The sequence below is a fragment of the Ranitomeya imitator genome, chromosome 3, assembly GCF_032444005.1.
Source record: "Ranitomeya imitator isolate aRanImi1 chromosome 3, aRanImi1.pri, whole genome shotgun sequence".
Taxonomy (NCBI): Eukaryota; Metazoa; Chordata; class Amphibia; order Anura; family Dendrobatidae; genus Ranitomeya; species Ranitomeya imitator.
In genome coordinates, this window is record NC_091284.1 from 519,403,861 (window position 1) to 519,475,949 (window position 72,089).

The following is a 72,089-nucleotide window of genomic DNA, read 5'->3' on the forward strand; positions in this document are numbered from 1 at the left end:
GTGTTAGTGGGGTTCAGCAACGCCAGCTGTTCCCCCGCTGTGTAGCCGGCATCGTGTCCAGCACAAGCCACGCTGGCACAACCGACCAAAAGCTGCCACCAGTGCAGGCTTCGGCCTACACTTTGCTCCTCTCCTCCTCCTCCTGCTGACCCTGGGCTCAAACACCGCTAGTTTTTGCCCGGAAATGCTAGCTGCACAGAGAAAAACACCAGCCAATGTGTTAGTGGGGTTCAGCAACGCCAGCTGTTCCCCCGCTGTGTAGCCGGCATCGTGTCCAGCACAAGCCACGCTGGCACAACCGACCAAAAGCTGCCACCAGTGCAGGCTTCGGCCTACACTTTGCTCCTCTCCTCCTCCTCCTGCTGACCCTGGGCTCAAACACCGCTAGTTTTTGCCCGGAAATGCTAGCTGCACAGAGAAAAACACCAGCCAATGTGTTAGTGGGGTTCAGCACCGCCAGCTGTTCCCCCGCTGTGTAGCCGGCATCGTGTCCAGCAAAAGCCACGCTGGCACAACCGACCAAAAGCTGCCACCAGTGCAGGCTTCGGCCTACACTTTGCTCCTCTCCTCCTCCTGCTGACCCTGGGCTCAAACAACGCCAGTTTCTGCCCGGACATGCTAGCTGCACAGAGAAAAACACCAGCCAATGTGTTAGTGGGGTTCAGCACCGCCTGCTGTTCCCCCGCTGTGTAGCCGGCATCGTGTCCAGCACAAGCCACGCTGGCACAACCGACCAAAAGCTGCCACCAGTGCAGGCTTCGGCCTACACTTTGCTCCTCTCCTCCTCCTGCTGACCCTGGGCTCAAACAACGCCAGTTTCTGCCCGGACATGCAATCTGCACAGAGAAAAACACCAGTCAATGTGTCAGTGGGGTTCAGCAACGCCAGCTGTTCCCCTGCTGTGTAGCTTGCAACGTGACCTGCAAACGCCACGCAGGCACATGAACTGAAATTGAAGGGAGCCTGCCCCCCACCCACAGGTGTTTCTATGTATATCAGCCACCTTGTACAGCAGTACTGCTGCATTTGTACGAGGTGGCTGACTTTTTCTCCTTGCCCACGTGGAACTCAACACGTACAAAATGTGTCTCATTAGAGACCATTACAATGTCCCTGAGGTGTGACTTTCCTTTGTAATGACACGCAGCACCCCCATTGTTAGCGCTGCCCGTCTCCTGACATCATTGGTTGGCTGGCTGTGCCTGTGCGTCCCCCCTGCCCGACACAACGCCCCCCGTTGTCTCATATATTTTGACTGCGAGGGTGTGATTGATGGGCACGAGCAGTGCATATGTTCCCCTGTTTTCACTCCCCTCCTTCCGCCTTCTTCTGACTGTGCGGCCTCATGGCCGCGGCATGCGATAAGGGATCAGCTGAGGCCGCCCAGTCTGAAGCAGGTGTAAGGACATGTGTGAGCGGCGAACATATTTACTGCACAAGGCCACGAATCCCAGCACCGCAGTGTGACTTTAGGAAAAGCCACTGTGGGTCTGGGATTTATGGCCATCGTTAACCGCACCGGCCAACATGAAATGAGGTCATGAGACGGCCTGCACTAACAGGGTATTGCCAAGGGATAACACAAGAGCGCAGACTCCTGTACAGCAAATAACAACGCTCAGGAATCTGCGCCCAGTACCTAGGTGCAAATTTTGACACCTGTGCTGCGTCTCGTTAAAAAGACAAGTCACGCCTCCACAACTGTTTGACAGTATAATGGGCTAAATAGTGTACGTGTTTAATTCAGCGTGTGCAAGGAGCAAAATTAAATAGAGCAACCTTTGACTTGTGCATCATTAATGCTGTTCAAGGTGTGGCTCTTGTACCTTGCAACACCTGAGGGGGGGGTTAAAGGTAACCTTTGAAATTGGTTCAACTAGGCTTCGGCCTACACTCTGCTCCTCTACTCCTCCTGCTGACCCTGGGCTCAAACACCGCTAGTTTTTGCCCGGAAATGCTAGCTGCACAGAGAAAAACACCAGCCAATGTGTTAGTGGGGTTCAGCACCGCCAGCTGTTCCCCTGCTGTGTAGTCGGCAACGTGTCCAGCACAAGCCACGCTGGCACAACAGAACAAAAGCTGCCACCAGTGCAGGCTTCGGCCTACACTTTGCTCCTCTCCTCCTCCTCCTGCTGACCCTGGGCTCTAACACCGCTAGTTTTTGCCCGGACATGCAATCTGCACAGAGAAAAACACCAGTCAATGTGTCAGTGGGGTTCAGCAACGCCAGCTGTTCCCCTGCTGTGTAGCTTGCAACGTGACCTGCAAACGCCACGCAGGCACATGAACTGAAATTGAAGGGAGCCTGCCCCCCACCCCCCCAGGTGTTTCTATGTATATCAGCCACCTTGTACAGCAGTACTGCTGCATTTGTACGAGGTGGCTGACTTTTTCTCCTTGCCCACGTGGAACTCAACACGTACAAAATGTGTCTCATTAGAGACCATTACAATGTCCCTGAGGTGTGACTTTCCTTTGTAATGACACGCAGCACCCCCATTGTTAGCGCTGCCCGTCTCCTGACATCATTGGTTGGCTGGCTGTGCCTGTGCGTCCCCCCTGCCCGACACAACGCCCCCCGTTGTCTCATATATTTTGACTGCGAGGGTGTGATTGATGGGCACGAGCAGTGCATATGTTCCCCTGTTTTCACTCCCCTCCTTCCGCCTTCTTCTGACTGTGCGGCCTCATGGCCGCGGCATGCGATAAGGGATCAGCTGAGGCCGCCCAGTCTGAAGCAGGTGTAAGGACATGTGTGAGCGGCGAACATATTTACTGCACAAGGCCACGAATCCCAGCACCGCAGTGTGACTTTAGGAAAAGCCACTGTGGGTCTGGGATTTATGGCCATCGTTAACCGCACCGGCCAACATGAAATGAGGTCATGAGACGGCCTGCACTAACAGGGTATTGCCAAGGGATAACACAAGAGCGCAGACTCCTGTACAGCAAATAACAACGCTCAGGAATCTGCGCCCAGTACCTAGGTGCAAATTTTGACACCTGTGCTGCGTCTCGTTAAAAAGACAAGTCACGCCTCCACAACTGTTTGACAGTATAATGGGCTAAATAGTGTACGTGTTTAATTCAGCGTGTGCAAGGAGCAAAATTAAATAGAGCAACCTTTGACTTGTGCATCATTAATGCTGTTCAAGGTGTGGCTCTTGTACCTTGCAACACCTGAGGGGGGGGGTTAAAGGTAACCTTGGAAATTGGTTCAACTAGGCTTCGGCCTACACTCTGCTCCTCTACTCCTCCTGCTGACCCTGGGCTCAAACACCGCTAGTTTTTGCCCGGAAATGCTAGCTGCACAGAGAAAAACACCAGCCAATGTGTTAGTGGGGTTCAGCACCGCCAGCTGTTCCCCCGCTGTGTAGCCGGCATCGTGTCCAGCACAAGCCACGCTGGCACAACCGACCAAAAGCTGCCACCAGTGCAGGCTTCGGCCTACACTTTGCTCCTCTCCTCCTCCTCCTGCTGACCCTGGGCTCTAACACCGCTAGTTTTTGCCCGGACATGCAATCTGCACAGAGAAAAACACCAGTCAATGTGTCAGTGGGGTTCAGCAACGCCAGCTGTTCCCCTGCTGTGTAGCTTGCAACGTGACCTGCAAACGCCACGCAGGCACATGAACTGAAATTGAAGGGAGCCTGCCCCCCACCCCCCCAGGTGTTTCTATGTATAACAGCCACCTTGTACAGCAGTACTGCTGCATTTGTACGAGGTGGCTGACTTTTTCTCCTTGCCCACGTGGAACTCAACACGTACAAAATGTGTCTCATTAGAGACCATTACAATGTCCCTGAGGTGTGACTTTCCTTTGTAATGACACGCAGCACCACCCTTGTTAGCGCTGCCCGTCTTTTGACATCATTGGTTAGCTGGCTGCGCCTGTGCATCTCCCCTGCTCGAAACAACGCCCCTCGGTGTCTTATTTTTTTGGACAGCGAGGGTGTGATTGATGGGCATGTGCAGTGCATATGTTTGCCTGTGTTCACTCATCTCCTTCCGCCTTCTTCAGACTGGGTGTCCTCATGGCCTCGGCAGGCGATAAGGGATCAGATGAGGCCGTCCAGTCTGAAGCAGGTGTAAGGACATGTGTGAGCGGCAAACATATTTACTGCACCAGGGCACGAATCCCAGCACCGCAGTGTGATTTTTTAAAAACACACTGTGGGTCTGGGATTCATGTCCATCGCTAACCGCAACGGCCAACATGAAATGAGGTCATAAGACAGGAAGCGCTCACAGCGCATGGCCAAAGGATCACAAGAGCGCAGACTCCTGTACAGCAACTAACAACGCTCAGGAAGCTGCGCCCATGCAAAAAGGTGTTTTCGACACCTGTGCTGCTTTTCTTTAAAAAGACAAGTCACGCCTCCACTACTGTTAAACAGTATAATGGGCTAAATAGTCTACGTGTTGCATTCAGCTTGTGCAAGTAGACAAATTAATAGAGCAACCTTTTACTTGTGCAGCATTAATGCTGCAGAAGGAGTGGCTCTTGTTCTTTGTAACACCTGAGGGGGGGTTAAAGGTAACCTTTGAAATTGGTTCAACTAGGCTTCGGCCTACACTTTGCTCCTCTCCTCCTCCTCCTGCTGACCCTGGGCTCTAACAACGCTAGTTTTTGCCCGGAAATGCTAGCTGCACAGAGAAAAACACCAGCCAATGTGTTAGTGGGGTTCAGCAACGCCAGCTGTTCCCCCGCTGTGTAGCCGGCATCGTGTCCAGCACAAGCCACGCTGGCACAACCGACCAAAAGCTGCCACCAGTGCAGGCTTCGGCCTACACTTTGCTCCTCTCCTCCTCCTCCTGCTGACCCTGGGCTCAAACACCGCTAGTTTTTGCCCGGAAATGCTAGCTGCACAGAGAAAAACACCAGCCAATGTGTTAGTGGGGTTCAGCAACGCCAGCTGTTCCCCCGCTGTGTAGCCGGCATCGTGTCCAGCACAAGCCACGCTGGCACAACCGACCAAAAGCTGCCACCAGTGCAGGCTTCGGCCTACACTTTGCTCCTCTCCTCCTCCTCCTGCTGACCCTGGGCTCAAACACCGCTAGTTTTTGCCCGGAAATGCTAGCTGCACAGAGAAAAACACCAGCCAATGTGTTAGTGGGGTTCAGCAACGCCAGCTGTTCCCCCGCTGTGTAGCCGGCATCGTGTCCAGCACAAGCCACGCTGGCACAACCGACCAAAAGCTGCCACCAGTGCAGGCTTCGGCCTACACTTTGCTCCTCTCCTCCTCCTCCTGCTGACCCTGGGCTCAAACACCGCTAGTTTTTGCCCGGAAATGCTAGCTGCACAGAGAAAAACACCAGCCAATGTGTTAGTGGGGTTCAGCACCGCCAGCTGTTCCCCTGCTGTGCAGCTTGCAACGTGACCTGCAAACGCCACGCAGGCACATGAACTGAAATTGAAGGGAGCCTGGCCCCCACCCCCAGGTGTTTCTATGTATAACAGCCACCTTGTACAGCAGTACTGCTGCATTTGTACAAGGTGGCTGATGTTTTCTCCTTGCCCACGTGGAACTCAACACGTACAAAATGTGTCTCTTTGAGACCATTCCACTGTCCCTGAGGTGTGACTTTCCTTTCTAATGATACGCAGCACCCCCCTTGGTAGCGCTTCCCGTCTTCTGACATCATTGGTTGGCTACTTGCGCCTGTTCGTCCGCCCTGCCTGAATAAAATGCTCCTCGTTGTCTTAATTATTTTGACTGCGAGGGTGTGATTGATGGGCACGAGCAGTGCATATCTTCGCCTGTCTTAACTCATCTCCTTCAGCCTTCTTCAGACTGTGCAGCCTCATGGCCGCGGCATGCAAGAAGGGATCAGCAGAGGCCGCCCAGTCTGAAGCAGGTGTAAGGACGTGTGTGAGCGGCCAAAATATTTACTGCTCAAGGCCACGAATCCCAGCACCGCAGTGTGGCTTTATGAAAAGACACTGTGGGTCTGGGATTTATGGCCATCGTTAACCGCACCGGCCAACATGAAATGATGTCATAAGATGGGCAGCGCTAACAGGGCATTGCCAAGGGATAACACAAGAGCGCAGACTCCTGTACAGCAAATAACAACGCTCAGGAAGCTGCTCCAAGCACCAAGGCGTTATTTTGGACACCTGTGCTGCGTCTCATCAAAAAACCAAGTCACGCATCCACTACAGTTTGACTGTAGAATGGGGTAAATTGTGTATGTCTTTCATTCAGCGTGTGCAAGTAGACAAATTAATAGAGCAACCTTTCACTTGTGCAGCATTAATACTGCACAAGGTGTGTCTCTTGTACTTTGTAACACCTGAGGGGGGGGTTAAAGGTTTCCTTTGAAATTGGTTCAACTAAGCTTCGGCCTACACTCTGCTCCTCTCCTCCTCCTCCTGCTTCAACACGGGCTCTAACATCGCTAGTTTTTGCCCGCAAGTGCTAGCTGCACAGAGAAAAACACACGCCATTGTGTTAGTGGGGTTCAGCAACGCCAGCTGTTCCCCCAGTGTGTAGCCGGCAAAGTGTCCTGCAAACGCAACGCAGACACAAAGCTGCCTCCAGTGCAGGCTTCGGCCTACACTCATCTCCCCCTGCTTACCCTTTGCTCCAACACCGCTAGTTGGGGCTCTAGGAAGACAATCTTTAATAGGCAAGGCAACGCATCCGGGTTCCAGCACCGCCAGCTGGTTCTCGGCAGTGTTTTTGTCACAGGTACTCCCTCGTGCCAAGCCTGGTTTCAGCACCGTCAGCTGTTTCCGGGTTGTGTCAAGCTCACTGAGACACCTATGCTTGCCTCGTCGTGGTGCGGTCGGGTTAGCCAACTCCAGGGTGCCTCCAGTTTAGGAGCTTCCTATGTGGGCTGCGTGAACTGGTAGTCAAGGCTGGTTCTGTAGTGCCAGTAGGCCCAGCTCCCCCTGTAGGACTGTTGGGGTTCGGTAACTGCGGCTGCCTCGCGGCCTAGCTGTTCTCTCCTCTCCTGTGGACCTTCGGGTCCACCACCTGGTTCCAGCACCGTCAGCTGGTTCCGGGCCGAGCCTTTGGCTTAGGTGCCTCCTCCTGGGTATCCGAGTTCCGCCAACGCCAGGCGGTCCTTGGTAGTGCTTTTAAGCGCGGGCACCTACAGCTTAGTAACCGGGTTCCAGCACCGTCAGCTGGTCCTCGGTCGTGCCATTGGCTCTTGCACACTGGGGCAACGCATCCGGGTTCCAGCACCGCCAGCTGGTTCTCGGCAGTGTTCTTGTCACAGGTACTCCCTCGTGCCAAGCCTGGTTTCAGCACCGTCAGCTGTTTCCGGGTTGTGTCAACTTCACTGAGACACCTATGCTTGCCTCGTCGTGGTGCGGTCGGGTTAGCCAACTCCAGGGTGCCTCCAGTTTAGGAGCTTCCTATGTGGGCTGCGTGAACTGGTAGTCAAGGCTGGTTCTGTAGTGCCAGTAGGCCCAGCTCCCCCTGTAGGACTGTTGGGGTTCGGTAACTGCGGCTGCCTCGCGGCCTAGCTGTTCTCTCCTCTCCTGTGGACCTTCGGGTCCACCACCTGGTTCCAGCACCGTCAGCTGGTTCCGGGCCGAGCCTTTGGCTTAGGTGCCTCCTCCTGGGTATCCGAGTTCCGCCAACGCCAGGCGGTCCTTGGTAGTGCTTTTAAGCGCGGGCACCTACAGCTTAGTAACCGGGTTCCAGCACCGTCAGCTGGTCCTCGGTCGTGCCATTGGCTCTTGCACACTGGGGCAACGCATCCGGGTTCCAGCACCGCCAGCTGGTTCTCGGCAGTGTTCTTGTCACAGGTACTCCCTCGTGCCAAGCCTGGTTTCAGCACCGTCAGCTGTTTCCGGGTTGTGTCAACTTCACTGAGACACCTATGCTTGCCTCGTCGTGGTGCGGTCGGGTTAGCCAACTCCAGGGTGCCTCCAGTTTAGGAGCTTCCTATGTGGGCTGCGTGAACTGGTAGTCAAGGCTGGTTCTGTAGTGCCAGTAGGCCCAGCTCCCCCTGTAGGACTGTTGGGGTTCGGTAACTGCGGCTGCCTCGCGGCCTAGCTGTTCTCTCCTCTCCTGTGGACCTTCGGGTCCACCACCTGGTTCCAGCACCGTCAGCTGGTTCCGGGCCGAGCCTTTGGCTTAGGTGCCTCCTCCTGGGTATCCGAGTTCCGCCAACGCCAGGCGGTCCTTGGTAGTGCTTTTAAGCGCGGGCACCTACAGCTTAGTAACCGGGTTCCAGCACCGTCAGCTGGTCCTCGGTCGTGCCATTGGCTCTTGCACACTGGGGCAACGCATCCGGGTTCCAGCACCGCCAGCTGGTTCTCGGCAGTGTTCTTGTCACAGGTACTCCCTCGTGCCAAGCCTGGTTTCAGCACCGTCAGCTGTTTCCGGGTTGTGTCAACTTCACTGAGACACCTATGCTTGCCTCGTCGTGGTGCGGTCGGGTTAGCCAACTCCAGGGTGCCTCCAGTTTAGGAGCTTCCTATGTGGGCTGCGTGAACTGGTAGTCAAGGCTGGTTCTGTAGTGCCAGTAGGCCCAGCTCCCCCTGTAGGACTGTTGGGGTTCGGTAACTGCGGCTGCCTCGCGGCCTAGCTGTTCTCTCCTCTCCTGTGGACCTTCGGGTCCACCACCTGGTTCCAGCACCGTCAGCTGGTTCCGGGCCGAGCCTTTGGCTTAGGTGCCTCCTCCTGGGTATCCGAGTTCCGCCAACGCCAGGCGGTCCTTGGTAGTGCTTTTAAGCGCGGGCACCTACAGCTTAGTAACCGGGTTCCAGCACCGTCAGCTGGTCCTCGGTCGTGCCATTGGCTCTTGCACACTGGGGCAACGCATCCGGGTTCCAGCACCGCCAGCTGGTTCTCGGCAGTGTTCTTGTCACAGGTACTCCCTCGTGCCAAGCCTGGTTTCAGCACCGTCAGCTGTTTCCGGGTTGTGTCAACTTCACTGAGACACCTATGCTTGCCTCGTCGTGGTGCGGTCGGGTTAGCCAACTCCAGGGTGCCTCCAGTTTAGGAGCTTCCTATGTGGGCTGCGTGAACTGGTAGTCAAGGCTGGTTCTGTAGTGCCAGTAGGCCCAGCTCCCCCTGTAGGACTGTTGGGGTTCGGTAACTGCGGCTGCCTCGCGGCCTAGCTGTTCTCTCCTCTCCTGTGGACCTTCGGGTCCACCACCTGGTTCCAGCACCGTCAGCTGGTTCCGGGCCGAGCCTTTGGCTTAGGTGCCTCCTCCTGGGTATCCGAGTTCCGCCAACGCCAGGCGGTCCTTGGTAGTGCTTTTAAGCGCGGGCACCTACAGCTTAGTAACCGGGTTCCAGCACCGTCAGCTGGTCCTCGGTCGTGCCATTGGCTCTTGCACACTGGGGCAACGCATCCGGGTTCCAGCACCGCCAGCTGGTTCTCGGCAGTGTTCTTGTCACAGGTACTCCCTCGTGCCAAGCCTGGTTTCAGCACCGTCAGCTGTTTCCGGGTTGTGTCAACTTCACTGAGACACCTATGCTTGCCTCGTCGTGGTGCGGTCGGGTTAGCCAACTCCAGGGTGCCTCCAGTTTAGGAGCTTCCTATGTGGGCTGCGTGAACTGGTAGTCAAGGCTGGTTCTGTAGTGCCAGTAGGCCCAGCTCCCCCTGTAGGACTGTTGGGGTTCGGTAACTGCGGCTGCCTCGCGGCCTAGCTGTTCTCTCCTCTCCTGTGGACCTTCGGGTCCACCACCTGGTTCCAGCACCGTCAGCTGGTTCCGGGCCGAGCCTTTGGCTTAGGTGCCTCCTCCTGGGTATCCGAGTTCCGCCAACGCCAGGCGGTCCTTGGTAGTGCTTTTAAGCGCGGGCACCTACAGCTTAGTAACCGGGTTCCAGCACCGTCAGCTGGTCCTCGGTCGTGCCATTGGCTCTTGCACACTGGGGCAACGCATCCGGGTTCCAGCACCGCCAGCTGGTTCTCGGCAGTGTTTTTGTCACAGGTACTCCCTCGTGCCAAGCCTGGTTTCAGCACCGTCAGCTGTTTCCGGGTTGTGTCAAGCTCACTGAGACACCTATGCTTGCCTCGTCGTGGTGCGGTCGGGTTAGCCAACTCCAGGGTGCCTCCAGTTTAGGAGCTTCCTATGTGGGCTGCGTGAACTGGTAGTCAAGGCTGGTTCTGTAGTGCCAGTAGGCCCAGCTCCCCCTGTAGGACTGTTGGGGTTCGGTAACTGCGGCTGCCTCGCGGCCTAGCTGTTCTCTCCTCTCCTGTGGGCCTTCGGGTCCACCACCTGGTTCCAGCACCGTCAGCTGGTTCTCGGCAGTGTCTTTTGCTCTTGTACCTTCTGCTCCCCATCCTGGTTCCAGTACCGTCAGCTGGTTCCGGGCAGAGCCTTTGGCTTAGGTGCCTCCTTCTGGGTATCCAAGTTCCACCAACGTCAGGTGGTCCTTGGTAGTGCTTTCAGGCACGGGTACCTCCTGCTTAGTAACCGGGTTCCAGTAACGTCAGCTGGTCCTCGGTAGTTCCATTGGCTCTTGGACCTTCGGCTACCCATCCGGGTTCCAGTACCGTCAGCTGGTTCTCGGCAGTGTCTTTTGCTCTTGTACCTTCTGCTCCCCATCCTGGTTCCAGTAACGTCAGCTGGTTCCGGGCAGAGCCTTTGGCTTAGGTGCCTCCTTCTGGGTATCCGAGTTCCGTCAACGTCAGGCGGTCCTTGGTAGTGCTTTTTAGCACGGGTACCTCCTGCTTAGTAACCGGGTTCCAGTAACGTCAGCTGGTCCTCGGTAGTTCCATAGGCTCTTGAACCTTCGGGTAGCCATCCGAGTTCCAGTTCCATCAGCTGGTTCTTGGCATTTTCTCAGCCTTCTTGTACCTTCTGCTACATTTCCAAGTTGAAGACCCTAACGTCGACGACCCGGAAGACCACCACGATGACGACGACACGGAAGACCACCCCGATGACGACGACGACGACGGCGGAGATGACGACACTGGAGACGACGACCCTGGAGACGACAACATGGAAGACCGAGAAGCAGAAGAACAAGAGGCTGCAGAACAAAGAGCAGAAGAACATTAAGCATAAGACTTAATATCAGAGCAAAAGATATTATCTAAATTATATGCAGAAGAAGACTAAGCAGTGTATGGGGGTGAGTCCGTTCCTCCTCGTGGTGCCCCTGGATAAAGCCTGATGCTGCAGGCCAAACTGAACGCGGACAAATGTAACTTTTGTGACTGGCAGAACGGAAGGTGTAATCTTCAAACTTTTATAGATAACAACTACGGGAATGCCTGTCACAAATGAGAATATGATGAAGAAGTAGAATAGGAAGAATAATAACAGTGGAATAAAAAGAATATGTAGAATAAGAAGAATAATAATAGTTGAATAAAATGAATATGAAGAATGTAATAAAAAAAAAAAAATAGGTAGAAGATGAAGAAGAAGATGAATAAGGTGAAGAAGTTGATGTCAAAGATGCTGATGATGATGAAGATGAAAGTGTGGGAAAAGAAAAAAAAAAAGAAAAAAAAGAAGGGGAAGGGCGTGGAATAGTGAAACATCAATATCTGACAAAATAAAAAAAAAATTTACATAGTCAATATCTTTGTCACTCCGAACGTCTTAAAAAAAAACAAAAAACATGCTATTCTATTTGATTGGGATAAACCTCTATGACTTTAATGTCTCCGCCACCTCCCCAAATACATCCGGCATTATTCTTAGTTGTTTTCCTTCATGTAGAATGAACCTACAAGGAAAGAAAGGGTTTATTTTAATTCCGATATTTTGGTCCCATTGACTTGCATTGGGATCGGGTATCGGTATCGGCGATATCCGATATTTTTTGAATATCGGCCGATCCAAACCGATACCGATACTTTCCGATATCGGAAGGTATCGCTCAACACTAATTACAACAGACATCTTTAAAGTAACTTTGCATAGTGTTGAATGTGTTAAATCAATTTTTCATGATATTCACAACATTCAAATTTTTCCAAAACATCTTTATTTAGTTATTTACCTTTTAATAATCCTTTCCATCAGTTTTGCCAATGGCAGCTTGATGAAATAAAAAATGAATTGAATTCTGCATGATGTCTGTAAAATCATGCCTTTAGCATTTTAGCATTTCTATTAAGTGTAAAAATAGCAGACTCTTTTCTTGTTTCAGATACAATGTATCTATATAAAGTAGATTCCAAAATAAATGTACAGGTTTATCTGAATTTTATAAGCTAAAATGCATAAAGACTTGGGATTCGATTAATTAAAACAAACATTTTGTACGCCTATCTTAATGAGAGGCTTGCAGAAACTATGACCACTAACAAATTTGGTGCAACATAGCAGTGGCCTGTATGTGTCATGGGTTTAACGCGACAGAGAGCAGCCAGAACACCACAGAGTCTGATATCTCCTACTCCTGCACTGATTGGAAACATGTCCCTTTCTTATTGAATGGTGTATATTTATTTTGGTAGTGTAGGGGTTAATCTGCTCAATTGAGAGCTCCTGAAGCATTTAGGCTCTCAGCTATGCACTGTCAGCCACTTCTTTCTCCTATATAAACTGGGCCCTGGCTAGCACTCATTGTCAGAGCAGCATATGCTAATAGGTTGTTAACCCCTTCATGACCCAGCCTATTTTGACCTTAAAGACCTTGCCATTTTTTGCAATTCTGACCAGTGTCCCTTTATGAGGTAATAACTCAGGAACGCTTCAACGGATCCTAGCGGTTCTGAGATTGTATTTTTGTGACATATTGGGCTTCATGTTAGTGGTAACTTTAGGTCAATAAATTATGCGTTTATTTGTGATAAAAACGGAAATTTGGTGAAAATTTTTAAAATTTTACAATTTTCACAATTTGAATTTTTATTCTGTTAAACCAGAGAGTTATGTGACACAAAATAGTTAATAAATAACATTTCCCACATGTATACTTTACATCAGCACAATTTTGGAAACAAAATTTTTTTTTTGCTAGGAAGTTATAAGGGTTAAAATTTGACCAGCGATTTCTCATTTTTACAACGAAATTTACAAAACCATTTTTTTTAGGGACCACCTCACATTTGAAGTCAGTTTACGGGGTCTATATGGCTGAAAATTCCCAAATGTGACACCATTCTAAAAACTGCACCCCTCAAGGTGCACAAAACCACATTCAAGAAGTTTATTAACCCTTCCGGTGCTTCACAGCAGCAGAAGCAACATGGAAGGAAAAAATGAACATTTAACTTTTTAGTCACAAAAATTATATTTTAGCAACAATTTTTTTGATTTCACAATGGCAAAAGGAGAAACTGAACCACGAAAGTTGTTGTCCAATTTGTCCCGAGTACGCTGATACCTCAGATGTAGGGGTAAACCACTGTTTGGGCGCACGGCAGGGCTTGGAAGGGAAGGAGCGCCATTTGACTTTTTGAATGAAAAATTGGCTCCACTCTTTAGCGGACACCATGTCACGTTTGGAGAGCCCCCGTGTGCCTAAAAATTGGAGCTCCCCCACAAGTGACCCCATTTTGGAAACTAGACACCCCAAGGAACTTATCTAGATGCATAGTGAGCACTTTGAACCCCCAGGTGCTTCACAAATTGATCCGTAAAAATGAAAAAGTACTTTTTGTCACAAAAAAATTCTTTTAGCCTCATTTTTTTCATTTTCACATGGGCAACAGGATAAAATGGATCTTAAAATTTGTTGGGCAATTTCTCCTGAGTACACCGATACCTCACATGTGGGGGTAAACCACTGTTTGGGCACATGGTAAGGCTCGGAAGGGAAGGAGCGCCATTTGACTTTTTGAATGAAAAATTATCTCCATCGTTAGCGGACACCATGTGGCGTTTGGAGAGCCCCTGTGTGCCTAAACATTGGAGCTCCCCCACAAGTGACCCCATTTTGGAAACTAGACCCCCCAAGGAACTTATCTAGATGCATGTTGAGCACTTTAAACCCCCAGCTGCTTCGCAGAAGTTTATAACGCAGAGCCATGAAAATAAAAAATAACTTTTCTTTCCTCAAAAATGATTTTTAGCCTGGAATTTCCTATTTTGCCAAGGGTATTAGGAGAAATTGGACCCCAGATTTTGTTGTGCAGTTTGTCCTGAGTACGCTGATACCCCATATGTGGGGGTAATCCACTGTTTGGGCGCACGGCAGGGCTCGGAAGGGAAGGCACGCCATTTGGCTTTTTAAATGGAAAATTAGCTCCAATCATTAGCGGACACCATGTCACGTTTGGAGAGCCCTTGTGTGCCTAAACATTGGAGATCCCCCACAAATGACCCCATTTTGGAAAATAGACCCCCAAAGGAACTAATCTAGATGTGTGGTGAGGACTTTGAACCCCCAAGTGCTTCACAGAAGTTTATAACGCAGAGCCATGAAAATAAAATAAAAAATTATTTTCTCAAAAATGATCTTTTAGCCTGCAATTTTTTATTTTCCCAAGGGTAACAGGAGAAATTTGACCCCAAAAGTTGTTGTCCAGTTTCTCCTGAGTACGGCGATACCCCATATGTGGGGGTAAACTACTGTTTGGGCACATGTCGGGGATCGGAAGTGAAGTAGTGACGTTTTGAAATGCAGACTTTGATGGAATGCTCTGTGGGCGTCACGTTGCGTTTGCAGAGCCCTTGATGTGGCTAAACAGTAGAAACCCCCCACAAGTGACCCCATTTTGGAAACTAGACCCCGAAAGGATCTTATCTAGATGTGTGGTGAGCACTTTGAACCCCCAAGTGCTTCACAGAAGTTTATAACGCAGAGCTGTGAAAATAATAAATATGTTTTCTTTCCTCAAAAATAATTATTTAGCCCAGAATTTTTTAATTTTCCCAAGGGTAACAGGAGAAATTTGACCCCAATATTTGTTGTCCAGTTTCTCCTGAGTACGGTGATACCCCATATGTGGGGGTAAACTACTGTTTGGGCACATGCCGGCGCTCGGACGTGAAATAGTGACGTTTTGAAATGCAGACTTTGATGGAATGCTCTGCGGGCGTCACGTTGCGTTTGCAGAGCCCCTGATGTGGCTAAACAGTAGATTCCCCCCATAAGTGACCCCATTTTGGAAACTAGACCCCGAAAGGAACTTATCTAGATGTGTGGTGAGCACTTTGAACCCCCAAGTGCTCCACAGAAGTTTATAACGCAGAGCCGTGAAAATAATAAATACGTTTTCTTTCCTCAAAAATAATTATTTAGCCCAGAATTTTTTATTTTCCCAAGGGTTACAGGAGAAATTGGACAACAAAAGTTGTTGTCCCGTTTCTCATGAGTACGCTGATACCCGATGTGTGGGGGGTAAACCACTGTTTGGGCACATGTCGGGGCTCAGAAGTGAAGTAGTGACTTTTGAAATGCAGACTTTGATGGAATGGTCTGCGGGTGTCACGTTGCATTTGCAGAGCCCCTGGTGTGCCTAAACAGTAGAAACCCCCCCACAAGTGACCCCATTTTAGAAACTAGACCCCCCAAGGAACTTATCTAGATATGTGGTGAGCACTTTGAACCCCCAAGTGCTTCACAGACGTTTACAACGCAGAGCCGTGAAAATAAAAAATCATTTTTCTTTCCTCAAAAATGATGTTTTAGCAAGCATTTTTTTATTTTCACAAGGGTAACAGGAGAAATTGGACCCCAGTAATTGTTGCGCAGTTTGTCCTGAGTATGCTGGTACCCCATATGTGGGGGTAAACCACTGTTTGGGCACACGTCGGGGCTCAGAAGTGAGGGAGCACCATTTGACTTTTTGAATACAAGATTGGCTGGAATCAATGGTGGCGCCATGTTGCGTTTGGAGACCCCTGATGTGCCTAAACAGTGGAAACCTCTCAATTCTAACTCCAGCACTAACCCCCCTACACCCCTAACCCTAATCCCAACTGTAGCCATAACCCTAATCACAACCCTAACCGCAACACACCCCTAACCACAACCCTAACCCTAACACACCCCTAACCCTAACCACAACCCTAATTCCAACCCTAACCTTAAGGCTATGTGCCCACGTTGCGGATTCGTGTGAGATTTTTCAGCATCATTTTTGAAAAATCCGCGGGTAAAAGGCACTGCGTTTTACCTGCGGATTTACCGTGGATTTCCAGTGTTTTTTGTGCGGATTTCACCTGCGGATTCCTATTGAGGATCAGGTGTAAAACGCAGCGGAATCCGCACAAAGAATTGACATGCTGCGGAAAATACAACGCAGCGTTTCCGCGTGGTATTTTCCGCACCATGGGCACAGCGGATTTGGTTTTCCATAGGTATACTTGGTACTGTAAACCGGATGGAACACTGCTGCTGTACATGGCCTAATTCTAAAGGTATGTGCACACGCTGCGGAAAATGTTGCGGATCCGCAGCAGTTTCCCATGAGTTTACAGTTCAATGTAAGCCTATGGAAAACAAAAATCGCTGTACACATGCTGCAGAAAAACTGCACGGAAACGCAGCGGTTTACATTCCACAGCATGTCGCTTCTTTCTGCGGATTCCACAGCGGTTTTACAACTGCTCCAAAAGAAAATCGCAGTTGTAAAACTGCAGTGAAATGCGCAGAAAAACCGCGGTAAATCTGCCATAAATCCGCAGTGGTTTAGCACTGCGGATTTATCAAATCCGCAGCGGAAAAATCCGCAGAGGACCAGAATACGTGTGCACATACCGAAACCCTAACCCTAACCCTACCCCTAACCCTACCCCTACCCCTAACCCTACCCCTAACCCTACCCCTAACCCTACCCCTAACCCTAACCCTACCCCTAACCCTAACCCTAGTTCTTTCCCCAACCTTAGTGGAAGAAAAAAAAAATCTTTATTTTATTATTGTCCCTACCTATGGGGGTGACAAAGGGGGGGGGGGGGTCATTCAGTATTTTTTTTTATTTTGATCACTGCGATAGGTTTTATCGCAGTGATCAAAATGCACTTGAAACGAATCTGCCCGCCGGCAGATTCGGCGGGCGCACTGCGCATGCACCCGCCATTTTGGAAGATGGCGGCGCCCAGGAAAGAAGACGGATGGACCCCGGGAGGCTCGGTAAGTATGATGTGGTGGGGGGGAGCACAAGGGGGTGGATCGGAGCATGGGGGGGTAAATCGGAGCACAGGGGGGTGGATCGGAGCACGGGGGGGTGCATTGGAGCATCGGGGGGTGGATCGGACTGCAGGGGGGGTGGATCGGATTGCAGGGGGGGGTGGTTGGAGCACGGGGGGGGTGATTGGAGCATGGGGGTGAGCGGACAAGAGCACGGGGGGGAGTGGACAGGAGGACGGAGGGGAGCGGAGCAGTGTAAAGAACAGATCGGAGGGCTGGGGGGGCGATCGGTGGGGTGGGGGCACATCAATGTTTCCAGCCATGGCCGATGATATTGCAGCATCGGCCATGGCTGGATTGTAATATTTCACCAGTTATAATAGGTGAAATATTACAAATCGCTCTGATTAGCAGTTTCACTTTCAACAGCCAATCAGAGCGATCGTAGCCACGGGGGGTGAAGCCACCCCCCTGGGCTAAACTACCACTCCCCCTGTCCCTGCAGGTCAGGTGAAATGGGAGTTAACCCTTTCACCGGATCTGCAGGGACGCGATCATTCTGTGACACAGCATATGCGTTGCAGGTTGGATTGGCACCGACTTTCATGACGCATACGCTGTGTCACAGGTTGGGAAGGGGTTAATGGTTATTATTGTAGAAAGGCATTTGGTGGATTTATATCATTACTGATGCTAGGTTTTGAGTGTGTGATAATTCCCTTTCTTCTCCTACTTTGGTTTAACCCCATCCTCCATTTTCCAGAGCATTCCTCTGTTATTTGTGTGAGTGTATTTGGCATGTTTGGTATTTTCCTTTAAACGTGTTCGTATTACCTTGTTAGTTTGGTTGATGTACTAAGTAATACTACTTCTTCACTTTTCCCTGGGTGGGGAAGGGTGCAGATTGAGGGCTAATTCAGGCACTAAGGCAAGGTACGTGGCTCCAGCATCTTCACCATCAGAAGTAATCTGGGGAGCAGGCTGAGCTAGGGCGCCCCCTAACATTAGGGACACTCCACTTGAAATAGCATTCCTACAAGAATCAACTAACCTGACACACATAGCAAAGTTGCTATACGTGAAAGGAAAGAGTATAATAAATTAAATTAAGGTGAGTCATTAGTAGGAGGAGCTGTGTTCCCCTCACACCCAATGTGTGCCTTTTCACTTCTTCCGGGGACGTGGAGTGATAAAATGCAGGACTAATACCTATATGTGCACTGGCACATTAGATACATTATGCTCTTCACTGCGCTTTGTTTTCTTTTGCTCAGCTATATTTGGGGACTTATATAATTCCCAATGTTATAACTTAACCGGCAATTATTTAGCAACCAGCTTTCATCAATGTCTCTAGAATCTGCCTAGTTGTAAATTAGTATGTAGGCTAGGCTATTGTCATTATGCTGGTTATTTTATATAATTGATTACAGATCTGGTTATTTTTATACCTCCACTGGGCTACTTTACATTCTTGCTGTATCACCCCCCCCCCCTTTTGTTTTTTGGAGGTCTTTGCCCTGTCTTTTTTATATGATATGTTTTTATGTTTGTGATTAATAAAATAATATGTTTTATATTACTTTTGGAAGGAATCTCTTCTCATCTAGTGGTAACGTGCTGTAAAAAATCATGTTGCGCCACCATCAGTATTTGACTATGCCACCACAAACATCATCACTTCATCAGTACATTTATACATCACAAGAACCTCCATCAGTACATGAAAATGTCACAAGAACCACCATAAGTACATGTTTACATGACTAGAACCAAGAGTACTTAAATACAAAAACCAACCAAGCTTAGTACAATGATCAATTGTAATATAAAGTCTGCCTCATAAACAATTGTATTGCATGAACCTACAACCCTAAAATTCCCAGTGTGACCTTAACAATGGTAAGGAGATACTGGGAATTGTTATTAACAGCCATCATTAGACTTCGGACCATACAGTTTATTCCCCTTACCAGCACAGTTCCTTTGTTTACTCCCCCCATCAGCACAGCCCCTCCCCTCACTTTATTTCAGCCCCCCAGCACAGCCTCTTCCCTCATTTTAACTCCCTGTCAGCACAGTTCTCCCCTCATTTTATGCCTACCCTGCCCAGTAATGGACTCCCATGCACCATCTCCACTTCTGTGAAGGGCAGCATTTGGCAATGGACAGCAAGTTGACATCACTCCATTGTGCTGCCTGATGTCCAGTGCATGCGCACAACAAAGTGCAGGCCAAAAGTTGCTTGCGTTTTAATGGAGATCCTGGCAAAGCATGGGAGATAGCAGCTCCTCTGCTCCTGTCCTGGGCAGAAATATAGCAATTGCATTTGTGTCTGATTGATGAGAATACATTTGATTGTGGGAAGGGAGCAACGGTCGGTGCACAGGCAGAAGGAGGGGCGAGTTGTGGCAGTGAGCGACACAGCTCCCCTGCACCCCAGCCATCACTGTGCTGATTGTCTGCAGTTGGAGGAAGGTGTTGGGCGACCGTGCACATTCATCAATTTTTTTTAAAGTGTGCCCGTTTGGGAAGGCAGAGGGTGGCACTCTAGGCAGGTGTGAACCCTGTCTACCCCTCATACTAGCCCTGCATGACGGTGAGCTGTCTTTAGCATTCATTTTTAATTGGTCCAAGTTGACATTTTGTTTTGTCAGTTCTATAACCAATTATAATGGTCTTCCTAACACAAAATAACATTGTATCTTGAAGAAACACTTTTACTTTATAAGAAATATGAGACAGTTAACAGATGAATCCCAAAAAAGATGACAGATAATACGAGCTCAATAATCATTTAGGTATTTCTATCAGTGAGTTTTAGAGAACTACTAAAAAATAATGAACTATGAGTCATATATAACATTTTGCACAATATAGTCATTTTGCACAAAAGAGAAGCCACACAGAAGAACAAAAAAAACAGTAGAAACTCAAAACCAAGTGGAAAATTAATTTAGACTGGAATTGTACACATTAGTCTTAATGAGGGGCATGGTGAGGTTAAATATGCCAAATTCATTAGGCGGCATATGTCACTTAAAGGGAACCTGTCATCAGGAATAACACTTATATAAAAAAAATTGTCCAAGTTCATCAAAATACAACAACAAAAACTTCCCATATGTACAGCGGGTACGGAAAGTATCCATACCCCTTTAAATTTTTCACTCTTTGTTTCATTGCAGCCATATAGTAAATTCAAAAACTTCATTTTTTTCTCATTAATGTACACTTTGCACCCCATCTTGACTGAAAAAGCAGAAATGTGGACATTTTTACAAATTTATTAACCCCTTCCCGACCTTTGACGCATACGCTGCGTCATGAAAGTCGGTGCCAATCCGACCCATGACGCAGCATATGCGTCATGGAAAGATCGCGTCCCTGCAGATCGGGTGAAAGGGTTAACTCCCATTTCACCCGGCCTGCAGGGACAGGGGGAGTGGTAGTTTAGCCCAGGGGGTGTGGCTTCACCCCCCCGTGGCTACGATCGCTCTGATTGGCTGTTGAAAGTGAAACTGCCAATCAGAGCGATTTGTAATATTTCACCTAAAAAAATGGTGAAATATTACAATCCAGCCATGGCCGATGCTGCAATATCATCGGCCATGGCTGGAAACACTAATGTGCACCCACCCCACCCCACCGATCGCCCCCCCAGCCCCCCGATCTGTGGTCCGCTCCCCTCCGTCCTGTGCTCCGCTCCCCTGGCCTCCTGTCCGCTCCCCCCATGCTCCAATCACACCCCCCGTGCTCCAATCAATCCCCCCGCACTCCGATCCCCCCCCGCACAGCGATCCCCCCCCGCACAGCGATCCCCCCCGTGCTCCGATCCACCCGCCCGCACAGCGATCCCCCACTCCGTGCTCCAATCCACCCCCCGTGTTCCGATCCACCCCCCCATGCTCCGATCCACCCCCCCGTGCTCCGACGCCCCCCCCCCCGTGCCCTGATCTCCCCCCGTTGTACTTACCTGGCCTCCCGGGGTCCGTCCGTCTTCTTTCCTGGGCGCCGCCATCTTCCAAAATGGCGGGCGCATGTGCAGTGCGCCCGCCGAATCTGCCGACCGGCAGATTCGTTCCAGAGTGAATTTTGATCACAGAGATAGGTTATATCTCAGTGATCAAAATAAAAAAAAAGTAAATGACCCCCCCCCCTTTGTCACCCCCATAGGTAGGGACAATAAAAAAAATGAATATTTTTTTTTTCCACTAAGGTTGGGGTAAGAACTAGGGTTAGGGGTAGGGTTAGGGGTAGGGTTAGGGTTAGGGGTAGGGTTAGGGGTAGGGTTAGGGTTAGGGGTAGGGTTAGGGTTAGGGGTAGGGTTAGGGGTAGGGTTAGGGTTAGGGGTAGGGTTAGGGTTAGGGGTAGGGGTAGGGTTAGGGGTAGGGTTAGGGTTAGGGGTAGGGTTAGGGGTAGGGTTAGGGGTAGGGTTAGGGTTAGGGGTAGGGTTAGGGTTAGGGGTAGGGTTAGGGTTAGGGTTAGGGGTAGGGTTAGGGGTAGGGTTAGGGTTAGGGGTAGGGTTAGGGTTCGGGATGTGCACACGTATTCTGGTCCTATGCGGATTTTTCCGCAGAGGATTTGATAAATCCGCAGTGCTAAACCGCTGCGGATTTATGGCGGATTTACCAAGTTTTTTCTGCGCATTTCAATGCGGTTTTACAACTGCGATTTTCTATTGGAATCCGCAGAAAGAAGTGACATGCTGCGGAATGTAAACTGCTGCGTTTCCGTGCAGTTTTTCCGCAGCATGTGTACAGCGATTTTTGTTTCCCATAGGTTTACATTGAACTGTAAGCTCATGGGAAACTGCTGCGGATCCGCAGCGTTTTCCGCAGCATTTGCACATACCTTTAGAATTAGGCTATGTGCACACGGTGCGGATTTGGCTGCGGATCCGCAGCAGTGTTCCATCAGGTTTACAGTACCATGTAAACATATGGAAAGCCAAATCCGCTGTGCCCATGGTGCGGAAAATACCGCGCGGGAACGCTGCGTTGTATTTTCCGCAGCATGTCAATTCTTTGTGCGGATTCCGCAGCGTTTTACACCTGTTCCTCAATAGGAATCCGCAGGTGAAATCCGGACAAAAAACACTGGAAATCCGCGGTAAATCCGCAGGTAAAACGCAGTGCCTTTTACCCGCGGATTTTTCAAAAATGATGCTGAAAAATCTCAAACGAATCCGCAACGTGGGCACATAGCCTTAGGGTTAGGGTTGGGTTGGAATTAGGGTTGTGGTTAGGGTTAGGGGTGTGTTGGGGTTACGGGTGTGTTGGGGTTAGGGTTGTGATTAGGGTTACGGCTACAGTTGGGATAAGGTTTAGGGGTGTGTTGGAGGTAGAATTGAGGGGTTTCCACTGTTTAGGCACATCAGGGGGTCTCCAAACGCAACATGGCGCCACCATTGATTCCAGCCAATCTTGTATTCAAAAAGTCAAATGGTGCTCCCTCACTTCCGAGCCCCGACGTGTGCCCAAACAGTGGTTTACCCCCACATATGGGGTACCAGCATACTCAGGACAAACTGCGCAACAATTACTGGGGTCCAATTTCTCCTGTTACCCTTGAGAAAATAAAAAATTGCTTGCTAAAACATCATTTTTGAGGAAAGAAAAATGATTTTTTATTTTCACGGCTCTGCGTTGTAAACGTCTGTGAAGCACTTGGGGGTTCAAAGTGCTCAACACATATCTAGATAAGTTCCTTGGGGGGTCTAGTTTCCAAAATGGGGTCACTTGTGGGGGGTTTCTACTGTTTAGGCACACCAGGGGCTCTGCAAACGCAACGTGACGCCCGCAGACCATTCCATCAAAGTCTGCATTTCAAAAGTCACTACTTCCCTTCTGAGCCCCCACGTGTGCCTAAACAGTGGTTTACCCCCACACATGGGGCATCAGCTTACTCAGGAGAAACTGGACAACAACTTTTGTGGTCCAATTTCTCCTGTAACCCTTGGGAAAATAAAAAATTCTGGGCTAAAAATTATTTTTGAGGAAAGAAAACGTATTTATTATTTTCACTGCTCTGTGTTATGAACTTATGTGAAGCACTTGGGGGTTCAAAGTGCTCACCTCACATCTAGATAAGTTCCTTTCGGGGTCTAGTTTCCAAAATGGGGTCACTTGTGGGGGGTTTCTACTGTTTAGCCACATCAGGGGCTCTGCAAACGCAACGTGACGCCCGCAGAGCATTCCATCAAAGTCTGCATTTCAAAACGTCACTACTTCACTTCTGAGCCCCAGCATGTGCCTAAACAGTGGTTTACCCCCACATATTGGGTATCAGCGTACTCAGGAGAAACTGGACAATAACTTTTGGGGTCACATTTCTCCTGTTACCCTTGGGAAAATAAAAAATTGCAGGCTAAAAAAATCATTTTTGAGAAAAGAATTTTTTTATTTTCATGGCTCTGCGTTATAAACTTCTGTGAAGCACTTGAGGGTTCAAAGTGCTCACCACACATCTAGATTAGTTCCTTTGGGGGTCTAGTTTCCAAAATGGGGTCATTTGTGGGGGATCTCCAATGTTTAGGCACACAGGGGCTCTCCAAACGCGACATGGTGTCCGCTAATGATTGGAGCGAATTTTCCATTTAAAAAGCCAAATGGCGTGCCTTCCCTTCTGAGCCCTGCCGTGCGCCCAAACAGTGGTTTACCCCCACATATGGGGTATCTGCGTACTCAGGACAAACTGGACAACAACATTTGTGGTCCAATTTCTCCTATTACCATTGGCAAATTAGGAAATTCCATGCTAAAATATCATTTTTGAGAAAAGAAAAATTATTTTTTATTTTCACGGCCCTGCATTATAAACTTCTGTGAAGCACCTGGGGGTTTAAAGTGCTTAGTATGCATCTAGATAAGTTCCTTGGGGGGTCTAGTTTCCAAAATGGGGTCACTTGTGGGGGAGCTCCATTGCATAGGCACACAGGGGCTCTCCAAATGCGACATGGTGTCCGCTAACAATTGGAGCTAATTTTCCATTCAAAAAGTCAAAAGGCGCGCCTTCCCTTCCGAGCCCTGCCGTGTGCCCAAACAGTGGTTTACCCCCACATATGAGGTATCGGCGTACTAGGGAGAAATTGCTCAACAAATTTTAGGATCCATTTTATCCTATTGCCCATTTGAAAATGAAAAAATTGAGGCGAAAAGAAATTTTTTGTGAAAAAAAAGTACTTTTTCATTTTTACGGATCAATTTGTGAAGCACCTGAGGGTTTAAAGTGCTCACTAGGCATCTAGATAAGTTCCTTGGGGGGTCCAGTTTCCAAAATGGGGTCACTTGTGGGGGAGCTCCAATGTTTAAGCACACAGGGTCTCTCGAAACGCGACATGGTGTCCGCTAACAATTGGAGCAAATTTTCCATTCAAAAAGTCAAAAGGCGCGCCTTCCCTTCCGAGCCCTGCCATGTGCTCAAACAGTGGTTTACCCCCACATGTGAGGTATCGGTGTGCTCAGGAGAAATTTCCAAACAAATTTTAGGATCCATTTTATCCTGTTGTCCATGTGAAAATGAAAAAATTGAGGCTAAAAGAATTTTTTTTGTGAAAAAATAGTACTTTTTCATTTATACGGATCAATTTGTGAAGCACCTGGGGGTTTAAAGGGCTCACTATGCATCTAGATAAGTTCCTTGGGGCGTCTAGTTTCCAAAATGGGGTCACTTGTGGGGGAGCTCCAATTTTTAGGCACACGGGGGCTCTCCAAACTTGACATGGCGTCCGCTAAAGAGTGCAGCCAATTTTTCATTCAAAAAGTCAAATGGCGCTCCTTCCCTTCCAAGCCCTGCCGTGCGCCCAAACAGTGGTTTACCCCCATATATGAGGTATCAGCGTACTCAGGACAAATTGGACAACATCTGTTGTTGTTCAGTTTCTCCTTTTACCATTGGGAAAATACAAAAATTGTTGCTGAAAAATCATTTTTGTGACTAAAAAGTTAAATGTTCATTTTTTCCTTCCATGTTGCTTCTGCTGCTGTGAAGCACCTGAAGGGTTAATAAACTTCTGGAATGTGGTTTTGTGCACCTTGAGGGGTGCAGTTTTTAGAATGGTGTCACTTTTGGGTATTTTCAGCCATATAGACCCCTCAAACTGACTTCAAATGTGAGGTGGTCCCTAAAAAAAATGGTTTTGTAAATTTCGTTGTAAAAATGAGAAATCGCTGGTCAAATTTTAACCCTTATAACTTCCTAGCAAAAAAAAATTTTGTTTCCCAAATTGTGCTGATGTAAAGTAGACGTGTGGGAAATGTTATTTATTAACTATTTTGTGTCACATACCTCTCTGGTTTAACAGAATAAAAATTTAAAATGTGAAAATTGCGAAATTTTCAAAATTTTCGCCAAATTTCCATTTTTATCACAAATAAACACAGAATTTATTGACCTATATTTACCACTAACATGAAGCCCAATATGTCATGAAAAAACAATCTCAGAACCGCTAGGATCCATTGAAGCGTTCCTGAGTTATTACCTCATAAAGGGACACTGGTCAGAATTGCAAAAAACGGCAAGGTCTTTAAGGTCAAAATAGGCTGGGTCATGAAGGGGTTAAAAAAGAAAAACTGAAATATCACATGGTCATAAGTATTCAGATTCTTCGCTCAGCATTGAGTAGAAACACCCCTTTGAGCTAGTACAGCCTAATAGCTGAAATGATGCAACAAGTTTTTCACACCTAGATCTCGGGATCCTCTGCCATTCTTCCTTGCAGATCCTCTCCAGTTCCATCAGGTTGGATGGTGAACGTTGGTGGACAGCTATTTTCAGGTCTCTCCAGAGATGCTCAATTGGGTTTAGGTTAGGGCTTTGGCTGGGCCAGTCAAAAATTGTCACAGGGTTGTTCTGAAGCCACTCCTTTGGTATTTTAGCTGTCTGCTTAGGGCCATTGTCTTGTTAGAAGGTGAACCTTCGGCCAAGTCTGAGGTCCAGAGCACCCCGGGAATGGTTTTCATCCAGGATGATGTTCTTGGCCGCATTCATGATTCCTCCAATGACAGCCAGTTGTCCTGTCCCTGCAGCTGAAAAAACACCCCCCACATCATGATGCTGTCACCACCATGTTTGACTGTTGGGATAGTATTGGGCAGGTGAAGAGCATTGCCTGGTTGGCTCCACAAAAAATGCTTAGATTTTTCACCAAAAAGATCTATCTTCGTCTCAACAGATGACAAAATCTTATTTCTCATAGTCTGGGAGTACTTCATGTGTTTTTTAGCAAACTCTATGAGGGCTTTCATAGGTCTGGCACTGAGGAGAGGTTTCCGTTGGGCCACTCTGCCATAGAGGCCTGACTGTTGGAGGGCTGCAGTGATAGTTGACTTTGTGGAACTTTCTCCCATTTCACTACTGCATCTCTGGAGCTCAGCCACAGTGATCTTGGGGTTCTTCTTTACCTCGTTCACCAAGGCTCTTCTTCCATGCTTGCTCAGTTTGGCTGGACGGCCAGGTCTAGGAAGAATTCTGGTGGTCCAAAACTTTTCCATTTAAGTATAACATAGTAACATAGTTAGTAAGTCCGAAAAAAGACATCCAGCTCAGCCTATATTCCATCATAATAAATCCCCAGATCTACGTCCTTCTACAGAACCTAATAATTGTATGATACAATATTGTTCTGCTCCAGGAAGACATCCAGGCCTCTCTTAAACCCCTTGACTGAGTTCGCCATCACCACCTCCTCAGGCAAGCAATTCCAGATTCTCACTGCCCTAACAGTAAGGAATCCTCTTCTATGTTGAGGCCACTGTGCTCTTAGTAACCTTGAGTACTGCAGAAATTCTGTTGTAACCATGGAAAAATCTGTGCCTTGCCACAATTTTGTCTCTTAGCTCTTGGCCTGTTCTTTTGACCTCATGATTCTCATTTGGTCTGATATGCGCTGTGAGCTGTGAGGTCTTATATAGACAGGTGTGTGCTTTTCCAAATCAAGTCCTATCAGTTTACTTAAACACAGATGCATGAAGGAGTAGAACCATCTCAAGAAGTATCACAAAGAAATAGACAGCATGTGACTTAAATATGAGTGTCTGAGTAAAGAGTGTAAATACTTATGACCATGTGATATTTCAGTTTTTATTTTTTTATTAAATTTGCACAAATTTCTACATTTCTGTTTTTTTTCAGTTAAGATGGAATGCAGAGTGTGCATTAATTTGAAAAAAAAATGAACTTTTTTAAATTTACCAAATGGCTGCAATGAAACAAAGAATGAAACATTTAAAGATGTATGAATACTTTCCATACCCACTGTATAATACCTGTGGAAATATGAAGAGATTCAATGCAAACTAATATAAAATTCAACTTTATTAAATATTAATTAAAAATATCATATAAAAAGCATAATACCATCAAGGGACACCAAACCAAGAAAGAAGGGGAAATTTTGCACCAAAACAGATTTAAGTAACCAATAAAATGCAAACTATGGGTCATCATATGTAAAACAAGAATTATACTAATAACATGTGAACAATATCCCCACAGTTTCCCCTCATAAGCAAATACCACTAAGTAATTAGGACATAAGGCAGTACCTGTCCTAAATACCCCAACATAAGATGCAATATTCATGTTATAATTCCTACAAAAAAGATAGTTAATCCTACCTAAGATAGTTATATTCCTGAAAATAAAGGTAGCATTACTGATAGCTAGAGGTCCTGAGGATCCTCTTGGAGTCCCTTCACCCCGATGCGCATTTCACCGCCAGCTTCTTCCGTGGCGGCAAAACTTAAATCTATTTTTGTACAATATTTCCTCTTCTTTTTCAGCTTGGCATGCCTTGATGGTATTTTGCATTTTATATGTTATTTTTAATTGATATTTAACCTCTGATTGACAGAGCCAATGTGCTGCTTAATGACCAAGACAATTTTTACATTTCTGATGACTGTCACTTTACATGGCTATAACTCCGGAATGATTCAAGGACTCTGACTGATTCTGAGATTATTTTTTTCATGACATATTGTACTTCATGGTAGTGGATTTATTTAATTTGACTTCCGTTTTTTTATTAAAACAATGGAAATATGGTAAAAAAGTTGAAAACTTTGCAATTGCAAGGTGCGCAAAACCACATTCAAGAAGTTTATTAGCCCTTCAGGTGCTTCACGAGAACTAAAGCATTGTGGAAGGATAAAAATGAACATTTTACTTTTTTCACAAAAAATTTACTTTGGAACTAATTTTTTTATTTTTACAAGGGTATCAGGAGAAAATGAACCACAAATTTTGTTGTGCAATTTCTCCTGACTACGCCGATACCCCATATGTGGGCGAAAGTCACTGTTTAGGTGCATGGCAGGGCTCAGAAGAGAGGGAGCACCATTTGATTTTTTGAACACACTATTGGCTGGAATCAATGATGGTGCCATGTCGCATTTGGAGACCCCCTTATGTACCTAAACAGTGGAAACCCCCCAATTCTAACTCCATACCGAACTCCAACACACCCCTAATCCTTATCCCAACCCTAATCACACACCTAACCCCAACACACCCCTAACCCTAATCCCAACCCTAACCGTAAACCTAACCCTAACACACCCCTAACCCTAATCCCAATCCTAACCCTAACATTAGCCCTAACCATATCCCTAACTCTAACCCTAGCCCAATCCTTAATCCTAGCCCTAGCCCTAAGCCTAAACCTAACTTCAGGCCAACTCACTTTAGCCCAACTCTAACCCTTATGGAAAAATGGAAATAAATTTATTTTTGTTTATTTCATTATTTCTACCTATCTAAGGGGGTGGTAAAAGAGGGTTTTAACTACTATTTTTTTTATTTTGATCACTATGATAGTGTCTATCACTGTGATCAAAATACTATTTTCTCCCAGGAGAAGACTCCAGGGGACATCACGGGGGGATTCCTGGACTTCAGAGGTACAGGGAGGCAATCGGGGGACCAGGGGACCCTATTTCTCTCTCCTCTGATGTGCGATGGCATCAGAAGAGAGAGAAATTAAATGGAGAATCTGATTTTTTTTTCTTCTTTTTTTCCGGTCGATTGCAACAGCGGGTTCTTTACAAAGTGACCCGAATCATGTTCTTTGGGGTATCAGCTACCCCTGGCAGCCGAGAACCCGGGGAAATTCCAACTCTGAGGGGCGCTATACACTTTTTCCACAGTGTCATTAATTAATGGCACAGTGGTTTAAGTACTCTTAATTAGGGTTGAGCGAAACGGGTCGAACATTTTCAAAAGTCGACGACTTTTGACAAAGTCGGGTTTCATGAAACCCGATCCGACCCCTGTGCGGGGTCGGCCATGCGGTACGCGACTTTCGCGCCAAAGTCGCGTTTCAATGACGCGAAAAGCGCCATTTCTCAGCCAATGAAGGTAAACGCAGAGTGTGGGCAGCGTGATGACATAGGTCCTGGTCCCCACCATCTTAGAGAAGGGCATTGCAGTGATTGGCTTGCTGTCCGCGGCGTCACAGGGGCTATAAAGGGGCGTTCCTGCCGACCGCCATGTTACTGCTGCTGATCTGAGCCTAGGGAGAGGTTGCTGCCGCTTCGTCAGAAGCAGGGATAGCGTTAGGCAGGGTCCATTAACCACCAAACCGCTTGTGCTGTAGCGATTTCCACTGCCCAACACCACCTTCGGTGTGCAGGGACAGTGGAAGCTACATTTTTTTTTTTTCCCCTCAGCGCTGTAGCTCATTGGGCTGCCCTAGAAGGCTCCCTGATAGCTGCATTGCTGTGTGTACGCCGCTGTGCAAACCAACTGCTTTTTTCAAAGCACAAATCCTCTTGTTCCTTCCTTTCTGCACAGCTATCTTGTTTGTTTGTCCACACTTTTTATTTAATTTGTGCATCAGTCCACTCCTTATTGCTGCCTGCCATACCTGGCTGAGATTACTGCAGAGAGATAGTAATTGAAGGACAGTTCCTTTTTTTTTTTTTTGTGGGAGATTAAGATTGGCATTTCTGCTAGAGTGCCATCCCTGTCTGTGTCATCTCTCACTCAGTGGGCCATAGAAAGCCTATTTATTTTTTTGCTTGAATTGGGTTCTAAAATCTACCTGAAAAAATCACTACATCAATCAGTGGGAGAAAAATATTGGCCTCAGGGCTTGTGTGCCACTCCTTACTCCTGTGTGTGCCATCTCTCAGTGGGCCATAGAAAGCCTATTTATTTTTTTGCTTGATTTGGGTTCCAAAATCTACCTGAAAAAATCAATAAATCAATCAGTGGGAGATTAATATTGGCCTTTGGGCTTGTGTGCCAGTCCTAAGCGTGCCATCTCTCTCTCTCAGATAGTGGGCCATAGAAAGCCTATTTATTATTTTTTTATTGGGTTTATAAATTTTCCCTGGAAAAAAAAAAAAAAGTGGGAGATTAATATTGGCCTCTGGGCTTGTGTGCCAGTCCTGAGCGTGCCATCTCTCTCACAAATAGTGGGCCATAGAAAGCCTATTTATTTTTTTGGTTGATTTGGGTTCTAAATTCTACCTGAAAAAATCAATAAATCAATCAGTGGGAGATAAATATTGGCCTATGGGCTTGTGTGCCACTCCTGACTCCTGTGTGCGTCCTCTCTCACTCACTGGGCCCTAGAAAGCCTATTTTTTGTTTTATTTGGTTTCTAAATTATTCCTGAAAAAAATCATTTTTTTTGTATTTTGTTTTTCTAAAGTCTCCCTGAAAAAAAACAAAAAAACAAATCAGTGGGAGATTAATATTGCCCTTTCTGCTTGTGTGCCAGTCTTGATTCCTGGGTGTGCCATCTCTCTCTCTCCAATTGTGGGCCATAGAAAGCCTATTAATTTTTTTGCTTGATTTGGGTTCCAAAACCTACCTGAAAAAATCACTTAATCAATCAGTGGGAGATAAATATTGGCCTCTGGGCTTGTGTGCCACTCCTGACTCCTGTGTGCGTCCTCTCTCACTCAGTGGGCCCTTGAAAGCCTATTTTTTGTTTTATTTGTTTTCTAAATTCTCCCTGAAAAAATCATTTTATTTTATTTGGTTTCTAAATTATTCCTGAAAAAAATCATTTTTTTTGTATTTTTTTTTCTAAAGTCTCCCTGAAAAAAAAATAAAAATCAAATCAGTGGGAGTTTAATATTGCCCTTTCTGCTTGTGTGCCAGTCTTGACTCCTGGGTGTGCCATCTCTCTCTCTCCAATTGTGGGCCATAGAAAGCCTATTAATTTTTTTGCTTGATTTGGGTTCCAAAATCTACCTGAAAAAATCACTAAATCAATCAGTGGGAGATAAATATTGGCCTCTGGGCTTGTGTGCCACTCCTGACTCCTGTGTGCGTCCTCTCTCACTCACTGGGCCCTAGAAAGGCTATTTTATGTTTTATTTGTTTTCTAAATTCTCCCTGAAAAAATCATTTCATTTTATTTGGTTTATAAATTCTTCCTTAAAAAATCATTTTTTTTGTATTTTTTTTTCTAAAGTCTCCCTGAAAAAAAAAAAAAAAATCAAATCAGTGGGAGTTTAATATTGCCCTTTCTGCTTGTGTGCCAGTCTTGACTCCTGGGTGTGCCATCTCTCTCTCTCCAATTGTGGGCCATAGAAAGCCTATTAATTTTTTTGCTTGATTTGGGTTCCAAAATCTACCTGAAAAAATCACTAAATCAATCAGTGGGAGATAAATATTGGCCTCTGGGCTTGTGTGCCACTCCTGACTCCTGTGTGTGTCCTCTCTCACTCAGTGGGCCCTACAAAGCCTATTTTTTTTTTATTTGTTTTCTAAATTCTCCCTGAAACAATCATTTTATTTTATTTTGTTTCGAAATTCTTCCTGAAAAATTCATTTTTTTTTTTTCTAAAGTCTCCCTGAAAAAAAAAAAAAATAATCAAATCAGTGGGAGATTAATATTGCCCTTTCTGCTTGTGTGCCAGTCTTGACTCCTGGGTGTGCCATCTCTCTCTCTCCAATTGTGGGCCATAGAAAGCCTATTAATTTTTTTGCTTGATTTGGGTTCCAAAATCTACCTGAAAAAATCACTAAATCAATCAGTGGGAGATAAATATTGGCCTCTGGGCTTGTGTGCCACTCCTGACTCCTGTGTGCGTCCTCTCTCACTCACTGGGCCCTAGAAAGGCTATTTTATGTTCTATTTGTTTTCTAAATTCTCCCTGAAAAAATCATTTCATTTTATTTGGTTTATAAATTCTTCCTTAAAAAATCTTTTTTTTTTTTTTTTTTTCTAAAGTCTCCTTTTTTAAAAAAAAAAACACAAATCAGTGGGAGATTAATATTTACATTTGCGCTTCAGTGACAGTCCTGCGTGTGTGGCATCTCTCTCATTTGTTGCCACCAACAACAGGGTGTGTAACATTGTGCCTGATTTTCGTTGTGGTCTCACCCACCTGTAAAGGGGTAGCTAAATCATACTGAAGTTATAGCTCACCGTGTAAGTTGTGTGACTGCAACAAATACCGTTAGTTTGGTAACGTTTTTAAAACAATGAGGAAGTCTGGTGGAAGAGGTCGTGGCCGGGGGCGTTCATTGTCAGCTGGTAATGAGGGTAGTGGTAGTGGTGGAGCATCAGGTGGTCGTGGGAAAAAAAATATTGCACCTAAGTCTGGAGCTGTGGAGCCAGGTTCGTTGTCTGGCTACACAAGGCCTCGAACGCTCCCTTTTCTGGGAGTAGGAAAACCGCTTTTAAAGCCGGAGCAGCAAGAGCAAGTTTTGGCTTATCTTGCTGACTCAGCCTCTAGCTCTTTTGCCTCCTCTCGTGAAACTGGTAAAAGTAAAAGCAGCGCATCGTTAGTGGATGTTCACGGTCAGGGACAAGTCGCTTCCTTGTCCTCTTCAGCAAAAACAACAACAGAGAAGAATGCAGCAGGCGACACAACGGGTTACTCCATGGAGCTCTTTACACATACCGTCCCTGGCTTAGAAAGTGAAGCAGTTAACAGTCCATGCCCATTACAAGTTGAATCTGACATGGAGTGCACTGATGCACAGCCACAGCCAGACTACTATGCTGGTCCTTTGACTCAGACCACAACATTGCCCTCGCAGGGTGCTGATCAAGAATCAGACCCTGATGAGACTATGTTGCCCCATCACGAACGCTATACCACCGACCGACAAGGTGACACAGACGAAGTTGCACACGAGCTACAAGAAGAGGTAATAGATGACCCAGTTCTTGACCCCGATAGGCAGCCATTGGGTGAACAGGGTGCAGGCGGCAGCAGTTCTGAAGCGGAGGAGGAGGGGCCGCAGCAGGCATCAACATCGCAACAGGTTCCATCTGCCGGGCCCGTATCTTGCCCAAAACGTGTGGCAAAGTCAAAACCTGTTGGAGGACAGCGTGGCCATCCGGTTAAAGCTCAGTCTGCAATGCCTGAAAAGGTATCCGATGCTAGAAAGAGTGCAGTCTGGCATTTTTTTTAAACAACATCCAATTGATCAGCGCAAAGTCATCTGTCAAAAATGTTCAACTACCTTAAGCAGAGGGCAGAATCTGAAAAGTCTCAATACAAGTTGCATGCATAGACATTTAACCACCATGCATTTGCAAGCTTGGACTAACTACCAAATGTCCCTTAAGGTTGTAGCACCCTCGGCCAATGAAGCTAGTCATCAACGCAACATCCCTTCCGGCAGTGTAGGGCCACCATTTTCTGCACCACCTGCAGTATCTGTGCAGGTTTCTTTGCCAGGCCAAAGAAGTCAGGGTCAGGGAATCACCAGTTTCGTAGTAGGAAACACTGCATCTAGGGCACCGGCGGCAACAATACCATCTCCCACCGTCTCTCAGTCTGCCATGTCCACCGGCACCCCCGCTAGTTCCACGATCTCCAGCTCTCCAGTCCAGCTCACCCTACATGAGACTATGGTTAGAAAAAGGAAGTACTTAGCCTCGCATCCGCGTACACAGGGTTTGAACGCCCACATAGCTAGACTAATCTCGTTAGAGATGATGCCCTACCGGTTAGTTGAAAGCGAAGCTTTCAAAGCCCTGATGGACTACGCTGTACCACGCTACGAGCTACCCAGTTGACACTTTTTTTCCAGAAAAGCCATCCCAGCCCTCCACCAGCATGTTAAAGAGCGCATCGTCCATGCACTCAGGCAATCTGTGAGCACAAAGGTGCACCTGACAACAGATGCATGGACCAGTAGGCATGGCCAGGGACGTTACGTGTCCATCACGACACACTGGGTAAATGTGGTGGATGCAGGGTCCACAGGGGACAGCAAGTTTGGGACAGTTCTGCCTAGCCCACGGTCTAGGAAACAGTTGGCTGTAGCCATTCGCACCCCCTCCTCGTCCTCCTGCAGAAGCGAGACCTCGTCCACGGACCGCAGTCGCACAACCACTCCATCCGCAGCTGCCACTGTTGCACACCAGGTCTCCCATTATGGGGCAGCTACTGGCAAACGTCAGCAGGCTGTATTGGCTATGAAGTGTTTGGGCGACAACAGACACACCGCTGAAGTTCTGTCCGAGTTCTTGCAGAAAGAAACGCAGTCGTGGCTGGGCACTGTAGATCTTGAGGCAGGCAAGGTAGTGAGTGATAACAGAAGGAATTTCATGGCTGCCATCTCCCTTTCCCAACTGAAACACATTCCTTGTCTAGCTCACACCTTAAACCTGGTGGTGCAGTGCTTCCTGAAAAGTTATCCGGGGTTATCCGACCTGCTCCTCAAAGTGCGTGGACTTTGCTCACATATCCGCCGTTCGCCCGTACACTCCAGCCGTATGCAGACCTATCAGCGTTCTTTGAACCTTCCCCAGCATCGCCTAATCATAGACGTTGCAACAAGGTGGAACTCAACACTGCACATGCTTCAGAGACTGTGTGAACAGAGGCGGGCTGTTATGTTTTTGTGGGAGGATACACATACACGGGCAGGCAGTAGGATGGCAGACATGGAGTTGTCAGGTGTGCAGTGGTCGAAGATTCAAGACATGTGTCAAGTCCTTCAGTGTTTTGAGGAATGCACACAGCTGGTTAGTGCAGACAACGCCATAATAAGCATGAGCATCCCCCTAATGCGTCTGCTGATGCAAAGTTTGACGCACATAAAGGATCAGGCGTCTGCAGCTGAGGAAGAGGAAAGCCTTGATGACAGTCAGCCATTGTCTGGCCAGGGCAGTGTACAGGACGAGGTAGCGGGCGAAGAGGAGGAGGAGGACGAGGAGGATGATGGGGAGGATTATATTTTTAATGAGGAAGCTTTTCCGGGGCCAGTGGAAATTGTTGGCGCGGCAAGGCCGGGTTCTGGTTTTTGGAGGGACACAAGTGACGTGGATTTGCCTGAAACTGCCCCTCAACCAAGCACAACCACAGATTTGAGAACTGGAACTTTGGCCCACATGGCGGATTATGCATTACGTATCCTCAAAAGGGACACACGCATAACAAAAATGATGAACGATGACGATTACTGGTTGGCCTGCCTCCTTGATCCTCGCTATAAAGGCAAATTGCAAAATATAATGCCACATGAGAACTTGGAACTAATATTAGCAACCAAACAATCAACTCTTGTTGACCGTTTGCTTCTGGCATTCCCTGCACACAGCGCCCGTGATCGTTCTAACACGAGCTGCAGGGGCCAGCAGACCAGAGGTGTTAGAGGGGCAGAAATCAGAAGTGTCGTTGGCCAGAGGGGTTTTCTGACCAGGTTGTGGAGTGATTTTGCTATGACCGCAGACAGGACAGGTACTGCAGCATCAATTCAAAGTGACAGGAGACAACATTTGTCCAGTATGGTTACTAACTATTTTTCATCCCTTATCGACGTTCTCCCTCAACCGTCATTCCCATTTGATTACTGGGCATCAAAATTAGACACCTGGCCAGAATTGGCAGAATATGCATTGCAGGAGCTTGCTTGCCCGGCAGCTAGTGTCCTATCAGAAAGAGTATTCAGTGCTGCAGGTTCAATACTAACAGAAAAAAGGACTCGTCTGGCTACCCAAAATGTAGATGATCTAACCTTCATTAAAATGAACCACAACTGGATTTCGAAATCTTTTGCCCCACCTTGCCCGGCTGACACCTAGCTTTCCTATGTAAAGATCTTGCCTGTGGACTATTCTGAACGACTTTTCCAATCTCGTAATTTGCAGCACCTGATTGTCCAGCATCCGACATGTTAACACCTCCCTAAATGGCCAAAGTCCCCACACGGGGCCGTGGTATCGCCACTTGGCGCCAGCACCCGTGAGAGCACTGTTTGTCTGAAGAGGTGGGTGTGCCCGCTTTTGGTCGACGGCACTGCCACTAGGTCCCTCATAGTACAATAAAGTGTCTGGCGGTGGTGGTGCGCACCCAACGTCAGACACACCGTTGTAATATGAGGGGCCCTGGGCCTGTACCGCCGGCCACAAAACAGTCCCCCCCCAGGTCAAACAGTGCTCTACCACTTGCAAAATTTTCTCTCACAGCTCCACCAATGTTTAGTCTATGCGCTGACATCCTTCAATGCCTGGCACTGTCAATACCATTGTATTGACATTTTTCTTATGTTAGGCCTTCGAAGCCTGTCTGCGGTCACTCCTTCCACTAGGCCTCCACTGACCTGTCTACTGCTGCCCGGGTTCCCCTGGAACCAATTTTAAATTGCCTACAGCCAGCCCAATTTATTATGTTAGGGCTTCGAAGCCTGTCTGCGGTCCCTCCTTCCACTAGGCCTCCACTGACCTGTCTACTGCCGCCCGTGTTCCCCTGGAACCAATTGTAAATTGCCTTCAGCCAGGCCAATTAATTATGTTAGGGCTTCGAAGCCTGTCTGCGGTCCCTCCTTCCACTAGGCCTCCACTGACCTGTCTACTGCTGCCCGGGTTCCCCTGGAACCAATTTTAAATTGCCTACAGCCAGCCCAATTTATTATGTTAGGGCTTCGAAGCCTGTCTGTGGTCCCTCCTTCCACTAGGCCTCCACTGACCTGTCTACTGCCGCCCGTGTTCCCCTGGAACCAATTGTAAATTGCCTACAGCCAGGCCAATTTATTATGTTAGGGCTTCGAAGCCTGTCTGCGGTCCCTCCTTCCACTAGGCCTCCACTGACCTGTCTACTGCTGCCCGGGTTCCCCTGGAACCAATTTTAAATTGCCTACAGCCAGCCCAATTTATTATGTTAGGGCTTCGAAGCCTGTCTGCGGTCCCTCCTTCCACTAGGCCTCCACTGACCTGTCTACTGCCGCCCGTGTTCCCCTGGAACCAATTGTAAATTGCCTACAGCCAGGCCAATTTATTATGTTAGGGCTTCGAAGCCTGTCTGCGGTCCCTCCTTCCACTAGGCCTCCACTGACCTGTCTACTGCTGCCCGGGTTCCCCTGGAACCAATTTTAAATTGCCTACAGCCAGCCCAATTTATTATGTTAGGGCTTCGAAGCCTGTCTGCGGTCCCTCCTTCCACTAGGCCTCCACTGACCTGTCTACTGCTGCCCGGGTTCCCCTGGAACCAATTTTAAATTGCCTACAGCCAGCCCAATTTATTATGTTAGGGCTTCGAAGCCTGTCTGCGGTCCCTCCTTCCACTAGGCCTCCACTGACCTGTCTACTGCTGCCCGGGTTCCCCTGGAACCAATTTTAAATTGCCTACAGCCAGCCCAATTTATTATGTTAGGGCTTCGAAGCCTGTCTGCGGTCCCTCCTTCCACTAGGCCTCCACTGACCTGTCTACTGCTGCCCGGGTTCCCCTGGAACCAATTTTAAATTGCCTACAGCCAGCCCAATTTATTATGTTAGGGCTTCGAAGCCTGTCTGCGGTCCCTCCTTCCACTAGGCCTCCATTGACCTGTCTACTGCTGCCCGTGTACCCCTTGAACCAACATCAGAAAATATAAAAATAAGTATTTTGCTTATAAAAAAGAAAATACTGGAGAGATATCAAATGCAGACATTTTAACATTAAAAACAAACACATACAACAAAAATCTGGTACAGTACTAAAAATGGCCACCAGCTACAATAACTTTCTCCTGCAAGTAGTTAACTGAAAGTTTTTTTCAATTTAAAACACAGATATGGCATCCACCGAGTGTTGTCCTGTCGCGTCTTCTTTATATTATTGCCAAGAAGATGCAAAACAATGAAAATAATAAAATCATTATTTACCAAAAAAATAGAGTAAGTCAAAACCACATTGCAAATAAACATTCATTACAAATAAAGAAGCAGGGCGCGTCCGAGGGTGAGTATATACCTAATAAGAATATAATCACCCTCGGACGCGCCCTGCTTCTTTCCGACAGCCTTCCTTCCTAAGAATCAGCCCTTCCATGGTGTAGAGAGAGGGTGTGTTACACTCCAAGGTGTTCCCCAGGTTGCCTTTCCTGAGCTTCGATCTTCATGCTCTCGTTTAGTAGTTGTCGGAAAGTAGGCTGCATTAGGCCTACAAATTGGGTATGGGGTGTAGAGAGATGGTGTGTTCAACTCCAAGGTGTTCTCCAGGTTGCCTTTCCTGAGCTTCGATCTTCCGGCTCTCGTTTAGTAGTTGTTGGAAACTACACTGCATTAGGCCTACAAATTGGGTATGGGGTGTAGAGAGATGGTGTGTTCCACTCCAAGGTGTTCTCCAGGTTGCCTTTCCTGAGCTTCGATCTTCCGGCTCTCATTTAGTAGTTGTAGAAAACTACACTGCATTAGGCCTACAAATTGGGTATGGGGTGTAGAGAGATGGTGTGTTCCACTCCAAGGTGTTCTCCAGGTTGCCTTTCCTGAGCTTCGATCTTCCGGCTCTCGTTTAGTAGTTCTTGGAAACTACACTGCATTAGGCCTACAAATTGGGTATGGGGTGTAGAGAGATGGTGTGTTCCACTCCAAGGTGTTCTCCAGGTTTCCTCGCCATTGCTTCGATCTTCCGACTCTCGTTTAGTAGTTGTAGAAAACTACACTGCATTAGGCCTACAAAATGTGTATCGGGTGGAGAGAGATGGTGTGTTACACTCCAAGGTGTTCCCCAGGTCGCCTTGCCATTGCTTCGGTCTTCCGACTCTCGTTTAGTAGTTGTAGAAAACTACACTGCATTAGGCCTACAAAATGGGTATCGGGTGGAGAGAGATGGTGTGTTACACTCCAAGGTGTTCCCCAGGTTGCCTTGCCATTGCTTCGGTCTTCCGACTCTCGTTTAGTAGTTGTAGAAAACTACACAGCATTAGGCCTACAAAATGGGTATGGGGTGGAGAGAGATGGTGTGTTACACTCCAAGGTGTTCTCCAGGTTTCCTCGCCATTGCTTCGATCTTCCGACTCTCGTTTAGTAGTTGTAGAAAACTACACTGCATTAGGCCTACAAAATGGGTATCGGGTGGAGAGAGATGGTGTGTTACACTCCAAGGTGTTCCCCAGGTTGCCTTGCCATTGCTTCGGTCTTCCGACTCTCGTTTAGTAGTTGTAGAAAACTACACAGCATTAGGCCTACAAAATGGGTATGGGGTGGAGAGAGATGGTGTGTTACACTCCAAGGTGTTCTCCAGGTTTCCTCGCCATTGCTTCGATCTTCCGACTCTCGTTTAGTAGTTGTAGAAAACTACACTGCATTAGGCCTACAAAATGGGTATCGGGTGGAGAGAGATGGTGTGTTACACTCCAAGGTGTTCTCCAGGTTGCCTTGCCATTGCTTCGGTCTTCCGACTCTCGTTTAGTAGTTGTAGAAAACTACACTGCATTAGGCCTACAAAATGGGTATCGGGTGGAGAGAGATGGTGTGTTACACTCCAAGGTGTTCCCCAGGTTGCCTTGCCATTGCTTCGGTCTTCCGACTCTCGTTTAGTAGTTGTAGAAAACTACACAGCATTAGGCCTACAAAATGGGTATGGGGTGGAGAGAGATGGTGTGTTACACTCCAAGGTGTTCTCTAGGTTTCCTCGCCATTGCTTCGATCTTCCGACTCTCGTTTAGTAGTTGTAGAAAACTACACTGCATTAGGCCTACAAAATGGGTATCGGGTGGAGAGAGATGGTGTGTTACACTCCAAGGTGTTCCCCAGGTTGCCTTGCCATTGCTTCGGTCTTCCGACTCTCGTTTAGTAGTTGTAGAAAACTACACAGCATTAGGCCTACAAAATGGGTATGGGGTGGAGAGAGATGGTGTGTTCCACTCCAAGGTGTTCTCCAGGTTGCCTTTCCTGAGCTTCTATCTTCAGGCTCTCGTTAAATTGTGGTTAAATGGAACAACTGCATTTGGCGTACTAGTTGGTTTGGGGCCTACTAACAGTGTCTGCCGCTCCTTGCTGTTCTCCTGGTTTCCTGTCCTGAAATTCCGTTTTCAGGCGCTCGTTAAGTAGTTGTTAATGTTAGACTGCATTTGGCCTACTAGTTGGGTTGGGGCCTACTATCGGTGTCTGCCACTCCTTGCTGTTCTCCTCCACTGAACAAAGCTGTGCCGCCTGTTTACTACGGTTGCCAATTTTGAACTGCATTTCGACTACTTACTGATTTGGGCCTACTCTCTGTGTCAGCCTCTCATTCCAGTTGTCCTCCACTGCAATGCCCCCTGGTTATTCCTGTGTTACCAATTTTGAACTGCATTTAGCCCACTTTATTATTTGGGCCTATATCTGTGTTTCCTCCTCATCCTGCCCATTGCCCAGCCAGTGACAGATGAGTCTGCTGGTACATTGACCCATAACGCAACATTCCCCGTGCACGCTACACAACAACATTGTGACCCTGCTGAAAGTCAGGTTGCTCTTCCCGCATACCATACCACCTTACACGGGGACAAAGAGGAAGGTGCAGATGAAAGTGCAGGTTCCTTCATCAGGTGGGGGGAGGAATACTAGTTGGCGACGTCACTGGCACAGGGCCTCTCATAGTACGCAAAAGTGTTGCTGCCGGTGGGAGGCGCCCCCGCCGTGCAAACACACCGCTGTACTTTGAGGGGCCCTGTGCCAGTGCCAATGCCAACGAGTGGGCCCCCCCGCTTGCTCAGGTTCACAGCACTTGCAAAGTTGAAATACTTACCTCTCCCTGCTCCACTGCCGTGACGTGGTCCAGATTTCCTGGGCCCACTAATTACTTGAACCAGCCCTACCCACCACAACTTTAGCCAAATGACCCCCAATTTCAAATGCCTTCCAATTATTATAAGGTAAATTACGCTTGACAAGCTTCATTAAGAAGAATGGATGGTTTTGACATTAAAATGGGCACTCTAGGTGTTTTCCTGGCCCCCACTCACTGCCGACTATGCTGCCCCATTGACTTGCATTGGGTTTCGTGTTTCGGTCGATCCCGACTTTACGTCATAATCGGCCGATTTCACTCGACCCGACTTTTGAGATAGTCGGGTTTCGCGAAACCCGGCTCGACTCTAAAAAGGTCAAGGTCGCTCAACTCTACTCTTAATTGACGTCGTGAAAAGGCATATCGGCGGTCGTTAAGGGGTTAATAAAGTTGAATTTTATATTAATCTGTAATGGATCTCTTCATATTCCCACCAGTATGATACATATGGGAAGTTTTTGTTGTTGTAACAGTGTTATTCCTGATACCCTGCAGATATGTGACTAATCTGATGACAAAGAGCATTATGAAGCTGTCTAGCTCCTGCACACAGCAGAATGCAGCTGGGAGAAAATTATCTTTATTATCTCTGCCAGCATTCAATATTTGGTCATGGGGGCATCGCCTGCGCAGGTTCAGTCACGCTCTGAGTACATAGAGCGGCATTGTAACCACGCACCCAGCCCTGACTGACACTGGCTCTGCATTTCGTCTGGCTGTCAGTCAGGGCCTGTGGTGCAATTACAGTCGCCGCTCTGAATACCCAAAGTGGTGACTGAGCTGGCCTCCCCACCACCATGACCGAATAAAGATCATTTTCTCCCCACTGCATTCGGTTGCATGCAGGCATCGGACAGCAAAATAACACTATTAACCTGCAGATTAACACCATATCACAGGTTCCCTTTAATGATTTTGCTGCATCTTCTCAATGACATACACCTTTATGCACCTGACCATTAATGCTACTCTAGTCACAGGATGGATTAACATTTCTGGCATAGATAAAGTTGTAACCTTTGATAAATTTGGCAGATAGTGTTGCCATACAGCATTTATACTCTTCCCACTTTGGCGGAACTGGCATGAAATGGCCAACGTTGTAAAAATTTTGAGCAACTTCTTGCAAAAATGTTGCGATTTATCAAAGAAAACTGGCTTAAACATTGGCATTTCTCTTGAAATAAAAAGATCTATATGAAATACTAGAAAAATGTCTTCTTTAATGTAATTTTGCCAACTTAAAGTATTCTTTCTTTCCAAAGAAAAACTTTGACTATACACAGTCAACATTTGTTAGCTAGATGATTGCAAAAGCCTCTGAACACGCAAAGCACAGCATGACTAGGAAGTACAGTCCAACAGAAGTGTTTCTCAGACTTCCTAATCATGCTGTGTATAGCATAGGCCGCGGCAGTAGTGGATATTTTGAACACAGGTAAACAGCACTAAAGAATGAAGAAATTAATGCATCAGCTTTAAAATAAAAAGTGTGAGATCATCAGGCTTATACCATTCATTGGTTATAATAGGGAGAGCGGCACTTCCAGCTGGTCAATAAAACAAGGATTTTACTAATAAATTGTCACTCTCCCTCTTTTTTCCTTCTATTGTTGCTGTTGTGCACTAGCTGAAGACATGGCACCCACCAGTTTTGCCTCCCATGGACTCAAATCTTACATGCCTGGTAAGCTCCAACCACTCCCTTTTTCTTCACGGTCCTTTGTTTGTATGGTCAAAGCTTTACTTTGGGCAGCTTTAATACTTAGTATCTTTTTCTTTGTTAAGTCTGTAAATTTGGTAATAGTAGTAGTGATAGCAGTTTAAGACAATAAAGTGTTAGAAATTTAACCTATTTAATCTAAGATGAGGCTGAAATTCACTTAACCATGTTGGTATTTTCATTTTTGCGTTTTCGTTTTTTGCTCCCCTTCTTCCCAGAGCGATAACTTTTTTATTTATCTGTCAGTATGGCCGTGTGAGGGCTTGTTTTTAATGGGACAAGTTGCACTTTTGAACGACACCTAAAAGGGAAAAAAATTCCAAGTACAGTGAAATTGCAAAAAAAGTGCAATCCCACTAAATGCTAAAACTGACCTGCCATTATTATTCTCCAGGTCATTACGAGTTCATAGACACCAAACATGTCTAGGTTCTTTTTATCTAAGTGGTGAAAAAAATCCAAACTTTGTTTAAAAAAAAATAAAAAATCCGCCATTTTCCAATACCCGTGGAGTCTTCATCTTTTGTGATATTGGATTGGATAAGGGCTTGTTTTTTGCATGCTGAGCTGATGTTTTTAATAATACCATTGTGGTGCACATATGATCTTTAATCACCCATTATTGCAATTTAATTCAATGTTGCGGTGACCAAAAAACGTAATTCTGGCGTTTTGATTTTTTTTCTCGCTATGCTGTTTAGCGATCAGGTTAATCCTTTTTTAAGTAATAGGTTGGGCAATTCTGAATGCCCCGATGCCAATTATGTGTATATTTTAATTTTGGCATGCTTCAGTAGTCTCTATGGGAGACGAGAAGCTGCCACAACACGATCGGCTCTCCTACATGGACGTGATGATCATATTGCCTCTATGTAGTAGAATTACTCACTTGCTATGAGCGCTGACTACTGGGTGGCAATCACAGCAATCCATCAGTGACAACCATAGAGGTCGGAGACCTCTGATTTTCATGCCAGGGAACCGGTGACCCACGATCACATGATGGGGGTGACCGTTGGGCAGCGTGAGTTGAATGCCGCTGTCAGCATTTGACAGCATCATTTAACGGGTTAATAGCCGCGGGTGGATCGCGATTCCACCCGCAGATATTCCGAGCACGTCAGCTGTTCTGTTATGATGAGGTAATTCAGTACCACAATGGACATAGAAGTCAGAGCACATACAGTGACCTGACAATAACCCAAAAACATAGAACGAGCTCTGAGACGTGGGAACTCTGCTGACCGCAATCCCTAATCCTCTCCAACCACACTAGAGGCAACCGTGGATTGCGCCTAACGCTCCCTATGCAACTCGGCACAGCCTGAGAAACTAGCTAGCCTAAAGATAGAAAATAAGCCTACCTTGCCTCAGAGAAATACCCCAAAGGAAAAGGCAGCCCCCACATATAATGACTGTGAGTTAAGATGAAAAGACAAACGTAGAGATGAAATAGATTTAACAAAGTGAGGCCCGACTTTCTGAACAGAGCGAGGATAGGAAAGGTAACTTTGCGGTCAACACAAAACTCTACAAACAACCACGCAAAGGGGGCAAAAAGACCCTCCGTACCGAACTAACGGCACGGAGGTACACCCTCTGCGTCCCAGAGCTTCCAGCAAGCAAGAAAAAACAAATAAGCAAGCTGGAAAGAAAAAACAGCAAACAAAAAAACAAAAGCGGAACTTAGCTATGCAGAGCAGCAGGCCACAGGAACGATCCAGGAGGAAACAGGTCCAATACTAGAACATTGACTGGAGGCCAGGATCAAAGCACTAGGTGGAGTTAAATAGAGCAGCACCTAACGACTTCACCACATCACCTGAGGAAGGAAACTCAGAAGCCGCAGTACCACTCTCCTCCACCAACGGAAGCTCATAGAGAAAATCAGCCGAAGTACCACTTGTGACCACAGGAGGGAGCTCTGCCACAGAATTCACAACAGTACCCCCCCTTGAAGAGGGGTCACCGAACCCTCACCAGAGCCCCAAGGACGACCAGATCGGGAGTATGGACATCAGAGGCAAAGACCCAGGAATTATCTTCCTGAGCATAACCCTTCCACTTAACCAGATACTGGAGTTTCCGTCTTGAAACACGAGAATCCAAAATCTTCTCCACAATATACTCCAACTCCCCCTCCACCAAAACCGGGGCAGGAGGATCAACAGATGGAACCATAGGTGCCACGTATCTCCGCAACAATGACCTATGGAATACGTTATGAATGGAAAAAGAATCTGGAAGGGTCAGACGAAAAGACACAGGATTAAGAACCTCAGAAATACTATATGGACCAATGAAACGAGGTTTAAACTTAGGAGAGGAAACCTTCATAGGAACATGACGAGAAGACAACCAAACCAAATCCCCAACACGAAGTCGGGGACCCACACAGCATCTGCGATTAGCGAAACATTGAGCCTTCTCCTGGGACAAGGTCAAATTGTCCACTACCTGAGTCCAAATCTGCTGCAACCTGTCCACCACAGTATCCACACCAGGACAGTCCGAAGACTCAACCTGCCCTGAAGAGAAACGAGGATGGAACCCAGAGTTGCAGAAAACGGCGAAACCAAGGTAGCCGAGCTGGCCCGATTATTAAGGGCGAACTCAGCCAAAGGCAAAAAGGACACCCAGTCATCCTGATCAGCAGAAACAAAGCATCTCAGATATGTTTCCAAGGTCTGATTGGTTTGTTCGGTCTGGCCATTAGTCTGAGGATGGAAAGCCGAGGAAAAAGACAAGTCAATGCCCATCCTAGCACAAAAGGCTCGCCAAAACCTCGAAACAAACTGGGAACCTCTGTCAGAAACGATATTCTCTGGAATGCCATGTAAACGAACCACATGCTGGAAGAACAATGGCACCAAATCAGAGGAGGAAGGTAATTTAGACAAGGGTACCAAATGGACCATCTTAGAGAAGCGATCACAAACCACCCAAATGACTGACATTTTTTGAGAGACGGGAAGATCTGAAATAAAATCCATAGAGATTTGTGTCCAAGGCCTCTTCGGGACCGGCAAGGGCAAAAGCAACCCACTGGCACGAGAACAGCAGGGCTTAGCCCGAGCACAAATCCCACAGGACTGCACAAAAGAACGCACATCCCGCGACAGAGATGGCCACCAAAAGGATCTAGCCACTAACTCTCTGGTACCAAAGATTCCAGGATGACCAGCCAAAACCGAACAATGAACCTCAGAGATAACTTTATTCGTCCACCTATCAGGGACAAACAGTTTCTCCGCTGGGCAACAATCAGGTTTATTAGCCTGAAATTTTTGCAGCACCCACCGCAAATCAGGGGAGATGGCAGACACAATTACTCCCTCTTTGAGAATACCCGCCGGCTCAGATAAACCCGGAGAGTCGGGCACAAAACTCCTAGACAGGGCATCCGCCTTCACATGTTTAGAGCCCGGAAGGTACGAAATCACAAAGTCAAAACGGGCAAAAAACAGCGACTAACGAGCCTGTCTAGGATTCAACCGCTTGGCAGACTCGAGATAAGTCAAGTTCTTATGATCAGTCAAGACCACCACGCGATGCTTAGCTCCTTCAAGCCAATGACGCCACTCCTCGAATGCCCACTTCATGGCCAGCAACTCTCGATTGCCAACATCATAATTTCGCTCAGCAGGCGAAAACTTCCTGGAAAAGAAGGTGCATGGTTTCATCACCGAGCAATCAGAACTTCTCTGCGACAAAACAGCCCCTGCTCCAATCTCAGAAGCATCAACCTCGACCTGAAATGGAAGCGAAACATCTGGTTGACACAACACAGGGGCAGAAGAAAAACGACGCTTCAACTCTTGAAAAGCTTCCACAGCAGCAGAAGACCAATTGACAACATCAGCACCCTTCTTGGTCAAATCGGTCAATGGTTTAGCAATACTAGAAAAATTGCAGATGAAGCGACGATAAAAATTAGCAAAGCCCAGGAACTTTTGCAGACTTTTCAGAGATGTCGGCTGAGTCCAATCATGGATGGCTTGGACCTTAACAGGGTCCATCTCGACAGTAGAAGGGGAAAAAATGAACCCCAAAAATGAAACCTTCTGTACACCAAAGAGACACTTTGATCCCTTCACAAACAAAGAATTAGCACGCAGGACCTGAAACACCGTTCTGACCTGCTTCACATGAGACTCCCAATCATCCGAGAAGATCAAAATATCATCCAAGTATACAATCAGGAATTTATCCAGGTATTCTCGGAAGATGTCATGCATAAAGGACTGAAACACTGATGGAGCATTGGCAAGTCCGAATGGCATTACTAGATACTCAAAATGGCCCTCGGGCGTATTAAATGCAGTTTTCCATTCATCGCCTCGCTTAATACGCACAAGATTATACGCACCACGAAGATCTATCTTGGTGAACCAACTAGCCCCCTTAATCCGAGCAAACAAATCAGATTACAACGGCAAGGGGTACTGAAATTTAACCGTGATCTTATTTAGAAGGCGGTAATCTATACAAGGTCTCAGTGAACCATCCTTCTTGGCCACATAAAAGAACTCTGCTCCTAATGGCGACGATGACGGGCGAATATGCCCCTTCTCCAAGGACTCCTTCACATAACTTCGCATAGCGGCGTGCTCAGGCACAGATAAATTAAACAGTCGACCTTTTGGGAATTTACTATCAGGAATCAAATCGATAGCACAATCACAATCCCTATGCGGAGGTAGGGTATCGGACTTGGGCTCATCAAATACATCCCGGTAATCAGACAAGAACTCTGGAACCTCAGAAGGGGTGGATGACGAAATAGACAGAAATGGGACATCACCATGTACCCCCTGACAACCCCAGCTGGACACAGACATGGATTTCCAATCTAATACTGGATTATGGACTTGTAGCCATGGCAACCCCAACACGACCACATCATGCAGATTATGCAACACCAGAAAGCGAATAACCTCCTGATGTGCAGGAGCCATGCACATGGTCAGCTGGGTCCAGTACTGAGGCTTATTCTTGGCCAAAGGCGTAGCATCAATTCCTCTCAATGGAATAGGACACTGCAAGGGCTCCAAGAAAAACCCACAACGCCTAGCATACTCCAAGTCCATCAAATTCAGGGCAGCGCCTGAATCCACAAATGTCATGACAGAATAAGATGATAAAGAGCAGATCAAGGTAACGGACAAAAGAAATTTTGACTGTACCGTACCAATGGTGGCAGACCTAGCGAACCGCTTAGTGCGCTTAGGACAATCAGAGATAGCATGAGTGGAATCACCACAGTAGAAACACAGCCCATTCTGACGTCTGTGTTCTTGCCGTTCAACTCTGGTCAAAGTCCTATCGCACTGCATAGGCTCAGGTTTATGCTCAGATAATACCGCCAAATGGTGCACAGATTTACGCTCACGCAAGCGTCGACCGATCTGAATGGTCAAAGACATAGACTCATTCAGACCAGCAGGCATAGGAAATCCCACCATGAGATCCTTAAGGGCTTCAGAGAGACCCTTTCTGAAAATAGCTGCAAGCGCACCTTCATTCCATTGAGTGAGTACGGACCACTTTCTAAATTTCTGACAATATACCTCTATCTCATCCTGAGCCTGACACAGAGCCAGCAAATTTTTCTCTGCCTGATCCACTGAATTAGGTTCATCGTACAGCAATCCGAGTGCCAGGAAAAACGCATCAATATTACCTAATGCAGGATCTCCTGGCGCAAGAGAAAATGCCCAGTCCTGAGGGTCGCCACGTAAAAAAGAAATAATGATCATAACTTGTTGAACTGTGTCACCAGAGGAGCGAGGTTTCAAAGCCAGAAATAGTTTACAATTATTTTTGAAACTCAGAAACTTAGTTCTATCTCCAAAAACAAATCAGGAATAGGTATTCTAGGTTCTAACATAGATTTCTGATCAATAGTGTCTTGAATCTTTTGTACTCTTGCCGTGAGCTGATCCACACATGAAGACAGACCTTTAATGTCCATCGCTACACCTGTGTACTGAACCACCCAAATGTCTAGGGGAAAAAAAAGGCAAAACACAGTGCAGAGAAAAAAAAATGGTCTCAGAACTTCTTTTTTCCCTCTATTGAGGATCATTAATACTTTGGGCCTCCAGTACTGTTATGATGAGGTAATTCATTACCACAATGGACATAGAAGTCAGAGCACATACAGTGACCTGACAATAACCCAAAAATATAGAACGAGCTTTAAGACGTGGGAACTCTGCTGACCGCAATCCCTAATCCTCTCCAACCACACTAGAGGCAGCCGTGGATTGCGCCTAACGCTCCCTATGCAGCTCGGCACAGCCTGAGAAACTAGCTAGCCTAAAGATAGAAAATAAGCCTACCTTGCCTCAGAGAAATACCCCAAAAGAAAAGGCAGCCCCCACATATAATGACTGTGAGTTAAGATGAAAAGACAAACGTAGAGATGAAATAGATTTAGCAAAGTGAGGCCCGACTTTCTGAACAGAGCGAGGATAGGAAAGGTAACTTTGCGGTCAACACAAAACTCTACAAACAACCACGCAAAGGGGGCAAAAAGACCCTCCGTACCGAACTAACGGCACGGAGGTACACCCTCTGCGTCCCAGAGCTTCCAGCAAGCAAGAAAAAACAAATAAGCAAGCTGGAAAGAAAAAACAGCAAACAAAAAAACAAAAGCGGAACTTAGCTATGCAGAGCAGCAGGCCACAGGAACGATCCAGGAGAAAACAGGTCCAATACTAGAACATTGACTGGAGGCCAGGATCAAAGCACTAGGTGGAGTTAAATAGAGCAGCACCTAACGACTTCACCACATCACCTGAGGAAGGAAACTCAGAAGCCGCAGTACCACTCTCCTCCACCAACGGAAGCTCATAGAGAGAATCAGCCGAAGTACCACTTGTGACCACAGGAAGGAGCTCTGCCACAGAATTCACAACACTGTTCAAAACAGCAGACATGTACTGGGAAAGAAGTGGGCTTACCGCCGGAGCCCACATCAAAGGGAGGGACTCCGACATTGGCGTACTATTATGCTTGATGTCGGAAATGGGTTAAAGAAAACCAACATGGCCAGCATGTATCAGACATTGGCAGTATGATTTCACACTTGTACAAGTATGTTGAAAGACTATGGCGTTTCAAAGAAAAATATACTTTAAAAGATGCCAGGGACCAAGCCACACTGGAGACTAACCAAAATGCTTCTCCCTGCCCATTGCCAGTGTCTCACAGGTCAGGGTCTCCCTATAAATGTATGCAGGTGGAGATCTGTCACTTAAGGAGAATGGGCAGGAAGAAGCAGACAGTAGATAGCCTTACTAGTCACATTTACAGTTTGGCCCCTTTTATAGTCCATTCGTTCAAACATACATGACTGAAATCAAGCATCCAGTATTTGATACATGCATGGATCAAGCAACATGTATGAGCTGCCAGGTTCCTTTTAAATCTGTATACCATTTTTCTATTATGGTATGTTGTTAAACATGTCCATTCATTGGATGAATAGTTTTTTTTATTTAATTGCTTCTGGTTAATATTAGAGAAAGTAATACCAACAGAAACACATTTTAATGCAAGTGGATAAATGTAGTATTTTGTGCTGTTGTGAGACTATTATTTTGTTGCGCTAACATTTTGAGAATAGCTTGAGTTTTCCCATGTACAAAATTCTAATATTGGTTATTTTTAGATATAAGCAATTTATCTATAACAGTGCTAGCTATCATACTTCTTGTATGTTAAAGAATTTCCATGCTGAATGTCTATTACTTTCTTTGAAATGACCTAAAACCTTCACAGAATGGTGCTTACTCATTTGAAATTCAGAATATAGATGAAAGTACATCAAAATAAAAAATCACTGTGCATGGAGAGCTATAGGATCCAATGACCGTTATTTCACATCTAATCAGCTGATGAAGAAAAACATCAATCTACCACCCCAGGAGCTTATCTTCCCTGACAATTATTGATTACCATGCTTCACTGACAATTTATAATGTTACAGACTTCATGACTGACAGCTACTACCATACAGTATACTCTTTCCTTGCAGCTTTGGCTCTAACTTAGGGCTCCTTCACATGTACCTGTCTCTGTTAAGTGTGGTGATACTGCCATACGCAGACCCATTCAAGTGATTGGGTCTGTGCACGTCAGTGTGTTTCCACAGACCATGTGTCCGTGGCAAAAACACCCTGATATGTTCGTTTTTTGCCATCATAGTAACATAGTAACATAGTTAGTAAGGCCGAAAAAAGACATTTGTCCATCCAGTTCAGCCTATATTCCATCATAATAAATACCCAGATCTACGTCCTTCTACAGAACCTAATAATTGTATGATACAATATTGTTCTGCTCCAGGAAGACATCCAGGCCTCTCTTGAACCCCTCGACTGAGTTCGCCATCACCACCTCCTCAGGCAAGCAATTCCAGATTCTCACTGCCCTAACAGTAAAGAATCCTCTTCTATGTTGGTGGAAAAACCTTCTCTCCTCCAGACGCAAAGAATGCCCCCTTGTGCCCGTCACCTTCCTTGGTATAAACAGATCCTCAGCGAGATATTTGTATTGTCCCCTTATATACTTATACATGGTTATTAGATCGCCCCTCAGTCGTCTTTTTTCTAGACTAAATAATCCTAAGCATGGGCCACAAAACATCCCACACACGTGCGCACAGATGACACACTGGGATGTCATCCATGTTACATGCACCGGTGCTAGGGGGAAGCGGTACAGTAAGCGCTGTTCCCCGACGCTGGGTGATGAAGATGGCTCTCATCTTTCTCCCCTGCTCTGCCAGCGATCAGCACAAGCAGGAGTAAATGATTAGAGTTATATTCAAGTGAGAACAATGACAGCAGGCGACGTCTGATGGGACACTTACTCCCATCATGCTGAAAAAGAGAATGGACAGCATCTCCAAAAATTATACATTGATCTAATGCCACTAGGTAAAAATATATATAACTGAACATGAGATAGACTGCGTCCCCAGGACTCCAGACTTTTGGAGGTGCTGTCCATCCTCTTTTTTCAAGATATTACATGACCTGTCCTTTTTTTCCTTTTCATGTGCACTGCTCCCATTTGGCACAGGTGATTTTACTTTTTTACTTAGCAAGTGACTGAAAAGAAAGTGGTCTAGCCCATTTCTGTTCCCACTGGAGAGCTTGGCGAAGATGAGTATCAATGCTCCTTTCATTTGGTGTGGGTGCTCTGTGGCAGCCATTGTTGCTGTGGTTTTGTGATCGTGGCGCCACACTGTCTGGAGTTATGTCGCTGCTGTAGCAGTGATCAGTGCACTGCTCCGCTCCGTTAGGGTGATTGGGACCCACTAATAGATTTACCATGGTGTGGCAATGTTAAACTAAGAACCTCATGTTCAGTTATACATATTTTTGCTAGCAGCATTAGATCAATGTATGAATTTTGGAGGTGCTATCCATTCTCTTTTTCAGCCTATTACTCCCATCAGCCTACAGTACATCTGCTGCTAATAACAGTGACAGCAGGCAGCAGCTGATGGGAGTATTCATCAGCCAGCTCCTGCGCTATAAATAAATAAATGAAAAAACATTGTGGGTTCCCCTGTATTTTTTACACCAGCCAGGTGTAATGACCGTTATGCCGGTCGCTGCTCGAGAATAGAATGCAGCGCTGCTATGAATGACTCAGAGCACAATATGATATTAAACCAACTTTTCTTTATAACTTATGCAAAAAAATGACAGAATTTTCTTTCCCAACACAATATGGGCCACAACAGCCACAACTCACACAATACAAGTTATGCAACCTGAGAGACCCCAAGTGCCAGCTTCACAGACAGGAATCCGACTACCCCACAACTATACCACTCCCTCACTTAACTGTAATGGGCCTACACAGGGTTATACTGTGCCTGTGACACGTGGTCCTCTCAGGAATACAATCTTACACCCGCCTCCTGCCTAATTTACAATAAATCACGGGTACCCGCTTTTTTCCCAACATATATATATATACATATATATATATATATATCACAGTATATACTCAATGTATACGCAGTGCACTGTCTGATTGTTGAGTGCTCAGAGTGTACTCTTTCACAATATATGCTTCAATGGAAAATAGCTGAATTTGTTAAACAGATGTCCAGCAGCGGATTAAATAGGTATTTGAGCCACCAACTCTTCTGATGCAGATCCAGATAAAGTTCTCAAATAACTCCAGGAATATCCCATAGCCAGAATCGTGAAGCGCAGGAATCCTAACAGTGTCTATTAGTTATCATGCAATTCGTAATACAAGACAGTCCTTAATTAGGCTGTGATTCCTATCCAGCTATCCCTAGCTTACTACACAGTCGGTGACCGGTCACACTTCTCTGTTTACTCACAAGAATAGCTTTCTTGAGGTCACACAGTCCCAAAACAGGAATGCCTCAAGATCTGGATTGCCCACTCTCCATCACCGCGCTGCTTCTTCTCAAACGCCCAGAAACTCTCTCCGAGGTATCTGTCCTGTTTCCGGAATCTTCTTATCTTTAACTCATGGGTGACCTCCGGAGGCTGAACAAAATTACTGCAACAACATTGTAATTATCCTGTCTATTACTCAAGGGTGACTGTTATGATAGGCAATTCAGTACTACAATGGACATAGCGGTCAGAGCACATACAGTGATCTGACAATAACCCAAAATCATAGAACGAGCTCTGAGACGTGGAAACTCTGCAGACCGCAATCCCTAATCCTCTCCAAACAACACTAGAGGCAGCCGTGGATTGCGCCTAACTCTGCCTATGCAACTCGGCACAGCCTGAGAAACTAACTAGCCTGAAGATAGAAAATAAGCCTACCTTGCCTCAGAGAAATACCCCAAAGGAAAAGGCAGCCCCCCACATATAATGACTGTGAGTTAAGATGAAAAGACAAACGTAGAGATGAAATAGATTCAGCAAAGTGAGGCCCGACTTTCTTAACAGATCGAGGATAGAAAAGGTAACTTTGCGGTCTACACAAAACCCTAAAGAAGACCACGCAAAGGGGGCAAAAAGACCCTCCGTACCGAACTAACGGCACGGAGGTACACCCTTTGCGTCCCAGAGCTTCCAGCAACAAATAAGACAAGCTGGACAGAAAAAATAGCAAACAAATAGCAAAGAAGAACTTAGCTATGCAGAGCAGCAGGCCACAGGAATGATCCAGGGAAAAGCAAGTCCAACACTGGAACATTGACAGGAAGCCAGGATCAAAGCATTAGGTGGAGTTAAGTAGAGAAGCACCTAACGACCTCACCAGATCACCTGAGGGAGGAAACTCAGAAGCCGCAGTACCACTTCCCTCCACCAACAGAAGCTCACAGAGAGAATCAGCCGAAGTACCACTTGTGACCACAGGAGGGAGCTCTGCCACAGAATTCACAACAGTACCTCCCCCTTGAGGAGGGGTCACCGAACCCTCACCAGAGCCCCCAGGCCAACCAGGATGAGCCACATGAAAGGCACGAACAAGATCGGGAGCATGGACATCAGAGGCAAAAACCCAGGAATTATCTTCCTGAGCATAACCCTTCCATTTAACTAGATACTGGAGTTTCCGTCTAGAAACACGAGAATCCAAAATCTTCTCCACAATATACTCCAATTCTCCCTCCACCAAAACCGGGGCAATAGGATCAACAGATGGAACCATAGGTGCCACGTATCTCCGCAACAATGACCTATGGAATACGTTATGTATGGAAAAAGAATCTGGAAGGGTCAGACGAAAAGACACAGGATTAAGAACCTCAGAAATCCTATACGGACCAATGAAACGAGGTTTAAACTTAGGAGAGGAAACCTTCATAGGAATATGACGAGAAGATAACCAAACCAGATCTCCAACACGAAGTCGGGGACCCACACGGCGTCTGCGATTAGCGAAACGTTGAGCCTTCTCCTGGGACAAGGTCAAATTGTCCACTACATGAGTCCAAATCTGCTGCAACCTGTCCACCACAGTATCCACACCAGGACAGTCCGAAGACTCAACCTGTCCTGAAGAGAAACGAGGATGGAACCCAGAATTGCAGAAAAATGGCGAAACCAAGGTAGCCGAGCTGGCCCGATTATTAAGGGGGAACTCAGCCAAAGGCAAAAAGGACACCCAGTCATCCTGATCAGCAGAAACAAAGCATCTCAGATATGTTTCCAAGGTCTGATTGGTTCGTTCGGTCTGGCCATTAGTCTGAGGATGGAAAGCCGAGGAAAAAGACAAGTCAATGCCCATCCTACCACAAAAGGCTCGCCAAAACCTTGAAACAAACTGGGAACCTCTGTCAGAAACGATATTCTCTGGAATGCCATGTAAACGAACCACATGCTGGAAGAACAATGGCACCAAATCAGAGGAGGAAGGCAATTTAGACAAGGGTACCAGATGGACCATCTTAGAAAAGCGATCACAGACCACCCAAATGACTGACATCTTTTGAGAAACGGGAAGATCAGAAATAAAATCCATAGAGATATGTGTCCCAGGCCTCTTCGGGACCGGCAAGGGCAAAAGCAACCCACTGGCACGAGAACAGCAGGGCTTAGCCCGAGCACAAATCCCACAGGACTGCACAAAAACACGCACATCCCGCGACAGAGACGGCCACCAAAAGGATCTAGCCACCAACTCTCTGGTACCAAAGATTCCAGGATGACCAGCCAACACCGAACAATGAACCTCAGAGATAACTTTATTGGTCCACCTATCAGGGACAAACAGTCTCTCCGCTGGACAACGATCAGGTTTATTAGCCTGAAATTTTTGCAGCACCCGCCGCAAATCAGGGGAGATGGCAGACACAATTACGGTACTCCTTCCTTGAGGATACCCGCCGGCTCAGACAAACCCGGAGAGTCGGGCACAAAACTCCTAGACAGAGCATCCGCCTTCACATTTTTAGAGCCCGGAAGGTACGAAATCACAAAGTCAAAACGGGCAAAAAACAGCGACCAACGAGCCTGTCTAGGATTCAACCGCTTAGCAGACTCAAGATAAGTCAAGTTCTTATGATCAGTCAATACCACCACGCGATGCTTAGCTCCTTCAAGCCAATGACGCCACTCCTCGAATGCCCACTTCATGGCCAGCAACTCTCGGTTGCCCACATCATAATTTCGCTCAGCAGGTGAAAACTTCCTGGAAAAAAAAGCGCATGGTTTCATCACTGAGCAATCAGAACCTCTCTGCGACAAAACAGCCCCTGCTCCAATCTCAGAAGCATCAACCTCGACCTGGAACTGAAGAGAAACATCTGGTTGACACAACACAGGGGCAGAAGAAAAACGACGCTTCAACTCTTGAAAAGCTTCCACAGCAGCAGAAGACCAATTGACCAAATCAGCACCCTACTTGGTCAAATCGGTCAATGGTTTGGCAATACTAGAAAAATTGCAGATGAAGCGACGATAAAAATTAGCAAAGCCCAGAAACTTTTGCAGACGTTTCAGAGATGTCGGCTGAGTCCAATCATGGATGGCTTGGACCTTAACAGGATCCATCTCGATAGTAGAAGGGGAAAAGATGAACCCCAAAAATGAAACCTTCTGCACACCAAAGAGACACTTTGATCCCTTCACAAACAAAGAATTAGCACGCAGGACCTGAAAAACTGTTCTGACCTGCTTCACATGAGACTCCCAATCATCCGAGAAGATCAAAATGTCATCCAAGTACACAATTAGGAATTTATCCAGGTACTCTCGGAAGATGTCATGCATAAAGGACTGAAACACTGATGGAGCATTGGCAAGTCCGAATGGCATCACTAGATACTCAAAATGACCCTCGGGCGTATTAAATGCAGTTTTCCATTCATCTCCTCGCCTGATTCGCACCAGATTATACGCACCACGAAGATCTATCTTGGTGAACCAACTAGCCCCCTTAATCCGAGCAAACAAATCAGATAACAATGGCAAGGGGTACTGAAATTTAACCGTGATCTTATTTAGAAGGCGGTAATCTATACAAGGTCTCAGCGAACCATCCTTCTTGGCTACAAAAAAGAACCCTGCTCCTAATGGTGACGATGACGGGCGAATATGCCCCTTCTCCAGGGATTCCTTCACATAACTGCGCATAGCGGCGTGCTCAGGCACGGATAAATTAAACAGTCGACCTTTTGGGAATTTACTACCAGGAATCAAATTGATAGCACAGTCACAATCCCTATGCGGAGGTAGGGCATCGGACTTGGGCTCATCATATACATCCCGGTAATCAGACAAGAACTCTGGAACCTCAGAAGGGGTGGATGACGAAATTGACAGAAATGGAACATCACCATGTACCCCCTGACAACCCCAGCTGGACACCGACATGGATTTCCAATCTAATACTGGATTATGGGCTTGTAGCCATGGCAACCCCAACACGACCACATCATGCAGATTATGCAACACCAGAAAGCGAATAATCTCCCGATGTGCAGGAGCCATGCACATGGTCAGCTGGGTCCAGTATTGAGGCTTATTCTTGGCCAAAGGCGTGGCATCAATTCCTCTCAATGGAATAGGACACTGCAAGGGCTCAAAGAGAAACCCACAACGCTTAGCATACTCCAAGTCCATCAAATTCAGGGCAGCGCCTGAATCCACAAATGCCATGACAGAATATGATGACAAAGAGCAGATCAAGGTAACGGACAAAAGAAATTTTGACTGTACCGTACCAATGGTGGCAGACATAGCGAACCGCTTAGTGCGCTTAGGATAATCAGAGATAGCATGAATGGAATCACCACAGTAGAAACACAGCCCATTCAAACGTCTGTGTTCTTGCCGTTTAACTCTGGTCAAAGTCCTATCGCACTGCATAGGCTCAGGTTTAAGCTCAGGTAATACCGCCAAATGGTGCACAGATTTACGCTCACGCAAGCGTCGACCGATCTGAATGGCCAAAGACATAGACTCATTCAAACCAGCAGGCATAGGAAATCCCACCATGACATCCTTAAGGGCTTCAGAGAGACCCTTTCTGAACATAGCTGCCAGCGCAGATTCATTCTATTGAGTGAGCACGGACCACTTTCTAAATTTCTGACAATATACCTCTATCTCATCCTGACCCTGACAAAGAGCCAGCAAATTTTTCTCTGCCTGATCCACTGAATTAGGTTCATCGTACAGCAATCCGAGCGCCAGGAAAAACGCATCGATATTACTCAATGCAGGATCTCCTGGCGCAAGAGAAAATGCCCAGTCCTGAGGGTCGCCGCGCAAAAAAGAAATAACAATCAAAACCTGTTGAACTGGATCACCAGAGGAGCGAGGTTTCAAGGCCAGAAATAATTTACAATTATTTTTGAAACTCAGAAACTTAGTTCTATCTCCAAAAAACAAATCAGGAATAGGAATTCTTGGTTCCAACATAGCTTTCTGATCAATAGTGTCTTGAATCTTTTGTACTCTTGCCGAGAGCTGATCCACAAATGAAGACAGACTTCTAATGTCCATCGCTACACCTGTGTACTGAACCACCCAAATGTCTAGGGGAAAAAAAAGGCAAAACACAGTGCAAAGAAAAAAAAATGGTCTCAGAACTTCTTTTTTCCCTCTATTGAGAATCATTAGTACTTTGGGCTTCCTGTACTGTTATGAAAGGCAATTCAGTACTACAATGGACATAGCGGTCAGAGCACATACAGTGATCTGACAATAACCCAAAATCATAGAACGAGCTCTGAGATGTGGGAACTCTGCAGACCGCAATCCCTAATCCTCTCCAAACAACACTAGAGGCAGCCGTGGATTGCGCCTAACTCTGCCTATGCAACTCGGCACAGCCTGAGAAACTAGCCTGAAGATAGAAAATAAGCCTACCTTGCCTCAGAGAAATACCCCAAAGGAAAAGGCAGCCCCCCCACATATAATGTCTGTGAGTTAAGATGAAAAGACAAACGTAGAGATGAAATAGATTCAGCAAAGTGAGGCCCGACTTTCTTAACAGATCGAGGATAGAAAAGGTAACTTTGCGGTCTACACAAAACCCTAAAGAAGACCACGCAAAGGGGGCAAAAAGACCCTCCGTACCGAACTAACGGCACGGAGGTACACCCTTTGCGTCCCAGAGCTTCCAGCAACAAATAAGACAAGCTGGACAGAAAAAATAGCAAACAAATAGCAAAGAAGAACTTAGCTATGCAGAGCAGCAGGCCACAGGAATGATCCAGGGAAAAGCAAGTCCAACACTGGAACATTGACAGGAAGCCAGGACCAAAGCATTAGGTGGAGTTAAGTAGAGAAGCACCTAACGACCTCACCAGATCACCTGAGGGAGGAAACTCAGAAGCCGCAGTACCACTTCCCTCCACCAACAGAAGCTCACAGAGAGAATCAGCCAAAGTACCACTTGTGACCACAGGAGGGAGCTCTGCCACAGAATTCACAACAGGTGACCTCCGGTGGCTGAACACAGTTACTGTATCAACACTGTTTATGATAGAAAAAAAACCATCACCATTTTACACAGGCATAACTGACAGTTGTGGGCTGCAACCCTCAGTTGTCAGCGATAGCAAGGCTTGTTATCAAAAATATAGGGGTCCCCATGCTGTTTTTTGAAATTATTTAAATAAATATTTTAAATAAACAGCATGTGTCCCCCCCCCTTTTTTGACAACCAGCCTTGCTAAAATTGACAGCTGGGGGCTGGTATTCTCAAACTGGCAAAGGGCCATTGATATAGCCCCCCTAACCTAAAAATAGCTGCTCAATGCTGCCCAGAAAAGGCACATCTATTAGATGTGCCAATTTTTGTGCTTTGCCTGGCTTTTTCCACTTGCCCTTTAGAGTTGGCAAGTGGGGCTCACTGGCAGTGTGGGATGTTTTGCGATCCATGCTGCCTGTGAAAAACGGACATTTCTACGTGTGGGTCTCACGGACATATGGTCCGTGGAAACACAAGGACATGTGCACAGAAACATAGATTTTAATGTGTCTACGTGTGAAATCTGTCACCATGCATACCAGACAGGGACGTTTGAAAGATCCCTTAAACAAAGTGATACCCTTAGTCATTTATTTTCTCTCCTGAAGCATGAGTTACATCTGATATCAATATATTCATGCTGTCTGTTATAAATCTCTTTAATCTGGCAGCATTGTAAATGTTAATGAGGCAGAACTAATCTGGTTTGACATCTTTATCCAGGACTAGCGTTTCTAAGGATTTCCTAATCACGCCTCCCTGGGTATGACCAATAGACTTCATAATAGTGTTATCATAATGGGGTGTGTATGCATACTTTTCATCATGCTCATGAGCAGTGATGAGTAGGGTTGAGCGAAACGGGTCGTTCATTTTCAAAAGTCGCCGACTTTTGGCAAAGTCGGGTTTCATGAAACCCGATCCGACCCCTGTGCGGGGTCAGCCATGCGGTACGCGACTTTCGCGCCAAAGTCGCGTTTCAATGACACGAAAAGCGCCATTTCTCAGCCAATGAAGGTAAACGCAGAGTGTGGGCAGCGTGATGACATAGGTCCTGGTCCCCACCATCTTAGAGAAGGGCATTGCAGTGATTGGCTTGCTGTCTGCGGCGTCACAGGGGCTATAAAGGGGCGTTCCCGCCGACCGCCATGTTACTGCTGCTGATCTGAGCTTAGGGAGAGGTTGCTGCCGCTTCGTCAGAAGCAGGGATAGCGTTAGGCAGGGTCCATTAACCACCAAACCGCTTGTGCTGTAGCGATTTCCACTGCCCAACACCACCTTCGGTGTGCAGGGACAGTGGAAGCTACTTTTTTTTTTTTTTCCCCCTCAGCGCTGTAGCTCATTGGGCTGCCCTAGAAGGCTTCCTGATAGCTGCATTGCTGTGTGTACGCCGCTGTGCAAACCAACTGCTTTTTTCAAAGCACAAATCCTCTTGTTCCTTCCTTTCTGCACAGCTATCTTTTTGGTTTGTACACACTTTTTATTTAATTTGTGCATCAGTCCACTCCTTATTGCTGCCTGCCATACCTGGCTGAGATTACTGCAGGGAGATAGTAATTGAAGGACACTCCCTGTTTTTTTTTTTTTTTTTGTGGGAGATTAAGATTGACATTTCTGCTAGAGTGCCATCCCTGTCTGTGTCATCTCTCACTCAGTGGGCCATAGAAAGCCTATTTATTTTTTTGCTTGATTTGGGTTATAAAATCTACCTGAAAAAATCACTACATCAATCAGTGGGAGAAAAATATTGGCCTCAGGGCTTGTGTGCCACTCTTGACTCCTGTGTGCATCATCACTCACTCAGTGGACCATAGAAAGCCCTTTTTTTTTTTTTTTTGCTTTATTTGGGTTCTAAATTCTACCTGAAAAAATCAATAAATCAATCAGTGGGAGATTAATATTGGCCTTTGGGCTTGTGTGCCAGTCCTAAGCGTGCCATCTCTCTCTCTCAGATAGTGGGACATAGAAAGCCTATTTATTTTTTATTTTTTTTATTGGGTTTATAAATTTTCCCTGGAAAAAAAAAAAAAAAGTGGGAGATTAATATTGGCCTCTGGGCTTGTGTGCCAGTCCTGAGCGTGCCATCTCTCTCACAAATAGTGGGCCATAGAAAGCCTATTTATTTTTTTTTTTTTGGTTTTATAAATTCTCCCTTAAAAAAAAAGGGAGATTAATATTGGCCTTTGGGCTTGTGTGCCAGTCCTAAGCGTGCCATCTCTCTCTGTCTCTCAGATAGTGGGCCATAGAAAGCCTATTTATTATTTTTTTTATTGGGTTTATAAATTTTCCCTGGAACAAAAAAAAAAAGTGGGAGATAAATATTGGCCTCTGGGCTTGTGTGCCACTCCTGACTCCTGTGTGCGTCATCTCTCACTCAGTGGGCCATAGAAAGCCTTTTTTTGTTTTATTTGTTTTCTAAATTCTCCCTGAAAAAATCATTTTATTTTCTTTGGTTTCTAAATTCTTCCTGAAAAAATCATTTTATTCTATTTTTTCTTTTCCTAAAGTCTCCCTGAAAAAAAAAAAAAAAAAAACAAATCAGTGGGAGATTAATATTGCCCTTTCTGCTTGTGTGCCAGTCTTGACTCCTGGGTGTGCCATCTCTCTCTCTCTCTCCAATTGTGGGCCATAGAAAGCCTATTATTTTTTTTAGCTTGATTTGGGTTCCAAAATCTACCTGAAAAAATCACTACATCAATCAGTGGGAGATAAATATTGGCCTCTGGGCTTGTGTGCCACTCCTGACTCCTGTGTGCGTCATCTCTCACTCAGTGGGCCATAGAAAGCCTTTTTTTGTTTTATTTGTTTTCTAAATTCTCCCTGAAAAAATCATTTTATTTTCTTTGGTTTCTAAATTTTTCCTGAAAAAATCATTTTATTCTATTTTTTTTTTCCTAAAGTCTCCCTGAAAAAAAAAACAAAAAAAAACAAATCAGTGGGAGATTAATATTGCCCTTTCTGCTTGTGTGCCAGTCTTGACTCCTGGGTGTGCCATCTCTCTCTCTCTCTCCAATTGTGGGCCATAGAAAGCCTATTATTTTTTTAGCTTGATTTGGGTTCCAAAATCTACCTGAAAAAATCACTACATCAATCAGTGGGAGATAAATATTGGCCTCTGGGCTTGTGTGCCACTCCTGACTCCTGTGTGCGTCATCTCTCACTCAGTGGGCCATAGAAAGCCTTTTTTTGTTTTATTTGTTTTCTAAATTCTCCCTGAAAAAATCATTTTATTTTATTTGGTTTCTAAATTCTTCCTGAAAAAATCATTTTATTCTATTTTTTTTTTTCCTAAAGTCTCCCTGAAAAAACAAAAAAAAAAACAAATCAGTGGGAGATTAATATTGCCCTTTCTGCTTGTGTGCCAGTCTTGACTCCTGGGTGTGCCATCTCTCTCTCTCTCGCCAATTGTGGGCCATAGAAAGCCTATTATTTTTTTTAGCTTGATTTGGGTTCCAAAATCTACCTGAAAAAATCACTACATCAATCAGTGGGAGATAAATATTGGCCTCTGGGCTTGTGTGCCACTCCTGACTCCTGTGTGCGTCATCTCTCACTCAGTGGGCCATAGAAAGCCTTTTTTTGTTTTATTTGTTTTCTAAATTCTCCCTGAAAAAAATCATTTTATTTTATTTGGTTTCTAAATTCTTCCTGAAAAAATCATTTTATTCTATTTTTTTTTTTCCTAAAGTCTCCCTGATAAAAAAAAAAAAAAAAAAAATCAGTGGGAGATTAATATTGCCCTTTCTGCTTGTGTGCCAGTCTTGACTCCTGGGTGTGCCATCTCTCTCTCTCTCGCCAATTGTGGGCCATAGAAAGCCTATTATTTTTTTTAGCTTGATTTGGGTTCCAAAATCTACCTGAAAAAATCACTACATCAATCAGTGGGAGATAAATATTGGCCTCTGGGCTTGTGTGCCACTCCTGACTCCTCTGTGCGTCATCTCTCACTCAGTGGGCCATAGAAAGCCTTTTTTTGTTTTATTTGTTTTCTAAATTCTCCCTGAAAAAATCATTTTATTTTATTTGGTTTCTAAATTCTTCCTGAAAAAATCATTTTATTCTATTTTTTTTTTCCTAAAGTCTCCCTGAAAAAAAACAAAAAAAACCAAATCAGTGGGAGATTAATATTGCCCTTTCTGCTTGTGTGCCAGTCTTGACTCCTGGGTGTGCCATCTCTCTCTCTCTCTCCAATTGTGGGCCATAGAAAGCCTATTATTTTTTTTAGCTTGATTTGGGTTCCAAAATCTACCTGAAAAAATCACTACATCAATCAGTGGGAGATAAATATTGGCCTCTGGGCTTGTGTGCCACTCCTGACTCCTGTGTGCGTCATCTCTCACTCAGTGGGCCATAGAAAGCCTTTTTTTGTTTTATTTGTTTTCTAAATTCTCCCTGAAAAAATCATTTTATTTTATTTGGTTTCTAAATTCTTCCTGAAAAAATCATTTTATTCTATTATTTTTTTTTCCTAAAGTCTCCCTTAAAAAAAAAAAAAAATCAAATCAGTGGGAGATTAATATTTACATTTGTGCTTCAGTGACAGTCCTGCGTGTGTGGCATCTCTCTCATTTGTTGCCACCAACAACAGAGTGTGTAACATTGTGCCTGATTTTCGTTGTGGTCTCACTCACCTGTAAAGGGGTAGCTAAATCATACTGAAGTTATAGCTCACCGTGTAATTTGTGTGACAGCAACAAATACCGTTAGTTTGTTTACGTTTTTAAAACAATGAGGAAGTATGGTGGAAGAGGTCGTGGCCGGGGGCGTTCATTGTCAGCTGGTAATGAGGGTAGTGGTAGTGGTGGAGCATCAGCTGGTCGTGGGAAAAAAAATATTGCACCTAAGTCTGGAGCTGTGGAGCCAGGTTCGTCGTCTGGCTACACAAGGCCTCGAACGCTCCCTTTTCTGGGAGTAGGAAAACCGCTTTTAAAGCCGGAGCAGCAAGAGCAAGTTTTGGCTTATCTTGCTGACTCAGCCTCTAGCTCTTTTGCCTCCTCTCGTGAAACTGGTAAATGTCAAAGCAGCGCGTCGTTAGTGGATGTTCACGGTCAGGGACAAGTCGCTTCCTTGTCCTCTTCAGCAAAAACAACAACAGAGAAGAATGCAGCAGGCGACACAACGGGTTACTCCATGGAGCTCTTTACACATACCGTCCCTGGCTTAGAAAGTGAAGCAGTTAACAGTCCATGCCCATTACAAGTTGAATCTGACATGGAGTGCACTGATGCACAGCCACAGCCAGACTACTATGCTGGTCCTTTGACTCAGACCACAACATTGCCCTCGCAGGGTGCTGATCAAGAATCAGACCCTGATGAGACTATGTTGCCCCATCACGAACGCTATACCACTGACCGACACGGTGACACAGACGAAGTTGCACACGAGCTACAAGAAGAGGTAATAGATGACCCAGTTCTTGACCCCGATTGGCAGCCATTGGGGGAACAGGCTGCAGGCGGCAGCAGTTCTGAAGCGGAGGAGGAGGGGCCGCAGCAGGCATCAACATCGCAACAGGTTCCATCTGCCGGGCCCGTATCTTGCCCAAAACGCGTGGCAAAGCCAAAACCTGTTGGAGGACAGCGTGGCCATCCGGTTAAAGCTCAGTCTGCAATGCCTGAAAAGGTATCCGATGCTAGAAAGAGTGCAGTCTGGCATTTTTTTAAACAACATCCAATTGATCAGCGCAAAGTCATCTAGGGCACCGGCGGCAACAATACCATCTCCCACCGTCTCTCAGTCTGCCATGTCCACCGGCACCCCCGCTAGTTCCACGATCTCCAGCTCTCCAGTCCAGCTCACCCTACATGAGACTATGGTTAGAAAAAGGAAGTACTTAGCCTCGCATCCGCGTACACAGGGTTTGAACACCCACATAGCTAGACTAATCTCGTTAGAGATGATGCCCTACCGGTTAGTTGAAAGCGAAGCTTTCAAAGCCCTGATGGACTACGCTGTACCACGCTACGAGCTACCCAGTCGACACTTTTTTTCCAGAAAAGCCATCCCAGCCCTCCACCAGCATGTTAAAGAGCGCATCGTCCATGCACTCAGGCAATCTGTGAGCACTAGTGTTGAGCATTCCGATACCGCAAGTATCGGGTATCGGCCGATACTTGCGGTATCGGAATTCCGATACCGAGATCCGATATTTTTGTGATATCGGGTATCGGTATCGGAAGTGTAAAATAAAGAATTAAAATAAAAAATATTGTTATATTCACCTCTCCGGCGGCCCCTGGACATCTGCGCGAGGAACCGGCGTCCGGCCCGGCTTCTTTCTTCAAAATGCGCACCTTTAGGACCTGTGGTATGACGTCCCGGCTTCTGATTGGTCGCGTGCCGCCCATGTGACCGCCACGCGACCAATCAGAAGCCACGACGTCATTCCTCAGCTAAAGTCCTAGAATGAGCGCCTTTTAGGACCTGAGGAATGACGTCGCGGCTTCTGATTGGTCGCGTGGCGGTCACATGGGCGGCACGCGACCAATCAGAAGCCGGGACGTCATTCCACAGGTCCTAAAGGCGCGCATTTTGAAGAAAGAAGCCGTGCCGGACGCCGGATCCTCCCGCTGATGTCCAGGGGCCGCCGGAGAGGTGAATATAACAATATTTTTTATTTTAATTCTTTATTTTACACTTTAATATGGATCCCAGGGCCTGAAGGAGAGTTTCCTCTCCTTCAGACCCTGGGATCCATGAGGATACATTCCGATACTTGATGTCCCATTGACTTGTATTGGTATCGGATATCGGTATCGGCGATATCCGATATTTTTCGGGTATCGGCCGATACTATCCGATACCGATACTTTCAAGTATCGGACGGTATCGCTCAACACTAGTGAGCACAAAGGTGCACCTGACAACAGATGCATGGACCAGTAGGCATGGCCAGGGACGTTACGTGTCCATCACGGCACACTGGGTAAATGTGGTGGATGCAGGGTCCACAGGGGACAGCAAGTTTGGGACAGTTCTGCCTAGCCCACGGTCTAGGAAACAATTGGCTGTAGCCGTTCGCACCCCCTCCTCCTCCTCTTCGTCCTCCTGCAGAAGCGAGAGCTCGTCCACAGACCGCAGTCGCACAACCACTCCATCCGCAGCTGCCACTGTTGCACACCAGGTCTCCCATTATGGGGCAGCTACTGGCAAACGCCAGCAGGCTGTATTGGCTATGAAGTGTTTGGGCGACAACAGACACACCGCGGAAGTTCTGTCCGAGTTCTTGCAGAAAGAAACGCAGTCGTGGCTGGGCACTGTAGATCTTGAGGCAGGCAAGGTAGTGAGTGATAACGGAAGGAATTTCATGGCTGCCATCTCCCTTTCCCAACTGAAACACATTCCTTGCCTGGCTCACACCTTAAACCTGGTGGTGCAGTGCTTCCTGAAAAGTTATCCGGGGTTATCCGACCTGCTCCTCAAAGTGCGTGGACTTTGCTCACATATCCGCCGTTCGCCCGTACACTCCAGCCGTATGCAGACCTATCAGCGTTCTTTGAACCTTCCCCAGCATCGCCTAATCATTGACTTTGCAACAAGGTGGAACTCAACACTGCACATGCTTCAGAGACTGTGTGAACAGAGGCGGGCTGTTATGTTTTTGTGGGAGGATACACATACACGGGCAGGCAGTAGGATGGCAGACATGGAGTTGTCAGGTGTGCAGTGGTCGAAGATTCAAGACATGTGTCAAGTCCTTCAGTGTTTTGAGGAATGCACACGGCTGGTTAGTGCAGACAACGCCATAATAAGCATGAGCATCCCCCTAATGCGTCTGCTGATGCAAAGTTTGACGCACATAAAGGATCAGGCGTCTGCAGCTGAGGAAGAGGAAAGCCTTGATGACAGTCAGCCATTGTCTGGCCAGGGCAGTGTACAGGACGAGGTAGCGGGCGAAGAAGAGGAGGAGGATGATGGGGATGATTATATTTTTAATGAGGAAGCTTTTCCGGGGCCACTGGAAATTGGTGGCGCGGCAAGGCCGGGTTCTGGTTTTTTGAGGGACACAAGTGACGTGGATTTGCCTGAAACTGCCCCTCAACCAAGCACAACCGCAGATTTGAGAACTGGAACTTTGGCCCACATGGCGGATTATGCCTTACGTATCCTTAAAAGGGACACACGCATAACTAAAATGATGAATGATGACGATTACTGGTTGGCCTGCCTCCTTGATCCTCGCTATAAAGGCAAATTGCAAAATATAATGCCACATGAGAACTTGGAACTAATATTAGCAACCAAACAATCAACTCTTGTTGACCGTTTGCTTCTGGCATTCCCTGCACACAGCGCCCGTGATCGTTCTCACACGAGCTGCAGGGGCCAGCAGACCAGAGGAGTTAGAGGGGCAGAAATCAGAAGTGGCGTTGGCCAGAGGGGTTTTCTGACCAGGTTGTGGAGTGATTTTGCTATGACCGCAGACAGGACAGGTACTGCAGCATCAATTCAAAGTGACAGGAGACAACATTTGTCCAGTATGGTTACAAACTATTTTTCATCCCTTATCGATGTTCTCCCTCAACCGTCATTCCCATTTGATTACTGGGCATCAAAATTAGACACCTGGCCAGAATTGGCAGAATATGCATTGCAGGAGCTTGCTTGCCCGGCAGCTAGTGTCCTATCAGAAAGAGTATTCAGTGCTGCAGGTTCAATACTAACAGAAAAAAGGACTCGTCTGGCTACCCAAAATGTAGATGATCTAACCTTCATTAAAATGAACCACAACTGGATTTCGAAATCTTTTGCCCCACCTTGCCCGGCTGACACCTAGCTTTCCTATGAAAAGGTTTTGCCTGTGGACTATTCTGAATGCCTTTTCCAATCTCGTAATTTTCTGCACCTGATTGTCCAGCATACGACATGTTTACACCTCACTAAATGGCCAAACTCCCCACACGGGGCCGTGGTATCGACACTTGGTGACAGCACCTGTGAGAGTGCAGTTTGTCTGAAGAGGTGGGTGAGCCCGCTTTTGGTCGACGGCACTGCCACTGGGTCCCTCCTAGTACAATAAAGTGTCTCTGGCGGTGGTGGTGCGCACCCAACGTCAGACACACCGTTGTAATATGAGGGGCCCTGGGCCTGTACCGCCGGCCACAAGACAGTTTCCCCCCACCCCAGCTCAAACAGTGCTCTACCACTTGCAAAATTATCTCACAGCTCCACCAATGTTTAGTCTATGCGCTGACATCCTTCAATGCCTGCCACTGACAATACCATTGTATTGACATTTTTGTTATGTTAGGCCTTCGATGCCTGTCTGTGGTCACTCCTTCCACTAGGCCTCCACTGACCACACCACTGCTGCCCGTGTACCCCTGTAACCAATTTAAAATTGCCTACAGCCATGTGTTATTATTTTAGGCCTTCGATGCCTGTCTGCGGTGACTCCTTCCACTAGGCCTCCACTGACCACACCACTGCTGCCCGTGTACCCGTGTAACCAATTTAAAATTGCCTACAGCCATGTGTTATTATTTTAGGCCTTCGATGCCTGTCTGCGGTGACTCCTTCCACTAGGCCTCCACTGACCACACCACTGCTGCCCGTGTACCCCTGGAACCAATTTAAAATTGCCTACAGCCATGTGTTATTATTTTAGGCCTTCGATGCCTGTCTGCGGTCACTCCTTCCACTAGGCCTCCACTGACCACACCACTGCTGCCCGTGTACCCCTGGAACCAATTTAAAATTGCCTACAGCCATGTGTTATTATTTTAGGCCTTCGATGCCTGTCTGCGGTCACTCCTTCCACTAGGCCTCCACTGACCACACCACTGCTGCCCGTGTACCCCTGGAACCAATTTAAAATTGCCTACAGCCATGTGTTATTATTTTAGGCCTTCGATGCCTGTCTGCGGTCACTCCTTCCACTAGGCCTCCACTGACCACACCACTGCTGCCCGTGTACCCCTGGAACCAACATCAGAAAATATAAAAATAAGTATTTTGCTTATAAAAAAGAAAATACTGGAGAGATATCAAATGCAGACATTTTAACATTAAAAACAAACACATACAACAAAAATCTGGTACAGTACTAAAAATGGCCACCAGCTACAATAACTTTCTCCTGCAAGTAGTTAACTGAAAGGTTTTTTCAATTTTAAACACAGATATGGCATCCACCGAGTGTTGTCCTGTCGCGTCTTCTTTATATTATTGCCAAGAAGATGCAAAACAATGAAAATAATAAAATCATTATTTACCAAAAAAATAGAGTAAGTCAAAACCACATTGCAAATAAACATTCATTACAAATAAAGAAGCAGGGCGCGTCCGAGGGTGAGTATATACCTAATAAGAATATAATCACCCTCGGACGCGCCCTGCTTCTTTCCGACAGCCTTCCTTCCTAAGAATCAGCCCTTCCGTGGTGTAGAGAGAGGGTTTGTTACACTCCAAGGTGTTCCCCAGGTTGCCTTTCCTGAGCTTCGATCTTCCGGCTCTCGTTTAGTAGTTGTTGGAAACTACGCTGCATTAGGCCTACAAATTGGGTATGGGGTGTAGAGAGATGGTGTGTTCCACTGTAGAGAGATGGTGTGTTCCACTCCAAGGTGTTCCCCAGGTTTCCTCGCCAATGCTTCGATCATCATGCTCTCGTTTAGTAGTTGTTGGAAACTACGCTGCATTAGGCCTACAAATTGGGTATGGGGTGTAGAGAGATGGTGTGTTCCACTCCAAGGTGTTCCCCAGGTTTCCTCTCCATTGCTTCGATCTTCATGCTCTCGTTTAGTAGTTGTTGGAAACTACGCTGCATTAGGCCTACAAATTGGGTATGGGGTGTAGAGAGATGGTGTGTTCCACTCCAAGGTGTTCCCCAGGTTTCCTCGCCAATGCTTCGATCATCATGCTCTCGTTTAGTAGTTGTTGGAAACTACGCTGCATTAGGCCTACAAATTGGGTATGGGGTGTAGAGAGATGGTGTGTTCCACTCCAAGGTGTTCCCCAGGTTTCCTCTCCATTGCTTCGATCTTCATGCTCTCGTTTAGTAGCTGTTGGAAACTACGCTGCATTAGGCCTACAAATTGGGTATGGGGTGTAGAGAGATGGTGTGTTACACTCCAAGGTGTTCCCCAGGTTTCCTCGCCATTGCTTCGATCTTCCGGCTCTCGTTTAGTAGTTGTTGGAAACTACGCTGCATTAGGCCTACAAATTGGGTATGGGGTGTAGAGAGATGGTGTGTTACACTCCAAGGTGTTCCCCAGGTTTCCTCTCCATTGCTTCGATCTTCCGGCTCTCGTTTAGTAGTTGTTGGAAACTACGCTGCATTAGGCCTACAAATTGGGTATGGGGTGTAGAGAGATGGTGTGTTCCACTCCAAGGTGTTCCCCAGGTTGCCTTTCCTGAGCTTCGATCTTCCGGCTCTCGTTTAGTAGTTGTTGGAAACTACGCTGCATTAGGCCTACAAATTGGGTATGGGGTGTAGAGAGATGGTGTGTTCCACTGTAGAGAGATGGTGTGTTCCACTCCAAGGTGTTCCCCAGGTTTCCTCGCCAATGCTTCGATCATCATGCTCTCGTTTAGTAGTTGTTGGAAACTACGCTGCATTAGGCCTACAAATTGGGAATGGGGTGTAGAGAGATGGTGTGTTACACTCCAAGGTGTTCCCCAGGTTTCCTCTCCATTGCTTCGATCTTCTGGCTCTCGTTTAGTAGTTGTTGGAAACTACGCTGCATTAGGCCTACAAATTGGGTATGGGGTGTAGAGAGATGGTGTGTTACACTCCAAGGTGTTCCCCAGGTTTCCTCTCCATTGCTTCGATCTTCCGGCTCTCGTTTAGTAGTTGTTGGAAACTACGCTGCATTAGGCCTACAAATTGGGTATGGGGTGTAGAGAGATGGTGTGTTACACTCCAAGATGTTCCCCAGGTTTCCTCTCCATTGCTTCGATCTTCCGGCTCTCGTTTAGTAGTTGTTGGAAACTACGCTGCATTGGGCCTACAAATTGGGTATGGGGTGTAGAGAGATGGTGTGTTCCACTCCAAGGTGTTCTCCAGGTTGCCTTTCCTGAGCTTCGATCTTCCGGCTCTCGTTTAGTAGTTGTTGGAAACTACGCTGCATTAGGCCTACAAATTGGGTATGGGGTGTAGAGAGATGGTGTGTTCCACTGTAGAGAGATGGTGTGTTCCACTCCAAGGTGTTCTCCAGGTTTCCTCGCCAATGCTTCGATCATCATGCTCTCGTTTAGTAGTTGTTGGAAACTACGCTGCATTAGGCCTACAAATTGGGTATGGGGTGTAGAGAAATGGTGTGTTCCACTCCAAGGTGTTCCCCAGGTTTCCTCGCCAATGCTTCGATCATCATGCTCTCGTTTAGTAGTTGTTGGAAACTACGCTGCATTAGACCTACAAATTGGGTATGGGGTGTAGAGAGATGGTGTGTTCCACTCCAAGGTGTTCTCCAGGTTGCCTTTCCTGAACTTCTATCTTCAGGCTCTCATTAAATTGTGGTTAAACGGAACAACTGCATTTGGCGTACTAGTTGGTTTGGGGCCTACTATCGGTGTCTGCCGCTCCTTGCTGTTCTCCTGGTTTCCTGTCCTGAAATTCCGTTTTCAGGCGCTCATTAAGTAGTTGTTAATGTTAGACTGCATTTGGCCTACTAGTTGGGTTGGGGCCTACTATCGGTGTCTGCCACTCCTTGCTGTTCTCCTCCACTGAACAAAGCTGTGCCGCCTGTTTACTACTGTTGCCAATTTTGAACTGCATTTCGACTACTTACTGATTTGGGCCTACTCTCTGTGTCAGCCTCTCATTCCAGTTGTCCTCCACTGCAATGCCCCCTGATTACGCCTGTGTTACCAATTTTGAACTGCATTTAGCCCACTTTATTCTTTGGGCCTATATCTGTGTTTCCTCCTCATCCTGCCCATTGCCCAGCCAGTGATAGATGAGTCTGCTGGTACATTGACCCATAACGCAACATTTCCCGTGCACGCTACACTGCAAGATTGTGACCCTGCTGAAAGTCAGGTCCCCCTTCCCGCAT